The 72,089-nt window shown below is 35.0% G+C and overlaps 3 protein-coding genes across 3 annotated transcripts; 1 reads left to right on the top strand and 2 right to left on the bottom strand.

Moving 5' to 3' along the window:
* Positions 1-32,892: 32,892 nt before the first annotated feature.
* On the top strand, positions 32,893-34,568 carry LOC110796660 (sorbitol dehydrogenase-like). The gene is made up of 4 exons (XM_022001739.2): positions 32,893-33,055; positions 33,153-33,457; positions 33,603-34,081; positions 34,176-34,568. Exons 1-4 carry the CDS (start codon positions 32,953-32,955, stop codon positions 34,366-34,368), a joined length of 1,080 nt encoding a protein of 359 aa, XP_021857431.1. The 5' UTR covers positions 32,893-32,952; the 3' UTR covers positions 34,369-34,568.
* A 4,698-nt stretch (positions 34,569-39,266) lies between these two features.
* Positions 39,267-42,849, bottom strand: LOC110796659 (probable mannitol dehydrogenase). The gene is made up of 5 exons (XM_022001738.2): positions 42,537-42,849; positions 41,564-41,677; positions 40,554-41,067; positions 39,858-40,011; positions 39,267-39,655 (listed from the first exon to the last, which is right to left on the bottom strand). The coding sequence occupies exons 1-5, from the start codon at positions 42,635-42,637 to the stop codon at positions 39,447-39,449; spliced, it is 1,092 nt and encodes a 363-aa protein (XP_021857430.1). The 5' UTR covers positions 42,638-42,849; the 3' UTR covers positions 39,267-39,446.
* Positions 42,850-60,153: 17,304 nt separating this feature from the next.
* Positions 60,154-64,930, bottom strand: LOC110796658 (uncharacterized). The gene is made up of 5 exons (XM_022001736.2): positions 64,729-64,930; positions 64,384-64,582; positions 63,121-63,184; positions 62,934-62,998; positions 60,154-60,364 (listed from the first exon to the last, which is right to left on the bottom strand). Exons 1-5 carry the CDS (start codon positions 64,791-64,793, stop codon positions 60,281-60,283), a joined length of 477 nt encoding a protein of 158 aa, XP_021857428.1. The 5' UTR covers positions 64,794-64,930; the 3' UTR covers positions 60,154-60,280.
* Between the last annotated feature and the right edge of the window lie 7,159 nt (positions 64,931-72,089).

The following is a 72,089-nucleotide window of genomic DNA, read 5'->3' as shown; positions in this document are numbered from 1 at the left end:
TGCGTCCCTGGCTGGTTCTCGTGTTCTGTCTTTTGTTTATGCGACTTCGATTTGCGTGCTTGCCTAATAACGTCCTTTACGCGTGGCAGCGTTTTGTGGGATTCGTTACAGGCCACCCCGAGCGTCGCTTATTTTATGGCGATCATTCGGGTTTGCGGAACACGTGTTTCGGTATAACTCTTTGGCAAATTAGTCTATGAATGTTAGGGCAGTTTTTAAGGTCGTTGGTTTTCTAGGATAGTTTGTCACACACAATCACATATTTCGCTACACATAACTACAATACAAACATGGATTTGAAAATTAAATATGCCACGTAGTTTATGATAGGCTTCTATGGGTAGTTTATTTGCGCCTGGCTTGGTACCGCTTCTATCGTAGATCCAACACATGCCCCGGTCGAGGTAGTGTCTTCAACAGACGAATTTCGCTCAAGAGGCCAACCCGCAAGTGCAAGCCAAGGGGGCATGCAGGCGAGAGGGACCTAATGGGCGAGCGATTGGGTTCGGGATAGGTGTACTACCTGCACAAGTACCGAGTGGGAAACATGCGCGGCGTGTGCACCCCCCTATTGGCGAAAAAAAGGTATCCTTAGTCCCAACTCCCGAGGGAGCCGAGATTCGTTATGATGTTTTGCCCGTTCACATTAATATGCTGATTTTCAGGTCGTCCCAACTTGATGGGGAAATAAACGCGGGGTAGGATCGTTTCACTCTTCGGCTATTTTGATTACCTACAAGCACGAGTATTTCCTTCACTTTCCCCAGTGGAGTCGCCACTGTGAGGGGGTCGAAAAAGCGCGAGGCTAATGCGTGACCTTGTCCCTCGTGGGTGTGACGATTCTTTTTATTCAATCAAGTGTAATTGGATTTCCTGTGAGTATACACCCAATTGACTAGTAATATAGGAGTCGCCATTCAGTTTTTAACGACAATGAGAAAAACTGACAAAACCCGGTTATCGTGACATAAAGGGAGTGCAATTATGTTTGACCACGACGGCCGTAGGTTCCCTTGTGATCCCTGGTGTGGGGATCTCTCAATATACACCCGCAAGGTAGAGATTGAGGGTTCGGGGGACTGTAACTACCGAGAGGAGTAATTCGCTCGTCGATAACTCCAGAGGCAAGATATCCTTACTAGCTCAGCATAAATAATTGAAGGGACATGCATTAACTATTAAACTAATCTGAGTTGATTTTAGCAATATGCAACATATAATACTAATTCGATCGCGATTATCTGATTTAAATAACATTAAGGGACCTAGCATGATAATCTGATTTCCCAAAAATATTATATTTGTTAGGCGTGATAGAACAATCAGATTAGGTTAGTTTAACAGTTCATAAAAAGGGCGAGGAAAGCAGTTAAATCATCGAAAAGGGACACATTACGACGCACCCTTGAGAGGTGCGTCACGGTTCTCAGAAAACTAACCACTTTGACTTTGCTATTTCTCCTTTTTATTTAACGAATCTCAATTGTGGGGACAGGATACGTTCTGTTCGATTTATGGATCGATTGCGACAGAACGCGTGTACAGTTTCGCAGCGAGAGGCTTAGGCTAAGGGTTGGAGTCAATACTCAGAATAATTGTGTGCTGTTGTGTTCCTTCACGTCGAAACTAGGGGCCTATTTATAGGGAAGCGTTCGTGGAAAGATAGAATTGCAGAGTTCTAATCCATAAAGAATTAGGAAAAGAGACGTACCCAGGTATTTTAAGCGCCCAGGCCTGGGCGCCGAAGATTTCGGCGCCCAGAGCCAGGCGTTGAAAATAGGGTCTCGGCAGTTTTGTTTAGTCAGATTCGGATTCCTAAAATCCGTAGAGTTTGAGATTAATTCGAGTCTTTTAGTGCGTATTAATTTTATGACGGAATGCGTCTGGGCCCGTTACGAACTCTAGGTTTATTAGGATTTTAATTAATACGTAACTCCTATTTCCGAATCCTATTAGGAATAGGATTCTCGCGGTTTTCTATCTCATTTAGGATTTATGTTGGAATGCAACACCTAATTCTGACAGTTTTCTATCTTTTATGATTTGCCACTTTTAGACGCTACCTTTTACGGTAGTTACTATTTTTAGCAGGTTTCCATAAATAGCAGGTTTCGGGTGAAATGAAATGGGGAATCGAGATTCGTTTATTTCATAGGAGATGCGTTGTCAAGTGGAGTTTTTATGCTTTCATCATCGAACCTTTCCCTTGCGGGAATGGGGACAAAAGTAGGTGTCTACAGCTTGGGCGCCGAAAATGATCCCAGACCCTCTCTGACTTCTATAGGGTCCTGCCATATTCATTTGACTTGAGAGTTGCCGATTTCTTTACTGAAAGTCGCACCTCACGGCTTTGTTAAGAGTAGCACACCACTACAAAGATCGCTCGCACTTACGAGCACAATCCCAAACACGATCAAGGACATTACAGAATGCGTAGGAACCTCTTTGACAAGAAATGACCGTCATGCACGAATGCTTGGGGGCTCAAAGGAAAATATTTATTATGCAAAGTAAAAACAATATTCCCAGACTACGCTGTACGAAATCCCGTGTTTGGATGTCTCTAAAAATAAAACTGGTTTACGACCTCAAGACAAAGGTCGTCATTGACACTTATACATAGTCCCCTAATCAAGGACCCAGGTAGTGGCAAAATTGAGCCGAAAAGACTAGCTCAAAACCAGGAAAAGGTGATGACCACGAGACTATGGTCCATCTAAACACATTGTCAACCCACATTCAGGTTGCAACTAAATCCGAGCATCCCTCAGAAGAATTCGCTCCTACAAGAATGAATAAAAAGAAATTCTCATAAGAAATCACAAGTAAAAATGAAATAGGGACTTGCCCACCTCAATCAGGCAAGATCGAACCACGCGAGTTCCAAATTGAAAAACGAATTCAGGGACGTCCACCCTCAGCGGACACGGCTCGCCCACCTTCAGCGGGCGGGGTCTGCGTCACTAACCGCGCAGGTCCTCAGTTTTCATAAAATGAGATCTTCAAAACACAAACAGGCTCGCCATCTTCAGCCGGCGGGGTCTACGTCACAAACCGCGTAGGTCCTTATTTTCAAAAAGCACAAACAAATTTCAAAATAGATTCGTCCACTTCTATCGGACGGGGTGTCCACCCTTAGCGGACAGGTTCGCCATCTTCAGCCGGCGGGGTCTACGTCAGAAACCGCGTAGGTCCTTATTTTCAAATTTCAAAAACAGATTCGTCCACTTCTATATGACGGGGTGTCCACCCTTAGCGGACAGGCTCGCCATCTTTAGCCGGCGGGGTCTGCACCACTAACCGCGCAGGTCCTTAGTCGCTGCAGCGATAACTTTTTCTGGTTTTTCCTTTTCCAAAAATTAAAAGGATTGGTTTTCCGTTTTTTCCAAAAAAGAGCGATGTGCTGGATTTTCTTTCGTTTTACGTCCTATAAAAACAAGGGGGTTTTCTCGTTTAGCTGACCCTGAAAATGAGAATCTTTAAAAACATTTTTACCTCGTGATTGGGCTTGGCCAGACCCAATTACACTTTATAGCTTTGATTTCGAAAACATCTGTAGCTACTCCCAATGACAAAGTGAGGGAGTTTCTACGCACCTTTAGATCCTTCCAATGACAAAGTGAGGAAGTTTCTATACTATCAGTTGACAAATCCCAATGACACGTGAGGGATATGTCGACACTTCACGTGATGACCCTTAAGTCAAATGTTATCACTCGGGGGCTCGTGAGACCCTCGCAAAACAGGTCACATACACCATGGCTTGTGTGACGCACTCCGTCTAATACTTTGACCATCGTCTTACTCCAAGACTCAGTCAAAGTGGGGGCTAACTGTAGACACCTACTTTTGTCCCCATTCCCGAAAGGGAAAGGTTCGATGATGAAAGCATAAATCTCCACTTGACAACGCATCTCCTATAAAATAAGCGAATCTCAATTCCCCTTTTCATTTCACCCGAAACCTGCTATATATGGAAACCTGCTAAAAATAGTAGCTGCCGTAATGGGCAGCTGTTAAAAGTGGCAAGTCATAAAAGATAGAAACCCGTCAGAATTAGGTGTTGCACTCCAACATAAATCCTAAATGAGATAGAAAACTGCGAGAATCCTATTCCTAATATGATTCGGAAATAAGAGTTACGTATTAATTAAAATCCTAACGAGCCTAGAGTTCGTAACGGGCCCAGACGCATTCCGTCATAAAATTGATACGCGCTAAAAGACTCGATTAAATCTTAAACTCTACGGATTTCAGGAATCCGAATCTGACTAAATAAAACAGCCCAGACCCTATTTTCAACGCCTGGCTCTGGGCGCCGAAATCTTCGGCGCCCAGGCCTGGGCGCTGAAAATACCTGGGTACGTGTTTTTTCCTAATTCTTTGTGGATTAGAACTCTGCAATTCTATCTTTCCACGAACTCTTCCCTATAAATAGACCCCTAAATTCGACGTGAAAAGAACACACACACAACACACAATTATATTCTGGGTATTGACTCCAACCCTTAGCCTAAGCCTCACGCTACGAAACTGTTCACGCGTTCTGTCGCAATTGATCCATAAATCGAACAGAATGTATCCTGTCCCATATTTGAGATTCGTTAAATAAAAAGGAGAAATAGCAAAGTCAAAGTGGTTAGTTTTCTGAGAACCGTGACGCACCTCTCAAGTGTGCGTCGTAATGTGCCCCTTCTCGATGATTTAATTGCTTTCCTCGCCCTTTTTATGAACTGTTAAACTAACTAAATCTGATTGTTCTATCACGCCTAACAAATATAATATTTTTGGGAAATTGGATTATCATGCTAGGTCCCTTAATGTTATTTAAATCAGATAATCGCGATCGATCTAGTATTATATGTTGCATATTGCTAAAATCAACTCAGATTAGTTTAATAGTTAACGCATGTCCCTTCAATTATTTATGCTGAGCTAGTAAGGATATCCTGCCTCTGGAGTTATCGACGAGCGAAGTACTCCTCTCGGTAGTTACAGTCCCCCGAACCCTCAATCTCTACCTTGCGGGTGTATGTTGAGAGATCCCCACACCAGGGATCACAAGGGAACCTACGGCCGTCGTGGTCAAACATAATTGCACTCCCTTTATGTCACGATAACCGGGTTTTGTCAGTTTTTCTCATTGTCGTTAAAAACTGAATGGCGACTCCTATATTACTAGTCAATTGGGTGTATACTCACAGGAAATCCAATTACACTTGATTGAATAAAAAGAATCGTCACACCCACGAGGGACGAGGTCACGCATTAGCCTCGTGCTTTTTCGACCCCCTCACATTGTTGCCCTGAGGCTTCCATAGCAGAAGGTTATTTGGCTGAAGAATGCTTGATATTATGTTCTAGGTATTTGAATGTTGGTGCAAAGAAGCGATCTAAGTGACTGATGAAATTGATGAAGAGTCACCTTTATTCCCTAAGGCAGGTTATCCTCTTGGGAGGAAGAAGAAAGGGAATTCATACACTCTTGATTTAAACACAATGGCTCTAGCACATCGTTATGTGTTGTTTAATTGTCAAGATGCCCAAGTTGAGAATTACATCAAGTGAGTAATATTTTGAATATCTTGTCCATTATGTTTAAATTTATATTGTTTTATTTCCATACTTATATGGTTAATACTATGCAGGGAACATGAAGAGTTTGTAAAAATGAAGCCTAGAGACAGACGAAAAAGAAGGTGGAAAGAGGCACAAGAGCATAGAAATGAATTCATGGTTTGGTTTAGGGAAAAGGTTGAGCTGGATAATGTCCCTGGTCATATCAAGTGGCTAGCAATAGGTCCTTCTCGTATTGCAAGGAGGTACATTGGATATTTTTGTAATGGATATAAGTTCTACACAAGAGATCATGATGAAAAGTGTAAAACTCAGTATAGTGGAGTCTCTTTGACAACTTTGACTCCAAGCTTCGCGAGTAGCAAGGATCACAATCCCGTTCTTGGTAATGTCACATATTTTGGGATTGTAAAATCGATAATTGAGATAGATTATTGGAGTGCATTTAGTGTTGTGTTGTTCGAGTGTGTTTTGTTCCATGTGGAAGTAGATGATTATGGACTAACTCGTGTAAACTGTTAGGTTATGATACATATGACAATTCATAAATCATGCGGAAAAACCATAAAGCCAGGAATACATATTATTTACACATAATCATTTAGCATAGTTTAGATGCATACTCTTTGTTGCGTGCCTTCCCTAGCTGCGCCAGAACCGAACAAGAACAAGTCTTTAGGACTCCAAGTGTCGTCCCTCCGTAGATAGTCCACAGCACGTCCGGATCCGCCTTAAGATTGACCAACTAGAATCGCCCTTAAGGTACTATTATTTTCGGCACTTTTAGGCAATTGTGTGACTGAATTTTTCTCTCAAAAACTCACTTTGAATACTTGAAAACTCGTTGTAAATATGTGACCCTAGGCACCTATTTATAGAGTTATGGAAAAGGATTTGGAATCCTATTAGGATACTAATTTATTTAATTATAATCCTACTAGGACTCTAATTAAATAAACTAAATCTTTTAGGATTAGATTTAATCATATGATGAATCCCGGTAGCCTTAGGATTCGAGTAACACACTTCGAGTAATACGCTAGCACCGCACGCAGGCCTTGCGGCCCACGCACAGTGCCAGCCCACTCGTCGCAGCCCCGCGCGCGCGCCCAAGCTTCGGCTGGGCCTGGCTTTTGCGCTGGGCCTGGTCGCATGCTTGGCGTGTGGTTGTTGCGCTTGGCTTGCTGGGCGATGGCCCGGCTTCGTGCTGGGCCTTCGTCTGGCAGGCCTCGTCCGATGCTAATTCGTACGATGCGCTTCCGATTAAATTCTCGATTCCGGAATTCATTTCCGATACGAACAATATTTAATATTTCCGATTCCGGAATTAATTTCCGTTTCGAACAAATATTTAATATTTCCGTTTCCGGAATTATTTTCCGATTCCGATAATATTTCCGATTCTGACAATATTTCCGTTTCCGGCAACATTTCCGATTCCGGAAATATTTCCATTTCCGATAATATTTTCCGATACGTACCATGTTTCCGTTTACGGCAACATCTACGACTTGGATAATATTTATATTTCCGATACGATCCATATTTCCGTTTCCGGCAATATCATCGTTTCCGGAGTATTCATTTATTGCCTGTGACGATCTCAGCTCCCACTGAAACCAAGATCCGTCGATTCCGAATATCCATAGATGGAGTATTTAATGCCTTTAAATACTTGATCCGTTTACGTACTATTTGTGTGACCCTACGGGTTCAGTCAAGAGTAAGCTGTGGATTAATATCATTAATTCCACTTGAACTGAAGCGGCCTCTAGCTAGGCATTCAGCTCACTTGATCTCACCGAATTATTAACTTGTTAATTAATACTGAACCGCATTTATTAGACTTAACATTGAATGCATACTTGGACCAAGGGCATTATTTCCTTCAGTCTCCCACTTGTCCTTAAGGACAAGTGTGCATTTCCTAATTCCTTTGTCGCTCGATGCTTGCTCTTGAACATAAGGTAAGAGTTGTCATCCTTATTATGTCCAGAGGTGTTCCTCGGTTTCAGAGTTCAACTGATCAAATAAACAGATAATCATAGCCTATGATTCATCCGAGCACGGCCATGCATTTCACAGTTTCTAGCTCTCCGAGTGGCCTTGTACAACTTTTAAGCATCTCATCCCGATTTATGGGAGGAAAATCCCAATCTTGCGATCTTGAGATTAGACTTCGTTTGATAGGTGATTACCTGAGCGTTGCCTTTATAGCCTCCTTTTACGGTGCGACGGTTGGTCAACGTCAAAGCAACCAGTTCTCAAACAAGTAATCTCAAATCACTCAGGTATTGAGGATTTAGTGTCTAATAATTTTAATGAAATTTACTTATGACAGATTTTCATCTCTTACAGTAAAGTTTCATAGGTCTTGTCCAATACTAGTCTTCCCAAAGTAAGTATCTATGCAAATGATTATGACATTGCCATGTCCACATAGTTCAAGAAACAGAACTACTAGTCATCTTGCATTCTAATCGTCTAACGTTTTCTATGCGTCCAATTTTATAGAAAACTCCGACTAGGGACCATTTTCAACCTTTGACATTCAAGTTCACTTGATAGGCATTTCTTAGTCACAGGACTGGTCCTGACAGTCTATCTTGAATATATCGTCAAATTGAAGGGGCTCATCATTTAATACTAAACCAAGATTAAATGGAATATGAAAATACATTTCATATATGATAAATGTTCAACCCCTAATGTTTTACAACCATGGGCCTCGAACCCATCTTTAAAACATTTCATGGAATTCAAAGTTATGTTTGATTTCCAGTGCTACAATGTGAGTGTTGCTTCTCACTTGTTGCACAGGTTTAGTTATCATGCTTTGCCAATCTTAATATCTTTTTCATCGAATGATATTCGAGATAGGATGATAAGATCTTTTGAGTTTGTTTATTATGTGATCTAGTCTTTCTTACTTCGATAGTGGTTCTACGCATTTTGCAATGAAGAGCCATCAAGTTAGCAGACATGTGATCCACCCAAGTTCAATGAAGAACTCATTAATATAAACAACTCTGTTTTATTTCTTCTTAGGCAATAAGTACTTTTACTTCAACTGTTTAGGTTGCTAGTGATGCTTTGTTTGGATTTACTTATCCAACCAGTTCACAGACATGTGGAAGACTTTCCAGCTGTATCTTAGAACATAGAAATTAATATTTTAATTTCCCACGCAACAACTCATGGTCTCCAACCCATGTTGCCATTTTCAAAACATGATGCTCTATAGCTCGTCCTTGCCAATGGTTAACTCCAAGGGAATCTTGTTTGATCATTTGCCAGTGTTTTATGCGTGTAGCATCAATATTTAGCATATCTTTATTTCCGTGAATCAAGAACTATTCCTATGTACCTTTTTAAGTACCATAAGTTTTTCTTGATCTCAATCTAGTTGATCTTTACTTAGATCAATAGAGACTGGTATATTTTCGTCATGCCTAAAGCCATACGATACGTTTTTGGCGATCCTCATATTATATCATACATGATAAATTCTTTAGCAGAATAATTCCCAATTGAATTCTATTCATGTAACTTTAGCTTATTTAGTTTCAGTAGATACTAAATCCAGCTAAATTCTTTGACATATAATATAGGTTAAGAATCTTATTTAGATCCTTTGATGTTTAACTTAGTAAATGCTTATACATAGTTCAAACATCCTTTACTTAGATTTATTCACATGGGTCGAATATCTCCAATGGAGTCTTTCGTGTTTGATTTAGTAAATGCCATTACTTAATCCAAAACATTAATATAAGATCTTTGTAAATAGATCTTTAATACCCAGTATGTACTAAGTTTCGCCTTGGTCCATCATTGATGAATAATTTCAAATCTAAGTCATTAGCATTTGAATGTTATTTCACAATAGAGAGATATGTGTGTGATACACACAGGACCAATTAAGTTTTTATGTACTCCCACTAAACTTCTTATATATCTATAAGAATCATGTACATTTTATGAAACTAAAATACTTATTAGTTTCACTAAAATACAATTCCAATTCCCAATTGCTTGCTTAAATCTATACTTAGATTTCATAAGCTAACATTCATTTCTAGCATTATTTGGATCCACAAATCCTATGACATACCATGTACATAGTTTCTTCCGACATTTGACTGAGGAATACGTTTTGTCATCCAGTTGTCATATGTACCAATATGCAATCATTGCTTGAATTATACACTTGAGCATTACGATTATGCATGAGGTTTCAACACAATCCATGCCATGAATTTGCTTGTAACCTTTAGCAACTAATTTAGCTTTGTGTGTGAACACAATTCCATGTTTGATGGTTTAAAACAAACTTGCAACCAATAGGTGTGAAACTATTCTTGCAAATCAACAAAATTTCAATTTTGTCATCAAAACATTGATTATGTTTTATGGCCTTTAACCATCTAAAACATTTGAGTCTATATATGGCCTCTAACCATTTTAGGGAATCTGGGTTTCGTCATAGCTTTCTTACAGGTCACAAACTCATTAATCTACATGATAATAGTTTGACTGCAAGTTGTAGGTTTCTTCACTATCTAATGGAAGAATCGCATAGCTTCAATGACCTGAACTCCATGTTTCTTCACTATCTAATAGAAGAATCTCATAGTTCCAGTGACTTGAACTCTATTACTAGGGTATAGAACATCAAACAATAGAATATCAATAGCCACTTGAAAGTCCTTTGAATATTCTGTTCTCCTTGAAGCACTTGTAAAGTCTTCTAAGAGATGTCTATTCTTTAAAGCCACTTCTAAAGTCCTTAAAGAATAAGTTCGGATTTTCTGAAGCACTTCGAAAAAGCCTCCGGAATGTCCGTTTATGTTTGTTGTTAGCCTCGAAGACTTTCGAGGTCTATTTTCTCCCACTTGTCATTTTGGAAACGAATCTCCAAAAGGACATTATTTCGAGCAAACAAACATTATGTTCTCAAAATTCGTGGTAGAAACAATACCCTTGTGCCTCATTTGAATAAATCACAATGAAACATATATCTATACTTGGGCCTTAGTTTGTCGAATGACAAACACTAAGCTCCCACTGAGTTTTGCAACTCTCTAGATATATTTTATGAAATGTTATTCTGAAATTTCTTTTCAATAGCTTTGACGAATTTGGTTTAGTTTGGTGGTAGTTGAGCATTTTGTTTTAGAAATTATAGGAAAAGTCTTTATGATTCATCATTGATCGAATCAAGTACTAATTGACTTCGATCATTCCAACGTAGATATGCCATATCTTATGGAGCTAGATTGTGAAATTACAACACACAATCATTGATGATCATATTTGGTCTCAAGTAATCATCAACATGATCTAACCTAGATCTTTATGATTTCTTGCCAAGTGGATTTTATACTTCTGAATCTTTGAACTAGCCAAACAGATTCAACTTATATCACATTTGAGTAAATAAACCTATATTTGCTCAAATCCATGTGAAATAATAAAGTCATAAAATCTTTCTTTAGCTTTGAACTCTATTGTCTAGGCGTTCTAACAATAGTTCATATCTTTTGTTACTTTCAACAAGTAAGACTAGTTGTCTTAAATTGATTTAGAAATCAATGAACTTTCAAAAGTTCATAAAAATAGAGCTTTTGAATGTTAACTTGTTGATATGGTCTAAGCAACAATGCCAAAGATTAGTGGAACTCAAATCAAGGGGTTGATTTGAACCTAGTAAAGTTTTATTGTTAAAGAGTTGTTTGTTTTAATCAACCATATTGACTCAACCCGTAATTGACCATTTCATTCAAATAAACAAACAAACATTGTTTTTGTTTTCTTGAATGTGAGTCTTTCTGTGTTTGAAACAGAAATTTAGGTATGCTGATTATGGAACAAAATAGCATTAAGTTCCAGCCTTGAAGGACTTAAAACAAACTAGATGACCCTACAACTAATGTAGCATTGCCATGCTTCATTTTTCACTTGTAGGCCATTAGTGTAGCCTAGCTTCCATTATTTGAGTTATTACCGAAGTAAGAACCTCAAGCGGTATATGATACCAAGGAAGTTTGATTGCTAGGTCACTTCTCTTTAAACATAAACTTATAGGTAGAACCGGAATCGTAAACTTATAGATAAATGTGATCTAGTATGGCCCGACTTCATCTTGAAGCTTTAACTTCAAAGTCCGTCTTGAAAATCTCCGTGGGAGGCACCATTTTCTTCAAATAGGATAAGTTATAATTAAAACTAATTACAACTACGCAGACCATATTTGAATTGAAAAACAACGTTGGTACTTTAGACCAATTACATTCAAATTAATGGTACGCAGACCATATTTTCTATCCTATTTGGGCCATACTAGTCACTTCATAACCTGCAAAACAGTACATATACAATATATACCATTCACCCATTCGTTATCATGAATGGCCCACATAGCTGGTTAGTAAAACACATTATGCATCACGTAAACATTTGCAGCAATTAATCAAGGGCACCAATAATCTACCAATTATTCAGTCCTTATTAATTCTAATCAAGTTGTTTTAACCTTAAGTATTTGTAGACCTAATCAAGAGTTTATGACTAAAAGGGCTCCCACTTAAACCAATAAATTCATATGCTTTACTAATTTTAAACATAAAAATGTATTTCTAGTCTAACCGGAAACATACAAATTTAATTAAAATTTAAAGCTCATATAAATTTATAATTGAATCCAAAAAGTTTAATTTAATTTCAGTCGTATTTAAATTAATTCATGATTTTAATTTTAGTAAAATAATTAGAATAAATAAAATTTATTATAATTACAATATTCAAAATTAAAATCCAAGAAAATAATTTAAATTATTAATTTTAAAATTAATTAAAATTACGTAAACTAAAAATTTCAATATAAAATTTCAAAACGATCTAATCGCAACGCAACAACCCTACGCGACGTACGCCCATGGGCCACACGCACACAGCCATCGCTGGCCATGTGCGCGCAGCCCATGCGCTGCGTCGCATCGCTGCTGCTGCTTTCCTTCGCAAGGCCTCATGCGAGCTGGTGCTCGCTGCGCGCGCGCCAGCGCTCGATGCACGCGAGCCATCGCTCGCTGCGCTCGCTGTGCGCGCTCGCCAGCGCTTCATACAACATTTGTGGTTTTTTATTTACGAGTTTGTTACTGATTTTGATAGGGATATTATGATAGAGTCAGTAACTGGGCAATTGAGTTATATCAAAGATATTGTCGGTTATTATGACCCACCGCAATATCTATCTTCTATTGTTTCCTTATGGTTCTTACGACTGGGATTTAAACAGTCGAAGTTCGAGTGATAAAAAGTTGGCATGCCGAGATTTCTATGCATACACGTTTCAGGTGCATATTTCGAATAACTCTTTTTGTGCGTCTAATCCTTAAAATCTTATACTTATATTTTTCTGACCAAAACAAGTAGTTTGTGTTATAGACGCGACAACATCTTGATTCTCTAACCTTGAGAGGCAGTCGTCTACTCCAACAATTTGTTGTCGATAACCGTGTCAAAATACAAGCCAATAATTTGAGGTGGATTGCACTCAACCAAGATAAGATACGTGTTGATTTATACAAGGGTTTAGAGGATTCTTTAAATGTTGGGGAGCATAACTGAGATTCTAATTTTTCATTGAGATATGTTAGTTGTACCAAAATTATTTTAACTTCAATTCATACTTTCGCACGCATCGCGTGCATATAAGTTTGGAGTTGATAATGTTGCGTATGTTCTTTATATTGTGATAATATATATGTTTTTTTTCTTAACTTTGCAACCATGCATTTGTGATGGAATCTTCCAATAGATATTAAACTATTAAATAAAAATACTTTCTGAAGAAAAATATAGAGATAGTCATTCTATGATAATAAATATTGATTTATTAATGTTGGTTTACATGCACTCTAAAATTCACACATGCATCACGTGCATAAAATACTAGTCATTCAATATGTTAGGACGACTACCATATCTATACTAATTTTTTTTTTGGACATAGGATATCTATACTAATCTATACAAGAAGTTTTGAACAAAATGACGCCACTGTCTTTTTAATTTTAAATTTTTTTTTAAAAGTTTCTAAAATTCATCTTTTATTTTCATCTTTATCTATAGTTTCCTCTTCTCCTTAATGTCTTTTCACACAAAATGTTGTTTATATAATGGGTTGCACAATAATCATTGTGCAACCCTTTTTTTAAATGAACATATAGTTTAAATTCAAATATTACTCATACATAGAGAATTTATAGCTAGTAATGAACATATAGTTGAAATTCCAAAGAACATATATAAATAATTTTCCACTTGTATATGTACGAAATATTTCCCTATTTTAATTAGGTGATCAATGAATATTTATCGGAGTGCACGTGAGCAATATCTGGTTTATGCACCCGGGTGCATAATGCTCACCGTGCACCCTGTTTTTAAATGAAAGAACATTAGGGATAATTATAAAGAACATAGATAATAAAAAGCACATAAAGACAAAATACAAAGAACATTGATAAAATATAACAATTTATTCCATAAATTTAACATATTTTTTGAAAAGAAATCATTAACAAATATTCAAACTTTACATCAACTTCATGAATAAAAAAAAAACAAAAAAGAATTCGTAAACAACTAGAAGAACATTCCAGACTAAAGTAGAAAGAACTTATAGTTCAAACTCATAGAACATATACACTTATAGAACATATATACCCATAAAACATGTAGTTCAAACCTAAAGAACATATAACTCAAACTGAAAGAACACATACTATCAAAATTACCTACATTATAATCTAATGAACGTCATCATAAGAAAAGTAAATACCAAAACACATGAAAAAATAAAGAAAAAGTAAATACCAAAACACATGAAAAATTAAGAAATACGTTTTCTTTCAACAAAAAATTTGGAATGATAAGACGTTCAAATGTATAGAAAATTAAATCCTCTAATTTAGGATAGATGATTTTATATAACCGTACCTGCCTTTTGTTTTTTAATTTCCCAACTAAATATTTTTAAAAGATTCTATTCAACTTTCCTGCTAAAGAAAATGATATCTAAAAATCTGTTTTTTTTTTAATTACTTGAAATGTAAATAATGCTTAAAATTACGTCGTTTTACACGGGTGCAAACTGCAAAATGAGCAATGTGCATCCGGGTGTATAATCCAACTAGACTTTAGCCCGTGCGATGCACGGTTTCTATTAAATTGTTACGTTAAAATAAAACTCCTACATATATCAACTGCTATATTTTATATATTAGATTAAATTGATTTTTTTTTTTTTTTTTGGATTGAATTTCATTTTAGATTTTTTTTAATTATTATAGTGTTTGATTTTGGATGAAATTGTATATAAGAAATATTAATAATTATTTAATAAAAATATTTACGTGGCACCTAATTATTTATCTGCGTGGAATTCGACTTTTTAATTCAAATATAATTTTAAAGTATTATTTTTCATTGGCTGAAACCATTATATTTCCTACGTGGCGCTCTAATATTGGATTAATGTTTGATTTTAGATTGAATTTTATTTTAGACTAGATTAGATCCCGTGCACGCACGGATTTTGATCATCTTTTTCATAAAATATTTAAATGAATATCTCCCAAACTACTGCATATTTATAACATTTTTAACATACTCGTTTAAATTTATTCATCTAATATGCATATTTAAAATGCTAAGATGGTAATTTTCCTAAAATATTGAGTGATATATTTTCCATTATTAATATAGCGATTTGACTAAAATATTACCTATTTAGAATAATTATTATTACATCGTATCTGTTATTGCCATAATTTATAAACTAAATTTTGTTTCCATAGTCCATACATAAATAGTTTATAAAAAAGGTAGAGAATAAAAATAAAATAAAACAGCTAAACTTTTTTGGGAAAGTGATTTTTGGCGGGAAAAAATTGCACCAGAAATTGACATGCACGTGTCATTCCTGGTGTCTCTTTTAGTATATAGTAATAGATTAGTGTTTGATTTTGGATGAATTTTATTTTAGATTTATTTTTTAATTATTAGAGCGTTTGATTTTGGATGAAATTGTATATATTAGTAAGTAATTAATTAAATAATTTAAATATCTACGTGGCACCTAATTAATTATCTACGTGGCACTCGATTTTTTTAATTCAAAAATAAATTCGAAATCTTATTTTTCATTGGCCGAAACCATTAGTAATCCTAGGTGGCGCTCTAATAGTTCAGCAAATATGCCTCCTTTATATATGTACGTAATATTAGTTCAGCAAATATACCTCCTTTATATATGTATATTAGATTAGATTTGTGGCACGTAAGCATTGTGTACCTGAATGTAAAGTCCAAATTGCGTTTTTCTCATATAACTAATTTGTTTATTTCACATTTCATTTCAATTTTATCACACTTCAAATACATTATCTTCTATTGTTTTAAAATTTTAATATCAATTCCTATACTATATACTTGTGGACAGGATAAACAAAATTTTAAATTAAAAAATTTGATACATGGGTTAATAATCTAGGATTAAAACAAGGATTTAACAAATCATTCCGTATTTTTCTTTTCCATTAGTAGTATACTCCCTCCGTATTTATTTAAGGGATACACTTGCCTTTTCCGGCCGTATTTATTTAAGATATACACTTGTCATTTTTAGTAACTTATCAACCCCACCATCTAATTAAATAATACATCTAATTTAACATATAACCCACCATCCTATTAAACAAATAATTTCATAAACCCACCCCACCTCCCACCTCCCAAAATGACATGGTTCCCAATTGTTTATTTATTAAAATATCTACCCAACTCCACTTGCTTTATTATTTTATTTCATTCAATTCTTTTTCTTAATACCCGTGCCCGGTCAAGTGTATCTCTTAAATAAATACAGAATGAGTATATTGTAATAGAAAAAAGTTTAAAATTGATTCAATTTTGAGCCATTAACGACCCTAATAGGATCCTACTACATGTACACCTAGTGTACAAGGTATCTTGTACACCATGATTTTCTATTGGTTGAAGTGACATATTTATTGTCTTTCATTTTCATTTCATATCACTGATTTTTATTTGTCATAAAAGGAATAAAATCAAGGGAAAGCGGTATTCTCTCGGTCTTAAAAGATTGTCCAATTGTAATTTTTTGGTTAAAGTTTAAACTTTTATCACATTAGTCTATAAGAAATTATACAAACATGTGTGGGTAATGTTAGATTCGTTTCAATGTATATTTTGGAATATAATTTTTTTTTTTACGTGCGTAGGATTAGAGATATTTACGTTTTAAGTTGTACATTGGACACTTTAAAAACTCAAATAGTGTTAAGCTATATTAGGCATGTTAATATTATCCTAATTGTATTAATTAGTATGTTAAACTATAAGCTATATTAGGATGTTAATATTATCCTAATTGTATTAATTAGTAAATTAAACTATAAGCTATATTAGGATGTTAAGGTATATTAGGTGTTAGGAATTGTTTAATTAGTAGTATCCTAATATTAGGATTACTATAGTATTAGCATTATCTTAAAATAGGTTAGAAATTGTAACATAAATATTCATTGATTTAATAAGAAGAAGTAGCTTTTTGCTTCATATTTGTCATGGTATCAGAGCAAGGTAAGATTTTATTGTTTTTTTTTCCTCCACAAAATTGAGGGGAAAAAAAATTGGGGAGTTTTGAGGTCGTGTAATGGCGTAGGATGATGAGGTAACTCCGCCACCGAAGGATGAACTCGCGAAGGAATACTATCTAGGATCATCCGATGGTCCAGGAAATATAATTACACCAATTAAACTTAGAGGCTCTAAGAACTACGACGAGTGGTCTACATCGGTTCGTAGAGCTTTGATTTCAAAGAGAAAATTTGGCTTCATTGATGGAACAATAAAAGAACCCACAACAGACCCGGACCGACTTGCAGATTGGATTGCTGTCCAATCTATGTTGGTATTATGGATCACACACACGTTGGAGGAATCGTTGAGATCCACCGTAGGAGATTATGATAATGCCGGGACTTTGTGGCTTCACCTGAAGAAGCGCTTTTGCGTGGTCAGCGGCACACGTGTCTGCAAATTAAAAACAAGCCTAGGTGAATGCAAGCAGGGAGGTAATGAGACAGTGGCTGAGTATTATGGCAGGTTGTCAATTATCATGAAGGAACTTGTGAATTATGCAAGGGTACCTAAGTGTGATTATGGAGGTTGCATGTGTGATATTGCAACGCAGGTAGCGGAGATTAGAGAAGAGGATCATCTACATTATTTTTTGATTGGGCTTGACAAACCTTACGAAGCCATCCGAGCCCAATTACTAGGACAGACGCCTCTACCTTCGATGGATGAAGCATACCAGTCTGTGACTAATGCTGAGGATTTACGAGTAAAGGAAGGCCATCAACGTGAGGGTAACATTATGGCTTTCAAGACTGAAGTACGAGGTAAGTCAGGTTATAGAGATCATGCCAAAAGATTTTGTAACCATTGCAATAGGGAAGGCCACGAGGATGAGACGTGCTACCAGCTGGTTGGCTTTCCTGAATGGTGGGATGATAGGAGAAAAGGAGGAAGAGGCTCTGGCCGTAACAATAGTAGAGGCGGTCGTGGAAGCCGAGGTCGTGTCGGAGGCAATGGTGTTGCAGGGCCAAGTAATCAAGGGGCAGTAGGTGGTGTGCGAGCTAACAAACTTACAAGCCAAGCACATCACACTCCTTTGGCTGCTTCTGAGATAGCTGATGGGCTAGCAGGAGTATCCTCCACTCAAGTCCAGCAGATTATTGACCTATTGACATCAAAACCCAATACAAAATTGCAAGGTATATGTGAAAATAATTTATCAAGGATCGTTGATACGGGAGCATCAAATCATGTTACAAACGACCTCTCCATATTGATGAATGTGCGTACAATCCAAAATTGCCCCGTAGGCCTCCCAGATGGAAAATTTACTAACTCAAATCAAATTGGTTTGGTGGAATTGAACGGAGGATTAATACTTGATAATGTGTTATTTGTACCTACTTTAAATTGCAATTTAATTTCCGTGACACAGTTGAGTGGTGAATCAAATTGTGTGATTCAATTTACTAACAAAATATGTGTTATACAGGACCGGTTGACGAGGAAGATGATTGGCCTGGGTGAACGAACAGATGGACTTTATTTTTTTCGTGGAACTCCGTTGGTCAAGGTGTGCGCGGTTGAGATAGAGTGTGTGGTCGAACTGTGGCATCAACGAATGGGACATCCATCGGAAAAAATTGTGAAGCTTCTTCCTCCTGTGAGTTATGCTATTAGGAGAAATAATAATGTATGCGATATTTGTCCTCGTGCTAAGCATACTAGGAGTCCTTTTCCTGTCAGTGAAAATAAAGCTGGTGAAATGTTTGAGTTGATACATTTAGATTTGTGGGGGCCCTATAAGACACATTCGTCTTGTGGTGCTCGATATTTTTTAACTATTGTAGATGATTTTTCTAGAGGAGTATGGATTTATTTGCTTCGTAATAAAACTGAGGTTGAAGATGTGTTTATGAATTTTGTTGCAATGACTAAACGTCAATTTAATCAAGATATTAAGGTGATACAAAGTGATAATGGTACTGAATTTAATTGTCTGCAAGGTTATTTTTTTAAAAATGGAATTTGGTTTGAATCATCATGTGTTGGGACTCCCCAACAGAATGGTAGGGTAGAGCGGAAACACCAACATTTATTAAACGTGGCACGAGCTTTACGTTTTCAGGCTAAGTTACCAAAGAAATTTTGGGGGGAATGTATTTTAACGGCATGTTATCTGATAAATAGAACGCCAACTCCTTTGCTCAATAATAAAACGCCATATGAAATGTTGTTTGGTAAAATTCCGTCGTATGAGTTGATTCGTGTTTTTGGATGTCTTTGTTATGCACATAATCAACGGAGTAAAGTGGACAAATTTGATTCTCGGGGTAGAAAATGTATTCTTATTGGTTACCCGTTTGGCAAGAAAGGGTGGCAATTGTTTGATTTAGAAACACGAGAATTCTTTGTGTCGCGTGACGTTAAGTTTCATGAGAAGATTTTTCCTTATACCGAGGGTATGGGAGATGATGTTGTCGGAGTAATTGATAATGAGGAACATGTGGAAGTTTATGGGAGTGATGATGAGGCAAAATGTGTTAGTCGTCGCAATGCCAGGCAACATTTAAGGCCTAGTAGTAGTGAGGCGGAAGAAATAAGCGATAATGCACGGAACACATGGGCATCAAGTGTGCCAGTAGCTGCGAGTGATGGAGAAGTATTGCAGGAGGAGTTCAACGAGGTGACACATGAATCGCACGTCGAAGTGCATCAAGAGGCGCAGATCACAACACCTACTTCGAGAAGTGAGGAGGAGTTGGGTCGAGGGAAGAGACAAAAATACCCTTCCTTCAAACTTCGAGATTGTGTGATGCATACTATACCGAAAAATAAAGTTCCATCGGAAAGTTCATCCTTAACATCATCCTCCTCAGGTACTCCTTATCCTATAACATATTTTGTTAATTATGAAAGATTTTCTGCGAAACATAGAAATTTTATTGCAGCTATTACAGAGGGAAAAGCCCCAAAATCTTTTAAAGAGGCAATGAAACATGCACGTAGCAAGAGTGGCTTATATGTCTGTCAGCGGAAGTATGCTCTAGATATTATTTCAGAAACAGGTCTACTAGGTGCAAAGCCCTCGGATTTTCCTATAGAGCAAAATCATAAGCTAGCACTTGCAGAGGGGAAGGAACTGGAAGATGTAGAGAAATACAGGCGTCTCGTAGGCCGTCTAATTTACTTGGCCGTGACTAGGCCTGATCTGGCATATTCTGTGCATATTTTATCGCAGTTTATGCAGACACCAAAGGAGAAACATTGGGAGGCAGCATTGAGAGTAGTGCGATACTTAAAGAAGTGTCCTGGTCAAGGCATCCTTTTACGTTCTGACAGTGTTTTGCGATTAGAGGGATGGTGTGACTCAGATTGGGCTAGTTGTCCTTTAACACGTCGGTCGTTAACTGGATGGTTTGTTTTACTCGGTCATTCTCCGATTTCTTGAAAGACTAAGAAACAACATACAGTTTCACGCTCCTCAGCTGAAGCAGAGTATCGTTCGATGGCAGCATTAACATGTGAGTTAAAGTGGTTAAAGCAACTACTTAGAGATTTGGGTGTGGAGCCCAAGCAAGGTATGCGTGTGTTTTGTGATAGTCAGTCAGCACTTCACATTGCACATAATCCAATATTTCATGAGAGGACAAAACATATTGAGGTAGATTGTCATTTCATACGAGATGCAATCAAGGAAGGTATTATTTGTCCTTCTTATGTATCAACAAAGGTCCAATTAGCAGATATTTTTACAAAGGCGTTAGGAAAAGCGCAATTTGAATTTTTTCTTGACAAGATGGGCATTCGAGATCTACATGCTCCACCTTGAGGGGGGATGTTAAGCTATATTAGGCATGTTAATATTATCCTAATTGTATTAATTAGTATGTTAAACTATAAGCTATATTAGGATGTTAATATTATCCTAATTGTATTAATTAGTAAATTAAACTATAAGCTATATTAGGATGTTAAGGTATATTAGGCGTTAGGAATTGTTTAATTAGTGGTATCCTAATATTAGGATTACTATAGTATTAGCATTATCTTAAAATAGGTTAGAAATTGTAACATAAATATTCATTGATTTAATAAGAAGAGAGTAGCTTTTTGCTTCATATATGTCAAATAGGCCAATATTTAAGGGATCTATTGATGGTAAGAATATTAATCTTTTGTTCCATATTTGTGTCTCATTCTCTATATATCCCATCCCAATATGTCTCAGGCCCAGCTTTTGTTTTTTTGAAGGGTACTTAATGTTAGGTTATGATACATATGACACTACATAGATCATGCGGAAACAACCATTAACCCAGGACAACATATTATTTACACATAATCATATAGCATAATTTAGATGCATACTCTTTGTTGCGTGCCCTCCCTAGCTGCGCCCGAACCGAACAAGAACAAGTCTTTTAGGACTTCAAGTGTCGTCCCTCCGTAGATAGTCCACAGCACGTCCGGATCCGCCTTAAGATTGACCAACTAGAATCGCCCTTAAGGTACTAGAAAATTTCGGACTTTTTGAGCAAGATGTGTTTTAATTTTCTCTCAAAAAACTCACTTTTGAATACTTTGAAACTTGTGTATAAATTATGACCCCTAGGCCTTTATTTATAGAGTTATGGAAAAGGAATCGTAATCCTAGTAGGATACGAATTAATTGAAATTAGAATCCTACATGAATTCTATTTAATTAATTTATCCAATTAGGAATAGAAATTTAATCATACACTGACTCTTGTAGATTCAGGAATCACGCATGAGCACAAACTCACACACACACGGCAGCCACAAGGGCTGCCCATGCGCGTGCGAGCAGCAGCCCGCGCAGCACGGCCCACGCATCCGTGGCCCTTGGCGCGCGCTGGGCCTGCCTTGCGGTAGGCCTGGGCGCTGCCTTGGCTGGGCTTGTGGCGCGCATGCTTGCTGGGCGATGGCCCCGGCTTCGTGCTGGGCCTTCGTCCGGCAAGCCTCGTCCGATGCTAATTCGTACGATACGCTTCCGATTAAATTTCCATTTCCGGAATCTATTTCCGATACGAACAATATTTAATATTTCCGATTCCGGAATTAATTTCCGTTTCGAACAAATATTTAATATTTCCGTTTCCGGAATTATTTTCCGATTCCGGCAATATTTCCGATTCTGACAATATTTCCGTTTCCGGCAATATTTCCGATTCTGGTAATATTTCCATTTCCAATAATATTTTCCGATACGTACCATGTTTCCGTTTCCGGCAACATCTACGACTTGGATAATATTCATATTTCCGATACGATCCATATTTCCGTTTCCGGCCATATCATCGTTTCCGGAGTATTCATTTCTTGCCTGTGACGATCTTAGCTCCCACTGAAACCAAGATCCGTCGGTTCCGAATATTCATAGATGGAGTATTTAATGCCATTAAATACTTGATCCGTTTACGTACTATTTGTGTGACCCTACGGGTTCAGTCAAGAGTAAGCTGTGGATTAATATCATTAATTCCACTTGAACTGAAGCGGCCTCTAGCTAGGCATTCAGCTCACTTGATCTCACTGAATTATTAACTTGTTAATTAATACTGAACCGCATTTATTAGACTTAACATAGAATGCATACTTGGACCAAGGGCATTATTTCCTTCAGTCTCCCACTTGTCCTTAGGGACAAGTGTGCATTTCCTAATTCCTTTGTCGCTCGATGCTTGCTCTTGAACATAAGGTAAGAGTTGTCATCCTTATTATGTCCAGAGGTGTTCCTCGGTTTCAGAGTTCAACTGATCAAATAAACAGATAATCATAGCCTATGATTCATCCGAGCACGGCCATGCATTTCACAGTTTCTAGCTCTCCGAGTGGCCTTGTACAACTTTTAAGCATCTCATCCCGATTTATGGGAGGACAATCCCAATCTTGCGATCTTGAGATTAGACTTCGTTTGATAGGTGATTACCTGAGCGTTGCCTTTATAGCCTCCTTTTACGGTGCGACGGTTGGTCAACGTCAAAGCAACCAGTTCTCAAACAAGTAATCTCAAATCACTCAGGTATTGAGGATTTAGTGTCTAATAATTTAATGAAATTTACTTATGACAGACTTTCATCTCTTACAGTAAAGTTTCATAGGTCTTGTCCGATACTAGTCTTCCCAAAGTAAGTATCTATGCAAATGATTATGACATTGCCATGTCCACATAGTTCAAGAAACAGAACTACTAGTCATCTTGCACTCTAATCGTCTAACGTTTTCTATGCGTCCAATTTTATAGAAAACTCCAATTAGGGACCTTTTTCAACCTTTGACATTCAAGTTCACTTGATAGACATTTCTTAGTCACAGGACTGGTCCTGACAGTCTATCTTGAATATATCGTCAAGTTGAAGGGACTCATCATTTAATAAACCATAAATTAAATGGAAAAATGAATTTATTTCATTTATTGTGAATGATTAACCAATAATGTTTTACAAAGATTTAAACTCTAAAACTTTAAAACATTAAACAGAGACATCAAAGCCATTCTCCAATATGCTTGATTCCCATAGCTGCAGTGTGCGAGTTGTGCTTCGCTTGCGGCAGAGGTTTAGTTAATGGATCTGATATGTTGTCATCAGTTCCAATTTTGCTTATCTCGACTTCTTTTCTTTCAACGAACTCTCGTAGAAGGTGAAATCTACGAAGTACATGCTTGACTCTCTGGTGGTGTCTAGGCTCTTTTGCCTGTGCAATAGCTCCGTTATTATCACAATACAGGGCTATTGGTCCTTTAATGGAGGGGACTACACCAAGTTCTCCTATGAACTTCCTTAGCCATATAGCTTCCTTTGCTGCTTCATGTGCAGCAATGTACTCCGCTTCAGTTGTAGAATCCGCAATGGTGCTTTGCTTAGCACTTTTCCAGCTTACTGCTCCTCCGTTGAGGCAGAAGACAAACCCAGACTGTGATCTGAAATCATCTTTGTCGGTTTGGAAACTTGCGTCCGTATAGCCTTTAACAATTAATTCATCATCTCCAGCATAGACCAGGAAGTCATCTTTGTGCCTTTTCAGGTACTTCAGAATGTTCTTGGCAGCAGTCCAATGCGCCTCTCCTGGGTCTGACTGGTATCTGCTCGTAGCACTGAGTGCGTACGCAACATCCGGGCGTGTACATATCATAGCATACATTATTGAACCAATCAATGATGCATATGGAATCCCATTCATTCGTCTACGCTCATCAAGTGTTTTTGGGCACTGAGTCTTGCTTAGAGTCATTCCATGAGACATGGGTAGGTAGCCTCGCTTGGAGTCCGCCATCTTGAACCTATCAAGCACCTTATTGATATAAGTGCTTTGACTAAGTCCAATCATCTTTTTAGATCTATCTCTGTAAATCTTGATGCCCAATATGTACTGTGCTTCTCCTAGATCCTTCATCGAAAAACATTTCCCAAGCCAAATCTTGACAGAGTTCAACATAGGAATGTCATTTCCGATAAGCAATATGTCGTCGACATATAATACTAGGAAAGCAATTTTGCTCCCACTGACCTTCTTGTATACACAAGATTCGTCCGCGTTCTTGATGAAACCAAAGTCACTGACTGCTTCATCAAAACGTATATTCCAGCTCCTGGATGCCTGCTTCAATCCGTAGATTGACTTCTTTAGCTTGCATACCTTTTTAGCATTCTTTGGATCCTCAAAACCTTCAGGCTGTGTCATAAACACAGTTTCTGTTAAAACGCCGTTTAAGAAAGCAGTTTTGACATCCATCTGCCATATTTCGTAATCGTAATATGCAGCGATTGCTAACATTATTCGAATAGACTTTAGCATTGCAACTGGTGAAAAGGTTTCATCATAATCCACACCGTGGACTTGCCTGTAACCTTTTGCAACCAATCTAGCTTTGAAAACTTCAAGTTTCCCATCCTTGTCCTTTTTCAGTTTGAAAACCCATTTGCTTCCAATGGCTTGGTAGCCATCTGGCAAATCGACCAAATCCCATACTTGGTTTTCAGACATGGAGTCTAATTCAGATTGCATGGCTTCTTGCCATTGCTTGGAGCTAGGGCTCGTCATAGCTTGCTTGTAAGTCGCAGGTTCATCACTTTCAAGTAATAGAACGTCATAGCTCTCGTTCGTCAAAATACCTAAGTACCTTTCCGGTTGAGATCTATATCTTTGCGATCTACGCGGGGTAACATTTCTAGATTAACCATGATTCTCACCAGATTCTTCTAAAGATCTCTGAGTTTCATCCTGAATGTCATCTTGAGCATTCTCTAGAGTTTGTTGTTCGACTCGAATTTCTTCGAGGTCTACTTTTCTCCCACTTGTCATTTTGGAAATATGATCCTTCTCCAAAAAGACACCATCTCGAGCAACAAACACTTTGTTCTCAGATGTATTGTAGAAGTAATACCCCTTTGTTTCCTTTGGATAGCCCACAAGGATACATTTGTCAGATTTTGGATGAAGTTTGTCTGAAATTAATCGTTTGACGTATACTTCACATCCCCAAATCTTAAGAAAAGACACATTTGGAGGCTTTCCAAACCATAATTCGTATGGAGTCTTTTCGACAGCTTTAGACGGAGCTCTATTTATAGTGAGTGCAGCTGTATTTAGTGCATGTCCCCAAAATTCTAATGGAAGTTCGGCCTGACCCATCATTGACCTGACCATGTCTAGCAAGGTTCTGTTCCTCCGTTCTGACACACCGTTCCATTGTGGTGTTCCAGGAGGAGTCAATTCTGATAGAATTCCACATTCTTTCAGATGGTCATCAAATTCATAGCTCAGATATTCACCGCCTCTATCAGACCGCAGTGCCTTAATCTTCTTGCCTAATTGATTCTCTACTTCACTCTGAAATTCCTTGAATTTGTCAAAGGATTCAGACTTATGCTTCATTAGGTAGACATAACCATACCTACTGAAGTCATCAGTGAAAGTGATAAAGTAGCTGAAACCACCTCTAGCATTTGTACTCATTGGTCCACATACATCTGTATGGATTAAACCCAATAGTTCATTTGCTCTTTCTCCAACTTTAGAGAAAGGTTGCTTTGTCATTTTGCCAAGTAAACATGATTCGCATTTACCATAATCCTCTAAGTCAAATGGTTCTAGAATTCCTTCCCTTTGAAGTCTTTCTAAGCGTTTCAAGTTTATATGGCCTAATCGACAATGCCACAGATAGGTGAGATCTGAATCATCCTTTTTGGCCTTTTTGGTATTTATGTTATATACCTGTTTGTCGTGATCTAATAAATAAAGTCCATTGACTAATCTAGCAGATCCATAAAACATCTCTTTAAAATAAAACGAACAACTATTGTCTTTTATTATAAAGGAAAATCCCTTAGCATCTAAGCAAGAAACTGAAATGATGTTTTTAGTAAGACTTGGAACATGGAAACATTCTTCCAGTTCCAAAACTAGCCCGGAGGGCAACGACAAATAGTAAGTTCCTACAGCTAATGCAGCAATCCGTGCTCCATTTCCCACTCGTAGGTCGACTTCACCCTTGCTTAACTTTCTACTTCTTCTTAGTCCCTGTGGATTGGAACATAAGTGTGAGCCACAACCTGTATCTAATACCCAAGAAGTTGAATTAGCAAGTATACAGTCTATAACGAAAATACCTGAAGATGGAACGACTGTTCCGTTCTTCTGATCTTCCTTTAGCTTCAAGCAATCTCTCTTCCAATGCCCCTTCTTCTTGCAGTAGAAGCATTCGGATTCAGAAGTGGGTTGACTGACCTTCCTCTTTGCAGATTTGGCGCCAGTTTGCTTAGTTGGGCTGGCCTTGTTGCCACCTTTCTTAGCATTCCTCTTCTTTCCAGATTTCTTGAACTTGCCCCCACGCACCATAAGCACATCCTGCTTATCACTTTTGAGCGTCTTTTCAGCGGTCTTCAGCATACCGTGAAGCTCAGTGAGCGTTTTGTCCAGACTATTCATACTGTAGTTCAGTTTGAACTGATCATACCCGCTATGAAGAGAATGGAGGATGGTGTCTATAGCCATTTCCTGAGAAAATTGCTGATCCAGCCGACTCATATTCTCAATGAGTCCAATCATTTTGAGAACATGTGGACTTACGGGCTCGCCTTTCTTAAGCTTGGTCTCAAGAATTTGCCTATGAGTCTCGAATCTTTCGACTCGAGCCAGATCTTGGAACATGTTCTTCAACTCACTGATGATTGTGAAAGCATCTGAGTTGATGAACGTTTTCTGCAGATCCGCACTCATGGTGGCGAGCATTAGACATTTCACATCCTTGTTGGCATCAATCCAACGATTGAGGGCAGCCTGAGTGACCCCGTCGCCAGGAGCTTCGGGCATCGCCTCATCTAGGACATACTCCTTTTCTTCCTGCATAAGAACTATTTGCAAGTTCCTTTGCCAGTCAAGGAAGTTTTTCCCGTTCAACTTCTCCTTTTCGAGAATTGATCGAATGTTGAATGAATTGTTGTTTGCCATATTAAAAACTACAATTGAAAAGAATAAACAAATAAATAACCATTCACAGTTTCTCTTAATAAACTTAAATTCTAGCATACATGCATAATTCAATGTTTATTAAGCATTTTATTCAAGTTATGTGTTCCGGCAGGTGTGAATAAAATGATTCCAAGATCCTAAAATCATTGAAGAACTAAGCACAGTTTGTCGACTTAATCCTAGAACATCTTAGGTAAGCAAAAGCCTTTTGCTAATAGTCTAGAAACTATTCTTGGTTGATAGGTACGTCTAAGAACTTATTAGGTAAACCTATCGAATTTGCCACGACATAAAAGGACTCCTTACTTATATCGTTGAGTTTCACCAAAACTAACATGTACTCACAATTATTTGTGTACCTTGCCCCTTTAGGACCAATAAGTAACACCTCGCTGAGCGAAAACTATTACTAGATTGATGTAAAGGATATCCAAGCAAGTGTATATTTTGGCATGGCACCTTTTAACTCAATTTTTAAGTTTGGAACTTAAGGCTCTTACTATGTTGGTTAGATTTTAAGTGAACTAAAATCCTTAATCATGCAACATAATCAAGCTTATGATCTCATGCATTTTAAGACATATTTAAACAATAAATAACTTAAAACATGCATAAGATATTTGTGATCTAGTATGGCCCGACTTCATCTTGAAGCTTTGACTTCAAAGTCTGTCTTGAAAATCTCCGTGGGAGGCACCATTTTCTTCAAATAGGATAAGCTATAACTAATTACAACTATTTGATGGTACGCAGACCATATTTGAATTGAAAAATAACTTTGGTGCTTTAGACCAATTACATTCAAATTAATGGTACGCAGACCATATTTTCTATCCTATTTGGGCCATACTAGTCACTTCATAACCTGCAAAACAGTACATATACAATATATACCATTCACCCATTCATTATCATGAATGGCCCACATAGCTGGTTAGTAAAACACATTATGCATCACGTAAACATTTGCAGCAATTAATCAAGGGCACCAATAATCTACCAATTATTCAGTCCTTATTAATTCTAATCAAGTTGTTTTAACCTTAAGGATTTGTAGACCTAATCAAGAGTTTATGACTAAAAAGCGCTCCCACTTAAACCAATAAATTCATATGCTTTACTAATTTTAAACATAAAATTGTATTTCTAGTCTAACCGGAAACATACAAATTTAATTAAAATTTAAAGCTCATATAAATTTATAATTGAATCCAAAAATTTAATTTAATTTCAGTCGCATTTAAATTAATTCATCATTTTAATTTTAGTAAAATAATTAGAATAAATACCATTTATTATAATTATAATATTCAAAATTAAAATCCAAGAAATTAATTCAAATTACTAATTTTAAAATTAATTAAAATTACGTGAACTGAAATTTTCAAATTAAACATTCAAAACGATCTAATCGTAACGCAAACACCCTACGCGTTGCACGCCCATGGGCCGTACGCACACAGCCATTGCTGGCCATGTGCGCGCAGCCCATGCGCTCGTCGCATAGCTGCTGCTGTCCTATCGCAGGCCTCCGCACAGCGCCCCATCGCACGCGAGCTATCGCTCGCAGTGCGCGCGCGCGAGATCGCTCGCTGGGCGCGCGACATCGCTCGCTGGGCGCGCTGGCTCGCTCGCTGTGCGCGCGAGCCATCGCTCGCTGGGGCGCGACATCGCTCGCTGGGCGGGCGACATCGCGCGCTGTGCGCGCGAGCCATCGCTCGCTGGGGCGCGACATCGCTCGCTGGGCGAGCGACATCGCGCGCTGTGCGCGCGAGCCATCGCTCGCTGGGGCGCGACATCGCTCGCTGGGCGAGCGACATCGCGCGCTGCGCGCGCGAGTAGTGCTGGGCGCAGCGCTCGTGGCACGCGAGCTTGCGCTCGCTGCGCGCGAGGCTGCGCGCACTTGTGCGAGGCAGCGCGCGTTGTGGCGCAGCTCGCTTGCTGCCCACACGCGACTGCCTTGGCTCGCCCCTCGCCCATGCCCATTCGTTCATTGCTCGTGGCACACGACACAAGGCAGGGCTGCTGCCTTGTGCTCGTGCACTACGCCCTTGCTCATTGCATTCGTGCCGCACGGGCGACGAGCTCCCTTGCTCGTCGTCGCATGCCCGCATTATACAACACCATCTAAGGGTAACACGAAGCGTCCATTGCTTCGTGCGTGCAAGTTATTTGAACGAATCGCATAAAAATTTAAAATTTATATTTAAAATTAATGACAAATTAATAAATAATATTAATTTCATAATTTTAGGGCGAAAAAATCGAAAATTTATTATCCAATTGATTTCCGATTGATATGGATTCAAGTCTAGGTCATAAAAATTTAAAATTTATCGTAAATTTACAATTTTTATGGTGGTTTTTAATCATAGGTTTCTAATTAAATTACAATTAATTATGAAAATCAAATTAATTCTAAATTATTCTAATTTTCAACAAATTAATCATAATTACAAATTAGATTGCATAATTAACAAGACTAGGAATTCAAACTTGTTAAACATATGCAGTAGGTCAATCAAAAATTCAAGATTTATCAACAAGAATCGCAAATATTTAATTTAACATCTTAAATTTACGAAATTTTGCATTCGAAAAACTAAAACCTTCGAAAAGTCATAGTTAGGCTTCGAATTTGAGAATTCTGGGTTCGGCAGAAAAATACTATTTTTGTCAAAATTTTAGAATGCCTTTTACATGCGGAATTGACACAAAAATCACTCAATTCGGATGAGTAATAAAGAAACTGCCGAAAAACTGCGTACGTATAATTAAATAAACGCAATTTGCAATTAATTAACAATTACGAAAATTAATCACCCCTTTTAATTCTTGCAAATTTGTAATATTTAACCATGTTCATGCAATTTAGATTATGAAAATAATAAGGGGCTCGTGATACCACTGTTAGGTTATGATACATATGACACTACATAGATCATGCGGAAACAACCATTAACCCAGGACAACATATTATTTACACATAATCATATAGCATAATTTAGATGCATACTCTTTGTTGCGTGCCCTCCCTAGCTGCGCCCGAACCGAACAAGAACAAGTCTTTTAGGACTCCAAGTGTCGTCCCTCCGTAGATAGTCCACAGCACGTCCGGATCCGCCTTAAGATTGACCAACTAGAATCGCCCTTAAGGTACTAGAAAATTTCGGACTTTTTGAGCAAGATGTGTTTTAATTTTCTCTCAAAAAACTCACTTTTGAATACTTTGAAACTTGTGTATAAATTATGACCCCTAGGCCTTTATTTATAGAGTTATGGAAAAGGAATCGTAATCCTAGTAGGATACGAATTAATTGAAATTAGAATCCTACATGAATTCTATTTAATTAATTTATCCAATTAGGAATAGAAATTTAATCATACACTGACTCTTGTAGATTCAGGAATCACGCATGAGCACAAACTCACACACACACGGCAGCCACAAGGGCTGCCCATGCGCGTGCGAGCAGCAGCCCGCGCAGCACGGCCCACGCATCCGTGGCCCTTGGCGCGCGCTGGGCCTGCCTTGCGGTAGGCCTGGGCGCTGCCTTGGCTGGGCTTGTGGCGCGCATGCTTGCTGGGCGATGGCCCCGGCTTCGTGCTGGGCCTTCGTCCGGCAAGCCTCGTCCGATGCTAATTCGTACGATACGCTTCCGATTAAATTTCCATTTCCGGAATCTATTTCCGATACGAACAATATTTAATATTTCCGATTCCGGAATTAATTTCCGTTTCGAACAAATATTTAATATTTCCGTTTCCGGAATTATTTTCCGATTCCGGCAATATTTCCGATTCTGACAATATTTCCGTTTCCGGCAATATTTCCGATTCTGGTAATATTTCCATTTCCAATAATATTTTCCGATACGTACCATGTTTCCGTTTCCGGCAACATCTACGACTTGGATAATATTCATATTTCCGATACGATCCATATTTCCGTTTCCGGCCATATCATCGTTTCCGGAGTATTCATTTCTTGCCTGTGACGATCTTAGCTCCCACTGAAACCAAGATCCGTCGGTTCCGAATATTCATAGATGGAGTATTTAATGCCATTAAATACTTGATCCGTTTACGTACTATTTGTGTGACCCTACGGGTTCAGTCAAGAGTAAGCTGTGGATTAATATCATTAATTCCACTTGAACTGAAGCGGCCTCTAGCTAGGCATTCAGCTCACTTGATCTCACTGAATTATTAACTTGTTAATTAATACTGAACCGCATTTATTAGACTTAACATAGAATGCATACTTGGACCAAGGGCATTATTTCCTTCACTTAATTACTACCTCCGTTTCAGAAAATTCTTTACGCTTTGGAAAATGTGTCCAAAGTATAAAAAAAAAAAAAAAGTACTCCCTCCGTTTTTTTGTTCATTACGTTTTCTTTTTTAGGTGTTTTAAAAGGTCATTTAATCTTTCACATTTTTCTATTAAGATATTAAATTTTTCTCATTTTCTCAATATTCGAATTTCGATAAAAGTGAAAATATTTAAAAAATAAAATAAACAAAGGGAGTAAATACGATGAGATTGACTAATGAGGTGAAATAAGATACAGAGTAGAAATCAATAAAGATAAGATAACAAGATAAAGGATTTGCACTTGGGAAATGGTTATTAAGATACGTAAGAAGATTAGGTATGATAGAATTATTCTTTCCTTTGCCTAAATTAAAAAAAGTTGTAAAAAATAAATAAATTAGAAGGTCAATGTAGTTATTCTTTGTGAATTGTGATAGAATTTATTAATACTCCGTATGGCTTATACAAAAACCTAAGAGTATAAAACACGGTCTTTCATTTGAACAAAAACACACACATGGAAATTTGGTCAAAACCCTAATTAATTTGACTACAACAACACAATCTCCAATCAAGAAATTCCAACAGTCCAAACCCCCCAATTAAATTAGATTAAATCAAGCATTAAAAAATTTAACCGTTTCACATTATCCACCGGTTGAAATCTAGGATAATAATAGTCAAAACTAGAGGATAATATCAGTACAAATATAGGATAATATCAATATAATAACTCGTTTAAGATAACTTTATCCACTTAGGTATCTTAGTTTACCCAAAATACCCATCTCTAAATCCTATATAAACCACGCACCATCTCTTCTCATTCATCACAAACAAAACAAACTCAAGAGTTTTGAATAGGTTAAGTTTATACAAAAATATCAACCATGGGAAAGGGTGGAAATTCTAATGAAGCTTCCGAAAACATGGCCGCATGGCTTCTCGGTATCAACAATCTCAAGATTCAACCTTACAAACTTCCTGCACTCGGTACGTTAATATCGACTTTACGTATATTCTTTTATAATTTTGATTATTTATTATCTAGATTAATTAGATACTAAAAGGAGTTTCATTGTGTATACAGGGCCTAATGATGTAAGGGTACGAATGAAGGCTGTTGGAATTTGTGGTAGCGATGTTCACTACTTGAAGACAATGAGCTGTGGTGATTATCAAGTGAAAGAACCAATGGTTATTGGGCATGAATGTGCTGGTATTATTGAAGAAGTTGGTAGTGAAGTCGATTATCTTGTTGCCGGTGATAGAGTTGCTCTTGAGCCTGGGATTGGCTGCTGGCGTTGCAATCGCTGCAAAGAAGGAAGTTACAATCTTTGCCCTGATATGAAATTCTTTGCAACTCCACCTATTCATGGCTCTCTTGCTAATCAGGTATATACCTCCGTTTCAGAAAGTTATTTACCGTTACTCGTATTCTAAAGCGTGAACTTTCAGAAAGAAAAAGAAACGGAAAGTATAACGTTATTATCTTATAAGGTTTGGTTTAATAATGGGTTTATTTTGTTACTTGATTTAGATTGTGCACCCAGCAAATTTGTGCTTCAAACTACCTGATAACATGAGTTTGGAAGAAGGAGCAATGTGTGAACCACTAAGCGTTGGTGTCTACGGTTGTCGTCGTGCTGAGGTTGGGGCTGAGACAACAGTTCTGATAATTGGAGCAGGACCAATTGGTCTAGTTACACTGTTGTCAGCTAAGGCTTTTGGAGCACCAAGGATTATAGTGGCTGATGTAGATGAACATCGTCTTTCTGTTGCTAAGAGTCTTGGTGCTTATGCTGTTGTACAAGTTTCAACCAATAAGGATGATGTTGCTTCAGAAATTGAGAAACTTAAGAAAGCAATGGGAAAAGATATTGATGTAACTCTTGATTGTGCTGGTTTTGAGAAAACTGTATCAACTGCTTTTGGTGCTACTCGTAATGGAGGCAAAGTCTGCTTAATTGGGATGGGTCATTCTATCATGACTGTTCCCTTAACACCAGCTGCCTCTAGGTAACTTTTGTTTTCAATAATTAATTAAAATATTTAATTTTGAAAAAATAAATAAGATTTAATTTGTTCATTGGTGAATTGAATAATATTTCAGGGAGGTAGATGTATTGGGAGTTTTCCGGTACAAGAATACATGGGAACAATGCTTGGAGTTCATTAGTAGCGGAAAGATTGATGTCAAGCCTCTGATTACCCATAGATTCGGATTTTCTGAAGAAGAGGTGATTGAAGCTTTTGAGACCAGTGCAAAGGGTGGAAACGCAATCAAAGTTATGTTCAATCTATAAACACAACTGTTTTGATTATCAAGATTGAAGACTATTTCTAATTTCTATAAAAATAAATAAATTATGTCAGACAATTCGGGGGATTTAAGGTTTTTTTAGGAAAAATAATACATATTTTAAGGAAAGGTTTTATTGCACAATTATGGAACATATAGAAGTTTGTTTCTTTTGTTAATAATTTGATTGCTTGTTTTCTATAATACTCCGTATTTATCTATCTAATTGTGTTTTAAGCTTTTTGTTGTTAATAATTTGATTACTTCTATAATACTCCGTATTTATCTATCTAACTAGATTTTAGCCCGTATATTATATTAGATTAGTTTTTTGATTTTGGATTAAATATCATTTTAGATTTTTTTTTTAATTATTAGAGTGTTTGATTTTGGATGAAATTGTATACGCGTAATATTAGTAATTAATTTAAATAAAAAATAATTTTGAAATTTTATTTTTCATTGGCCGAAACCATTAGATTTCCTACGTGGAGCTGGATTAGTGTTTGATTTTGGTTTGAATTTTATTATAGACTAGACTTTAGCCCGTGCGATGCACTGTTTCTATTAAATTGTTACATTAAAATAAAACTACTGTTATATTTTATATATTAGATTAAATTGATTTTTTTTTTTTTTTGGATTGAATTTCATTTTAGATTTTTTTTCATTACTATAGTGTTTGATTTTGGATGAAATTGTATATAAGAAATATAAATAATTATTAATAAAAATATTTACGTGACACCTAATTATTTATCTACGTGGCATTTAAATTTTTAATTCAAAAATAATTTTGAAGTCTTATTTTACATTGGCTGAAACCATTAGATTTCCTACGTGGCGCTCTAATATTGGATTAATGTTTGATTTTGGATTGAATTTTATTTTAGATTAGTGTTTGATTTTGGATGAATTTTATTTTAGATTTATTTTTTAATTATTAGAGAGTTTGATTTTGGATGGAATTGTTTCAAAAATAATTTTGAAGTCTTATTTTACATTGGTTGAAACCATTAGATTTCCTACGTGGCGCTCTAATATTGGATTAATGTTTGATTTTGGATTGAATTTATTTTAGATTAGTGTTTGATTTTGGATGAATTTTATTTTAGATTTATTTTTTAATTATTAGAGAGTTTGATTTTGGATGGAATTGTATTAGAGAAGAAACCACCATAATCTGGAACAATCGACTTCATTTCTAATTAGAGAAGAAACCACCATGATCACAGGTTATGACCTGACTTTTCGTCAATTCTTTAAGCAACAATCGACTTCATTTGACCCAGATCTTACTAATCTGAATTGGGTCTTTTAGTTAAGCGAATTTGGTTTTCTACTTTTCTGGGAAATCCGTATTTAATAATCGAAGAACCCTCCTCCATGGATGACGCTTCTATTGGCGTTGCTTTTGGTATTAGAGGTAAGCTTGAAATTGGATCGAGCCAAATCCCTAACGCCGCCGCAGCAGTAACACCGTTCGCAGCAGCACCGGCAAGAATAGCACCGCCAGCAACAACACCAGCAAAAGCGATCAACTTTGTGCTCACTGCGTGGCTATGTGAGAAAGGTTGAAGATTCATTTTTCTTTTATACAACCTGGGATGGCCTCTTCTCTCAATTTTACGATGTGGGACTGTCGTACCCTTTGATTTTAGGGGTTTACACTTTACAACTCTCGCATTTTAGGCGTTTATAATTGAAATTAAATTGCGCTCTTTAGGCAATTGTAACTGAAATTAAATTGCTAAATTATGAAGGGTATTTCAGTCTATTTCATAAAAGAACCAAAAGTAAGATTATCAAAAAAGCTCTCAGCTCTTCCCTTATATAATAGAGATTATTTCCACGGGAATTTTTTTCAGGGTATTGTTAGGGTATCCTAATCTTAGATGAGGTGAACCATTGGGTGATTAACCAATTAAGTTCTTGGTAAATACTCCTGCACTAAAACATTTGTATTTTTAAGGACAACCTAATAACGACGGGTCAAAAATTTCGTCTCAAAAGCCTTTTGCGACGGGGTGAACAACCAAACAAAGACGGGAACAACCGTCGCAAATGTCTTTTACGACGGGTTAACGACGAGATTTTCCATTAATAACGCCCCCTTTTATGATGGGTTCGCAATAGGAAATCCCGTCATTAATCAACGATTATTGGCATTTAGCGACGGAAATTCCTGTCGTTAATGGTACAATTTCTTGTAGTGTTGTAATTCTTTTGTTTCCTCCATTACAACTTAAGAATACAAAGTTTTCTATAAGGAGGTCTTACACAAAAGACCACCTTGGTATCATATAAGTTAAGCAATGTAACCAATTAGTTAAACAATTGAACTAATTAGTTAAGCACTGAAACCAATTAGTTAAGCAAAGGAATTAATTAGTTAAACAATTGAATCAATTAATTAAGCAATGTAACCAATTAGTTAAGAAATTGAACCAATTAGTTAAGCAACCTAAGTGGTCTTTCCGGTAAGGTGGTCTTACACAAAAGTTGCCGACTTAAGAAAAGCTCACGCGTCGCCTATTATGGAATACGGACTTACGAGTACTTCGTATCGACAAAATCTGTGGTAATTCTTGTGTAATTTTACTTATCTTCTTTATTGTTTTTTTTCTTTATATTTCAATTAATTGTCCACCACTGATCAAACACGATACACCGCTAGAGGCGGTGTCTATAAGGGTTTCACAAATTCTTATTTACATGGGGTGTACGATAAATATTGTACACCGAAGTTAAAGTTGACGTAAAATGCTTAAAAGTCACCATTATATATGTAAAAGTTATCTACTTTTTAGTAATAAATTTTTTTATTTTAATAAAAAATATTTATTCAAAATCACTAATAATCACTACAGAATTTGTATCTTTAACGACAACCTAATTACTACGGGTCAAAAATCCCGTCGCAAAAGCCTTTTGCGACGGGGCTAACAACCAAACAATGACGGGAATAACCGTCGCAAATGTCTTTTACGACGGGTTTACGACAAATTTACGACGGGATTTCTATTAACGACGGCCCCCTTTTATGACGGGTTCGCGACAGGAAATCCCGTCGTTAATCAATGATTATTGGCCTTTCGCGACGGGATTTCCCGTCGTTAATAGTACCATTTCTTGTAGTGAATGTACAAAATTAATCATTTAACACTTTAAAATGTTTATCTATTAACTTTTTTTAATAGTATAAAAGTTAGAGAAAACTGAGTAAAAGTTAGAGAAAACTGGATTAAAGTTATGTTAGTGCACAATAAGTTTGTTATACAACTTGTGCACGCAAGATCTTTTGTAAGAGTTTAGTGGGTTCAACTGAACCCCTATTGAATTCTGAAAATTTGTGGTAAAAAAATAGGGAAAATCATATAGATAATTATTATTTTTCAGTGGTTGAATTCCCTTCCTTACTCCCCAGTCCCCACTGCGCATGGGGTCGATCCTCAACCACACTCTGCTATTTTATTCATGATAGTTTTCTTTAATTTGTTATGCTAATCAACCTTATTCTTTATTGTATAGGCATTAACTAGATTTCTTTACGAATAGAAAAATAATTAATTGTACGTTACTGTAAATTTACACTTGCCGTACCTTTGCATCCAATATTATGGGTGTAAGCAATACAAAATAATTTTGGCTTACTTTTTTTTTTTAAGATACCGAAATGTTAAGAGAAAATTCCTTGCACCGCCACTGTACGCCGCCCTATTTCATACAAACTTAGAGCAATTTGTACCCGATAGGCATGTTTATGTAGTCCATTTTGATAAGTTCATTCCTTCTTTGCTATTTAATATTCCCTCAGTCCCAAAATTATAGTCCTGTTTGACTAAAAGCACAGATTTTAAGAAAAGTGTAATTAAGTGTGTGAGAAATTGAAATATATAGTACATTGATGATGAAAAAGTAGAATATAATACATGTAAAAAAGAATAAAGAAAATGGGGAAGAGAAAATAGTAAATGTTAAAAGGAATAAAGTACATTTTCTTTTTGTTTTGTGGTCCCAAATGAGGGTAACATGAGAAATTTTTTGTGTTCAAATAAGGAAATAAGACTATAATTATAGGACGTTTGATTTAGAAAGCAGGACTATAATTTTGGGACGGAGGGAGTAGGTTAGTGGTATTGACATTACATTAAGAACAATTTGTACTTCAATCATATCCATCCTCCTCTTTGGACCAAACAATCAGATCACAGAGACTCTTCTTACTCTCATAAACTTTCATCAATCTCCAAACTCCACTTTGTTTGTGTTCATAGAAGAGAAGTACACTGGAGTTAGAGAACTCATATCCCTTCTAAGATGGACTAGGAGTATCATCCTACCAAGGCCCTGTTTTTTTGGCTTAATTTCAATTTCAAAGCTTAATTTTCATTTCAATTCAATACAGTTAATGAACATTTAGTTAAGTTCAGCTTAATTCAGTCAATTCAATACAGTTTATTATTATTGTCGGAACAATTCATATTAGCAACGTGTTTCCGCCAATACTCTATCAACTAACCTAGTTGACCTCTACCCCTAACGGTGCACATGAATGACAATCAATGGTATATTGTTGCATTGCATAAGCTATAGATAATGAAATAACTCACTTCATTATTCATTATCATTACCCCATTGCCTCAAAGAGGCTCCCGCAAGAAGCGGGGTAAGGGGGGTCGGACGTACGCAACCTTACCCCTGCAATTGCAGAGAGGTTGTTTCCAATTGACCCAAAAGCGATAATGGGACAACAACGGGACGACCATCTTCTACTTCATGGAAAGGAAGCGAAGAGGTATTAAGAGCCATTTTGATTTAGTCCATCACATCCCACAGCCAAAAGAACAAATGAATCTTTGGCTCCATCGGAATTAAAAGAGGCAATTCAGACATTCAGTAGGGACCATAATAATGCAGTATTCATATCGAACATCAATAATTCAGCTACAAAGCGGTCAAATCCACTCCAGTTCCTCTTTTAAGATCCAAGTTTATTTAATACTGAAAATCCTAGTTCATCAAGATTTGCAACTTGCCTACTTCAACTGATCCATGCCAAAGTTGAACTGAGTGAGACTACTATATTTTGCAAGCGGGTAAGGAGTTAGCAACATCGATAACAAAACGGTAGCGCACATCCGACTTAGCAAGGCGTTCCATAGCTGTGTTTATGTAGTCCATTTTGATGAGTTCTATATCTGCAGTAATGTTATGCTTTCCACAGAAATCAAGCATCTCCTGAGTTTCCTTCAGCCCACCAAAATCACTTCCTCCAACGAGTTTTCTACCTAAAAATGATTGTTTGGAAAACAGTAAATTATAACTGCAATATTATCGCCACTGTAAACAATTCCTGCAGGGTGGGGGAATAAAATGACAGCAATAATAGAAGATTTGGACTATTCACTAAACTAAGCATTTGAGCATCACAAATTCACAATACTTCCAATTACATCCAGGCAAATATGCAAGAAACTGGCAATAACTTACCGAAGACCAAGGGGAACACCGGAAGTTCCAGAGGTTTGTTTGGGAGACCAACAGTAATCAGCTTCCCGTTCAACTTCAGCAATCCAAGTAGTGGAAGCAACGAATGAACTGCAGATACTGTGTCAAGAATGAAGTCCATAGTTCCCATTGCACCCTAACATAAAACAATTTCAAGTCCAATTAGATCAAGGGTATATCTGTCAACAATGGTTTATATATCATTAAACCAAAATACAATTTCTGTTAGAAATTTTGGTGCGGAAGACTGAGTGGGCATTTGATGATGTTAATATGGAGAGCAATGGTGAGCTGAGATAATATATTGTATTTCATTTCTTTGCCACACCATACAACAATATATATCTATTTATAGCTGTAAAATGTTTTTCTCTAGAATTTTCTATCTATCTGTAGTTGTACAATATTGGTCATCTTGCTTCCCTATAATTTTCTACCTCATTTCTAGATAGTATTTTACACTAGATTTTTCTTACTACTAGATTTTTCTATAGTACATTTTAGACATGAGACTGCAAAGCTGTTGAATGGAAGTAATAGAATGCTAACCAGTTAAAAACCTTGTACATAACTATATATCATTAGTGAAACAGTAACTACAGACAGAACCAGGTCAACAGATTGTACATGCTCAAAATCATTGCAGGTTAAAATATTTACTACGGAGTAGCATTTTACCTTCATCTTTGCAGCATCCTTGCTGACAAGGAAACCATCCGCGCCAAGTCTGTTAAGAGCTTCATCCTCTTTATCAGGTGAGGAGCTAATCACGGTAACTTTAAGCCCAAAGGCTTTCCCAAACTTAACAGCAACATGACCAAGTCCGCCTAATCCACAAACTCCTAAATGCTTCCCACTCACTGCCATTCCATAATATTTCATAGGACTGTATACTGTGATCCCAGCACACAAGAGGGGTGCAGTAGCATCAAGAGGCAGGTTGTCGGGTATGTTAAGCACAAATCTTTGGTTAACAACAATCACATCAGAATAACCACCATAAGTCCTGCTCCCATCTTTGTCATTGGCATTATAGGTGAATACCATTTCAGGGCAGTAATTTTCCAAGTCTTGTTCACAACTTTCACATTTCTCACAGGATCCTACGATCACACCAACACCCACATGTTCTCCAACTTTGAATTTCTTCACATTATTCCCAACTTTTGTTACGATGCCCACAATTTCATGCCTAAAACAAGTGAATAAATGTTATTTCTCGAGCTTCTCATAACATGTAATGGTATATACCATGTGGTACAAAAAGTTCATTGATAAAAAGTGCAATTTTCTATGTACAACCAGATGTACCTTGTGCATGGTACAACACTACAACCAAATAACCAATGCTATTTACATGTATCTTGTGAGCACATGAGTTGAAAAATAGCCCTGATTGTACCTTGGAAGGTACAATCCTCGGTTAAAATTGTTAGAATGAAAAGAATATGACACAAGCAATTTGATTCATAGATTCCTGGAGCTTCTCATAATGTATAATGATACGGACCATGTGGTACGAAAAGTTCATTAACACAAATGGTCAAAATGACAATTAAATGTACAACCGGTTATACTCTGTGCATGGTACAACCAATGCTATACCTGAATGTACCTTGAAAGGTACAACCAATCGTACCTCTGTAAAAGTTGTTAGAATGAAAAAGAATATGGCAAAAGAAATTTACCCAGGAACCATGGGATATCTGCTGAAACCCCAATCATTCTTCACAGAGTGCAAGTCAGAATGGCATACTCCGCAGAATAGGATTTGAACATTTACATCTTCAGGACCAGTTTCCCTGTGACAAGACATACATACATACATAACCATTTTCAAAAAGCAAGGAATAAGAAGAGAACATGTAGGCATTTGATTGATATTCACTGATTTCTGAAATTATACGGTCACCTTTTATCATCTTTGACCATTAATATCACTATAATACGGAGTATGATAAACTTATTCAAACATTATTTTCTTCACTGAGACTACGCAACATAACTTTATTTGGAATAGTTTATTTAATCGAAGTCAAATGTGAGTGGTATCAAGAGAGTATCAACTTTCTACTAACAAATAAGGCATAGCTTTTCGTCATGCTCAATGTAGCAACAATCAAGGGTCATTCCGTTACAAAATAACCTTGATTTATATTGTACGAAATATCAACAATTAATGCCGGATTTTTTTATTGTTGTTATGTTTATCATCATAATTTGAGGGAAATCAAAACCCTAAATTTGTGTGCGACTACATTTGTGGTTACACACTTATATTTTATCAACAAAATTAATCATTGTTTTCAATCTTCACTGCTCAAAAACAATTGAGTTGCATTAATCAACTTGGTGCTTAAGCATCAACATCTCGTACAAAACAAAACAAAAAATAACAACACTAAAACTCCGTAATCTTGATAACAATTGATGTTCTACACCCTAAAATAAAATATTACATGTCATTTACAATGTTATGTCTCACACTCATAAAGTGCAGTAATTGTAATATATCCTAAACATTAAATCAGACAGGTGACAACTATCGTCTAAACAGAATTAATAATTATCACGTTGATAGTGTAATTTAAACGACTACGTAGTATTATGTACTATTAGATCCAGACATAAAAAGAGAGAAGGAGGGTTAAAGTTAATTACCTCCTAGAAAAATGGAAAGGAGAGAGTAAACCAGACGAATCAGTAGCAGCAAAGCCAAAAGCTTTAAGTGGGTGCTCTTGATCTTCTGCTGATTTTGCCATTCCTCAATTTATTTATAAATTAAATCTCTCTCTATTTTTTCCTCTTGAATCTGTATTTTTATTTTTATTTTTATGTGTGTGTGCATATATAGGCAGTAATTAAAGAGGGTGAAGGAAATGCAAAGCGTTAAGCGTTAGTTAGTGAGGGGTGTGAATGTGTGATGGTGTGGGGTTTGTGATAAATGGTGATGGTGTGGGCTTTGTGATAAATGGTGATGGGTGTGGCTCAGCACCAACACAATTCATTAGGTTAGGCCTCATTTAAGTCGTCAACTACCCTTGTCCATGCATTGGTTGCCTACTTGGATGCATAATACCAACTTATAAATTTGATTTTTGCGAGAAATTACCATATACAAAAACATTGTACTCCCTCCGTCCCGGAATACTTGACTTGTTTTCCTTATCGGGCCGTCCCTTAATACTTGACCTGTTTCTAATAATGGAAATATTCTAACAATATTATATTATTTCTCACTCCACCCCTATTAACCCACCTACCCCCTACTCCATACAAAAAATAATTAAAAATTCAACTCCTACTCTCCCCCAACCCCACCTCTTAACCCACCTCCCACTAACTACATTAAAATAATACCCCACTATCAACTACTACCTATTAAATTAAATAAGTCAATTCAAGTTCCTTAAACTCTGTGCCGGTCAAACTGGGTCGAGTATTCCGGGACGAAGGGAGTAATACTCTACCTTTAAAAAAATTATGTTGTAAAATATATATAAGTATTACATTTAGTCGGATTATGAACATCGATTTAAAATTCCGGGGTTCACTTTATTAGGTGCATCTTACGTGTCATTTCACGGGAAAGTGGTAATAAATGACATGTAAGATGCATATGGTAAAGTAAATCTCAAAATTTTAAATCAACGTTTATAATTCGGGAAAAAGTAGTACTCTGCTTATAACATAATTTTTTTTATAAGATGGTTAATTACAACATTTTTTTTTACTAGGGTAGTTTTCCTCAATAATACGATTTTATAAGTTAGTGTTTGACAAATTTGCCTTAAAAAATGTTGTGGCAATCGTATATCAAACAATTTTTGTCAGCAAAAATAAGTTCAGTTAAGTTAATTTTAGTCAAAATATAATCGAGCCAAACAACATTTAAAATAATAAAGGAAAAAAAAAAAATCTACGGAGTACAAATTACATGGATACTTGTGGTCAATATTCTTACGGAGTAATGGAGTATCCCAATCTCCCAATTTGGTATTGATATGCTGAGCATATTGATATGGTCCAATATGGAGTACCAAAACAAACATGGCACATATTATTGTGACAGTATTAAAGCGCACCCTTGTAATTTGCACTTTAAGGTAGGGATCTTATAAGAGGAATCATGATGCTTAACCGGAAATTGCACATTGATATTTTTGGTGTAATTTGCACTCAAGACTCGATTTTGGAAACATATCTCGATACCTTTTTTTTTTTTTTTTTTTTTTAGGGAGCGGTAACTTTTGTGTAAGACCGCCTTATCGGAAAGACCACTTTGGTTGCTTAACTAATTGGTTTCATTTCTTAACTAATTGGTTACTTTGCATAATTAATTGATTCAATTGCTTAACTAATTAATTTCTTTGCTTAACTAATTGGTTTCAGTGCTTAACTAATTAGTTCAAGTGCTTAACTAATTGGTTCCATTACTTAACTTATATGATAACAAGGTGGTCTTTTGTGTAAGACCGCCTTATAGAAAAGTTTGTATTTAGGGAAAACATATCTCGATACCTAGTATTGGTAAGTGATTTTGAAGGAAACAAAAGAAATTGAGATGTTTTCTACGTTTAACTAGGTAATTAACATCAACTCATCGTTAATAAAAGAAAATGAATATCAGTTTCATTGCTTCTTAAATGTTGATATTCTCTTGAAAATATTATTCCTTTTACGATTTTTCTTGGTAATACTAACTTTTTCATTTTTCTACGCACGTATTTATATTTTTCTGGAAAAGGATAGGGATACACTTGGTGTGCAAAGGTATCTTGCACACCACCTATTAAATTATGCCACCTCACAAATCCCACTAAAAAAAGAGAGGGAAAAGGGATGATGCTAGAGGTACACTTGGTGTACACTAGCATCTTACACACCAACTATAAAATGATGCCAACTCATTTTTTTTAAGATTCCCTTCAAATGAAATTTTCAATTTGAATTTCAAACTCAGTTTTAAATTTTTAATTTTGAAATTCAAATATCTTTTACCTTTCCAACAAACAATAATTAATTCCAAAAAATAAAAAAAAAAGAGGAGAGAGAAAACATTTTTTCCAATCTTCCCTTTCACGTTTCTCTCCATCTCTTGTTCTTCCTTGTTGTTCTTCATTTTTTTTCAATGGATTCAAGTTTTTTTCTGGTTTATCATTTTTTACATTGGTCTTGTTCTTATGGATGTTATACGGTATTTTCCGCTGGGTTTTTTCCCGGGCTCGTGAAGAGGGGAAGCACCGTAGACCGCCAGCGAATAAATTAATTGTTCTTGTTCTTATGCATGTTCTTGGTTTCAATTAATTGGCGGATGACTTTTACCGGCGGCGGAAAAGCGGCGGCGGTGGTGGTTTATCTTGCTTTTCCTTGTGGTTGTTCGTGTTCTTCGTAGTTAATTTGGGATTTTAAGGTTTTCTGTATTTTTAATTTGTTTCATTGAAATAATTTAATATGTTATTCTGATTTTAGTTATTTTGGGATTTTAGTTACTGTGGGATTCTAGTTAAATTGGGATTTAAGAGTTTTTCCGGCTTTAGGCTGTTCTTGTTGTTCTTCTTGCTGTTCTTGTTCATTAATTTGGCCGAATGAATGGTGGCCTTTGTCGGCGGCGGAAACGATGGCGACTTTTAGGGTTCTCGAATCCTTGTAAAGCCAAATAAATTTCATTATTATGACTATAATTTTTACGGGATCATTTCAAATTTTCAGAAAATCATAAAGAAATAGATACGAAGTATTAATTCAGTGTTATGGAAATCTATTTTGTTTTAAAAGGATCAAACAATATTTAGATAGGAAAAAAACATATTTGATTTCTTTATGTAAATATTGATCCCATAAGACATGTGATATTAAAAAAAACAAAATCCTAAGGTCTTATTAGGATTCGAAACCCGGTGTTTTATGAAGTTTAGGAAGCGTTCAAGTAACCAATATGACAAAGGGGTATCAGCACGTCTAATTTGCAATACAAATTTATTTGACACTTCAAATACGGATTCTTTTAAAAAGAATGATCCCATAAACTAATGTACCGATCGATTTAAAAAAAATACAACATGATTTTAGTTTCTTGGAAAGGGTTTGTAGTACATAGGATAAATAAAAGCCATAATGATTGTGGTTTATCGATTTTGATTTCGTCATGTGCTGTCAAAAAAAAAAAAAAAGATTTCGTCATGCAAATATTGATCCCATAAATATATGATATAAAAAAAAAATTCCTAATTTGAAATTTTATTATGAATTTTATTTATGAGTGGGGGCACTGGCAGTGATAATAAATTATATGCACATTTGAAACTATTTTAATTTTGATCAAAGTTGCACGAATTTTTTGGAGGGGTATATTTTACGTAAAATCTATTTTGTTTTAAAAGGATCAAACAATACTTAGATGGGGAAAAAACATAAAAAATGTATTTGATTTCTTTATGTAAATATTGATCCCATAAAACATGTGATATTAAAAAAAAAACAAAATCCTAAAGTCTTGTTAGGATTCGAACCCTGATGTTTTATGAAGTTTAGGAAGCGTTCAAGTAACCAATATGACAAAGGGGTATCAGCACGTCTAATTTGCAATACAAATTTATTTGACACTTCAAATACGGATTTTTTTAAAAAGAATGATCCCATAAACTAATGTACTGATCGATTTTTTTTAAAAAAAATTGCTCATGTTGCACGCATGTCAGGGTTGCAGTGACCATCATGACAAGCGGGTATCCACACGTCTATAGTTTAAACATAAATTATTTTCATCTATTTAGATGGAGAGTATGATTTTATTTGTTTGTTGATGTACTTAAAATTGTAATGATTCCACGACATCATAATTCATCTTAAAGTAGATGGTTTTAGTTGTTATCGTATTTTATTTATCATTGCAAAATCATCTGTTACGATGGCATTAGTTTAGAAAATTTTATAAGCGTTTTTATACAATAGGATTATTATGACCACACCTTTTCCTATAATACAATACAATAATAAAATAAGTCGTGAAGGCTTGACAAATGAATTAATTTCGCCACTTGAGTATTCACCACATGTTATAGATATGTTGAATTATGAACCCAAGTCCGATTCGTAATGCACAAAAAGGGTAATTGGGAGAAAATAGTTTTATTTTTATTTTGATTTATTTTGTTAATAATAATTTTATATTTGAGGAGTTCTTGTGTGAATTTGTGGGAGCATTACAAGTATAATAAAACCTATACACAATTAAACTTCTTATTAACTTCATTTAATTTGTTATTCCTCTATATAAAAAATTTGATAGCTTACTATGTTGTGCTGATACCCCCTGCTAAATTGGTTGCTTAATCATCTTTACACTATGGTAAACCCGTGTTCGATCCTACTGAATGGTGAAAAAAAAATTCCTCTTTTTTTTTCTATCTGGTTTTTTTTCTATTTGGTTTTTTTTACTTCTGGTTTTATGTGAGAGAGTATATTTTATTCAAATTCTAAATCAAAATACATTTATGTGTATCTTTTATTCAATTTATAGAATCATAGACATAACTCATACGATTTCATGTAGCTTCAACATCCCATTGTCGCTTAACTAAACAAAGCAGCCATTGTCACTTCCAATACATCATTTCCAGTTTCGAAAAGTCGAATAATAACACATTACATATCTAGTTCTCTTCTACACCTTCTTACACCCAGTATATCGTAACTGAAACTAATTAAATCTTAATGAAACTAAATGAAACTCTCTTAGTAATTTCATCAAACAGGTTATATGCATTATTAAACCATGGAAGTTTCTTTAAGGAAATTTTGTGAAAAACTACCTTTAAGTTTGGTGGTTTTGTGAATTGCTACCTTATAAAAACTTTTTTTAATTTAACTACCTTATAAGTTTGGTTTGTTTGACTAACACTACCATTTGACGTTTTTCGTTAATGTTTTCCGTCGTGTATTTCTTCTATTCTTTTAAATATCTTTGTTCATTTGTCATTTTGTGCATTTGCCATATTAAATAACCGTTGTAGTGGAGTCCAAAGACGTAAAACATTAACAAAAAACGGCAAATGGTAGTGTTAGTCAAACAAACCAAACTTATAAGGTAGTAAAATATAATTTCCTTTTTAAAAGGTAGCAATTCACAAAACCACCAAACTTAAAGGTAGTGTTTCACTAAATTTCCTTTCTTTAATGGCAAACGTTAAGCTGCATCAAAAATGTCATTTGCAGTACTTTAGAATTAGAAATTCATTGAGATAGTTACAAGCTTCGAAAATGGCGGAAAATATAAAGATAAATAGAAATTCAGAGTGGGAAAAAATAATCACATAATTTGCATTCACTTTAGAAATAAAAACCAGAAATATTCTTTGCTTTGCAGTTCCTCTTTTTATAAATGGAGGTGAAAGATGAAAGTTGAGGTGAAGAAATATTTTGGCGCAAAAATAAAAATGGGTATTTTGGCGCAAATACATCCCGCTCAAGAGAACAAAATGGCGCAAATCACTGAAAATAATTGCCGCCCAATTTTTTTTTTCACAAAGCTTTTCCCTCTCTTTTTTTAGTGGGATTTGTGAGGTGGCATAATTTAATAGGTGGTGTGCAAGATACCTTTGCACACCAAGTGTATCCCTAGCCTTTTCCAGGGAAAAGCTTTGTGAAAAAAAAAATTGGGCGGCAATTATTTTCAGTGATTTGCGCCATTTTGTTCTCTTGAGCGGGATGTATTTGCGCCAAAATACCCATTTTTATTTTTGCGCCAAAATATTTCTTCACCTCAACTTTCATCTTTCACCTCCATTTATAAAAAGAGGAACTGCAAAGCAAAGAATATTTCTGGTTTTTATTTCTAAAGTGAATGCAAATTATGTGATTTTTTTTTCCCACTCTGAATTTCTATTTATCTTTATATTTTCCGCCATTTTCGAAGCTTGTAACTATCTCAATGAATTTCTAATTCTAAAGTACTGCAAATGACATTTTTGATGCAGCTTAACGTTTGCCATTAAAGAAACTTCCATGGTTTAATAATGCATATAACCTGTTTGATGAAATTACTAAGAGAGTTTCATTTAGTTTCATTAAGATTTAATTAGTTTCAGTTACGATATACTGGGTGTAAGAAGGTGTAGAAGAGAACTAGATATGTAATGTGTTATTATTCGACTTTTCGAAACTGGAAATGATGTATTGGAAGTGACAATGGCTGCTTTGTTTAGTTAAGTGACAATGGGATGTTGAAGCTACATGAAATCGTATGAGTTATGTCTATGATTCTATAAATTGAATAAAAGATACTCATAAATGTATTTTGATTTAGAATTTGAATAAAATATACTCTCTCACATAAAACCAGAAGTAAAAAACCAGATAGAAAAAAAACCAGATAGAAAAAAAAAAGAGGAATTTTTTTTTCACCATTCAGTAGGATCGAACACGGGTTTACCATAGTGTAAAGATGATTAAGCAACCAATTTAGCAGGGGGTATCAGCACAACATAGTAAGCTATCAAATTTTTTATATAGAGGAATAACAAATTAAATGAAGTTAATAAGAAGTTTAATTGTGTATAGATTTTATTATACTTGTAATGCTCCCACAAATTCACACAAGAACTCCTCAAATATAAAATTATTATTAACAAAATAAATCAAAATAAAAATAAAACTATTTTCTCCCAATTACCCTTTTTGTGCATTACGAATCGGACTTGGGTTCATAATTCAACATATCTATAACATGTGGTGAATACTCAAGTGGCGAAATTAATTCATTTGTCAAGCCTTCACGACTTATTTTATTATTGTATTGTATTATAGGAAAAGGTGTGGTCATAATAATCCTATTGTATAAAAACGCTTATAAAATTTTCTAAACTAATGCCATCGTAACAGATGATTTTGCAATGATAAATAAAATACGATAACAACTAAAACCATCTACTTTAAGATGAATTATGATGTCGTGGAATCATTACAATTTTAAGTACATCAACAAACAAATAAAATCATACTCTCCATCTAAATAGATGAAAATAATTTATGTTTAAACTATAGACGTGTGGATACCCGCTTGTCATGATGGTCACTACAACCCTGACATGCGTGCAACATGAGCAATTTTTTTAAAAAAAAAATCGATCAGTACATTAGTTTAAGGGATCATTCTTTTTAAAAAAATCCGTATTTGAAGTGTCAAATAAATTTGTATTGCAAATTAGACGTGCTGATACCCCTTTGTCATATTGGTTACTTGAACGCTTCCTAAACTTCATAAAACATCAGGGTTCGAATCCTAACAAGACTTTAGGATTTTGTTTTTTTTTTAATATCACATGTTTTATGGGATCAATATTTACATAAAGAAATCAAATACATTTTTTATGTTTTTTTCCCTATCTAAGTATTGTTTGATCCTTTTAAAACAAAATAGATTTTACGTAAAATATACCCCTCCAAAAAATTCGTGCAACTTTGATCAAAATTAAAATAGTTTCAAATGTGCATATAATTTATTATCACTGCCAGTGCCCCCACTCATAAATAAAATTCATAATAAAATTTCAAATTAGGAATTTTTTTTGTATATCATATATTTATGGGATCAATATTTGCATGACGAAATCTTTTTTTTTTTTTTTTGACAGCACATGACGAAATCAAAATCGATAAACCACAATCATTATGGCTTTTATTTATCCTATGTACTACAAACCCTTTCCAAGAAACTAAAATCATGTTGTATTTTTTTTAAATCGATCGGTACATTAGTTTATGGGATCATTCTTTTTAAAAGAATCCGTATTTGAAGTGTCAAATAAATTTGTATTGCAAATTAGACGTGCTGATACCCCTTTGTCATATTGGTTACTTGAACGCTTCCTAAACTTCATAAAACACCGGGTTTCGAATCCTAATAAGACCTTAGGATTTTGTTTTTTTTAATATCACATGTCTTATGGGATCAATATTTACATAAAGAAATCAAATATGTTTTTTTCCTATCTAAATATTGTTTGATCCTTTTAAAACAAAATAGATTTCCATAACACTGAATTAATACTTCGTATCTATTTCTTTATGATTTTTTGAAAATTTGAAATGATCCCGTAAAAATTATAGTCATAATAATGAAATTTATTTGGCTTTACAAGGATTCGAGAACCCTAAAAGTCGCCATCGTTTTCGCCGCCGACAAAGGCCACCATTCATTCGGCCAAATTAATGAACAAGAACAGCAAGAAGAACAACAAGAACAGCCTAAAGCCGGAAAAACTCTTAAATCCCAATTTAACTAGAATCCCACAGTAATTAAAATCCCAAAATAACTAAAATCAGAATAACATATTAAATTATTTCAATGAAACAAATTAAAAATACAGAAAACCTTAAAATCCCAAATTAACTACGAAGAACACGAACAACCACAAGGAAAAGCAAGATAAACCACCACCGCCGCCGCTTTTCCGCCGCCGGTAAAAGTCATCCGCCAATTAATTGAAACCAAGAACATGCATAAGAACAAGAACAATTAATTTATTCGCTGGCGGTCTACGGTGCTTCCCCTCTTCACGAGCCCGGGAAAAACCCAGCGGAAAATACCGTATAACATCCATAAGAACAAGACCAATGTAAAAAATGATAAACCAGAAAAAAAACTTGAATCCATTGAAAAAAAATGAAGAACAACAAAGAAGAACAAGAGATGGAGAGAAACGTGAAAGGGAAGATTGGAAAAAATGTTTTCTCTCTCCTCTTTTTTTTTTTTTTTGGAATTAATTATTGTTTGTTGGAAAGGTAAAAGATATTTGAATTTCAAAATTAAAAATTTAAAACTGAGTTTGAAATTCAAATTGAAAATTTCATTTGAAGGGAATCTTAAAAAAAATGAGTTGGCATCATTTTATAGTTGGTGTGTAAGATGCTAGTGTACACCAAGTGTACCTCTAGCATCATCCAACTTAGCACAAGTTACACTGAAAAAATGGCTTCAGTTATTGTAACTATCCCTCTCTTGACCCCTTGCCAAATGGGTAAATTCGATCTTTCTCATAGGTGAGCATGAGCTTAATTCTGCCTTTTTAAATGGGTTTTTTTTTTTTCCGTTAAGTTCTGGTTAATCATTATGGAGTTTATTGTTTTTAATGACTTATTATAATTATTATTTTTGTTGCGAATATGCCGGGTAATATTGTTATGAATTAATGTCTGATTAATTCAATAAAGATCGGAAAATTTTGATTTTTGGGTTTTTTGGGCAAAAATGAAGAACAATAAATATCAAAATAAGAAAATGAGATTTATACTGGTTCACTCATCCAACATGAACTACATCCATTTTTGGGGAGGGAGATTAATTCTTGTATTCATCTATGAGGAGGTATGCAAGTAGAAATTGTGTGAGAATGATAATATATCTACTTTTTCTCTGTACCTCTCTTATATTTTTGTGTTTATCTCACTGTAAATTCATAAAATAAGTTTAATTGAAGTACAAAGGAATAAGCTAAAGATATGGAGGAAAATATACCACGTATTCCAAACAAAAGAAAGCCGTACAGGGTCGTACGGGCGTACGTTCGAGTGGTGCGGGCGCACCACGGAGGCAGACAATTAGGAATGGGCTGAAAATCGTGCGAGCGCACGACAAACCCGGGAGGACGCACGACAGGCCCGTGCTCAGACAGAAAACCCTTGCCGGGGCACTAGATCAAATGAAGCTGAAAAAATGCTTCATTTCTCCTTCTCTTTGCGGTTGGTGGGCTTCAGGGATGGTGGGCCCAGTGCCAACAAAATTGGCTGCCCAACTAATGAAAGTTACGTGCTTTCTTTCTTCTAAACAAAAGGGGTTTTATAATTTCTTTACTCCTTTTAACCCATTATTCCTTTCTCTACCATTAATTAAAAAAAAAACCAAGTATTTAATCCTTTAAGTTATGATTTAATTTACCTAATCTAATATATATATATATATATATATATATATATATATATATATATATATATATATATATATATAGGGGAGGGATCATGTGAAAATACATCCTTATGTGAGTATACACTATATATGAGAATGAATCTAATCCGTAAGATTAGATTCAATCTAATGGCTATGATTATATGAGAAAAACCATCCAACTTCCCAGTTAAACACAATCACTCTTTCATTAAACCCACGTAACTTTCTCTCTCTAAACCCTCCCTATTCACTCTCTCCCTCTCACGCGATTTTGTGACTACTCTCTGTTCTCCCCGCAGTTTTCTCTCTCCTCTGAAGGAAACCACCATCACAGCTACAAAACAGCCAAGCGCTCCTTCGTTGCAGCTTCAATTGTTGATTTAAGGTAAATTTGAGTTCAATTGTTCTACATTTCTTCTTTCCTTCTACAATTTTTCCTAATTTTAACCTAATTTATTCAATTGAAGATGAATGGAAAAGAAAAACAATACGAACGACGAAGGTAAGCATATTTGTAACCTAATTTCGAACTTCTTTCGTTGTTTTTATACATTAATCGAAGTTACCTTTCGTTAACCTTTGATTTTCAGCAAAAAAAAATAACATGAAAAACCATCAAAAAAATCCAGAAGATACACAAGAGTAAGAATTCGGTGCTTGAATTTTAGCGAAATTTATTTATTAATTTTTGATTAATTTTTGAATTTTTCAAAATTTTTCGGAATTTATTTTTGTGATTATTTGGTCTGCAAAGTTTTGAATGTTTTTAGCGCTTTTAAGATTTATTATGTTCCTTATATTTGATGTTTAATACAATCGTGAATGTTTCGAATTTTATACTCTCAATACTTTAGAACATGAAAGTTCAGAATGTAGAACATCATAGCTCACTGTGTAGAACAACTACACTGGATTTTCCCAGTTTATTGCTTTTGTGGTGAATTATGATCAAATTTCTAATTATTTCAGAAACAGAATATATATGATCTTATATTAACTAAGGTTTAGAACGAATCTAGATCATTTTAGTCTTATATCTTTCCATCTGTGTATTTGTCATCAATATTTTTGTCGTTGGTTATTGATACATAGTGCACTCTTTCCATCGTGTATTTGTGATTAGTTTTTTAATCTCATTATTAGGTTTATGATTGGACAATATATACCATAAGTTTCGCCCTCCAAAGAGTTTTCACCAAAGCGGGAGTTTGTTTTGATTTGATTTTCACTTAATACTAGAATTTATGATGTTTAATTGCGTTTTGTATGGAAAATGTTGGTATTTATTATATAAAATATATAATTTGGAAGTCAATCAAAATCGTATTGGTAGAATGCTGGTTGTAGATTAAATATGATTTGTTGCTTGTTTTGATCACGTTTGGTTTGTCAACGCATTCACATTTTAGATGAAACTGCACTGCATTCACATTTCAGACTGACTACGAGATTTTGTGCTCATGAATTAATGGAAGAGTGTACATTTGGATAAAGTTTCAATACTAGAACTAGGTAGTCAGTCATAGAATTGGTTTGTTCATTTCCTGTCGTCTTTACCATTTCTTTAGCACTTAGAAAGTGTAGTTTTGTTGTCTTTGTTGAATCGAGGCAGAAGTTGAATTCCTGGCACATATGTTTTTCTCTCCCATCACTCACGTTGATGGAAGCCTGACATCATATTGTTTATTTGTTTTCTTAGTTTAACTTTGAGCATCTATTACCATTTGGAATTGCTGAAAAATTATATTTTTTTGAAGTAGCTTAGCATTATACTATTTTATACTCTCATGAACAATTTAGAGTAATATTTTATACTCTCAATACTATAGAACATGAGGGTTAAGAATGTAGAACATGATACCTCACTGTGTAGAACATCATAGCTTATTGTGTAGAACATCATAATTGCATATGTTCTAATTATAAGTGCACATGTTCTGAATTTGATGAAATTACTATTTCTCATTATGTTAGAACTTAGAACATATAGCTTAACTGCTTAGAACATGAAGTTTAACTGACTAGAACATATAGGAATAATGTACTTTGGTAACAATCCAAAGAAAGGTGAGAGATGCCATTAAGGAACAATAAGCCTATTGTCAACAATAACTTGATGTTCTAAATTATATAACTTCATGTTCTAAATTATATAACTTGATGTTCTGAGTTATATAACATGATGTTCTAAAGTTATCAGAAGGCAAACAAGCACCTGGAGAAACCATTGATTGTCAACAACCTGTTAAAGAAAGTGCCCTTGGTTGTGGGTGGACCACATTTAAAGCCCTCAATGTTCCAAAACACGATTTTGGGTACTTGATCATACTTAAACTTCTGGTAATATTTCCAAACACCTCTGGAAATATTCTTTTTTGCATTCCTTTACAACAATGACTTGAGTTCACATCTCAATAATTAACTATCTTCGTGACTTTTATGATGCCTTCACTACGGTTTGTGGTCTTTACTAGAGAAGGATACATTGCCTTAAAATAGGCGTTTTAGAACATATGCTATGGATTTTAAGAATATTTTCTATGGGTTTTTAGAACATTTGCTATGTGCTTTTGCATATTTATTCAATATTTGAACTATTTTGGTAGTTTTTGTTGGGCAGCTATTTTGCTATGTTTGGCTGCTACTAGCAGTTTTGTGTCTGTGGTGTTGTTGTAAGTAGTGGTTTTCAATGCTTGTTGTTTTGAGACATTGCCTATTAGCTCAATCGGTAGAGCTTTGTGCAATTGCACAATGATGTAGGTTCGAATCCTACATAGGCAACTCTTTGTATTCTGTTTATGATATTAATTAATTTTCATATTTGATGATTCTTTACTTATGAATCACTTCTGCTTAATTTTTAGTATGTTCTATTTATTTAAGAACATATGTATACATTTTTAGAACACTAGCCTTGATCTTTAGAACATGAAATCTTACACTTGAACGGAAGGAGGCGTGAAACTTAAGTTATCATTTTAGAGTTCATCTTGTGGGTCTGGTTTAATTCATGCAGCAGAACCCCGAGGTTTCAGCAGACAGGATCTCCAATGCCTATGCACGCAAAACACAATATCGGATTTCATGATTTTGATGATGAGGACGATGATATTTAACAGGTGCATTTGAGCATCTGTTATTTAATTTTGGTCACATGTGCCCCATCTCATAATATAAATTAAGCAAACCTTCTGTGGAAAAAACAAATAAATATGACTGGTTTTTATTGACTGACTGGCTGGGGGGGGGGGGGGGCTGGATGAATATGTCATAGCGAAAGGGGTTAAATCTCTCGTCGGACTTATCCCTATAAATACATCGGAGATAAGTGGTGTTTGCTCAACAACCTATGTAGGATTTGAACCTACATCCATGTGCAATGGCACATTGCTCTACCATTTGAGCTAATAGGTTTTAACAAAATATTCAAACAAGTTATTCATTGTTGACAACTACTTATGTAAAGAAATAGAAATGAAATCCCAAAACAAATATAAACCTTTAGAACATAAGCAACATTAATTCAGAACATATGCACCGCTAGTTTAGAACATAAGAAAAGGGCAAGACTGTGTGGGTTTTGATCTGATGCCACTAAGTAATATTAGCCTAACTCATCAAGAAAAAAGAATATACAGAGTAGTATGGTATTAACACTAATTGGTGAACACGGTTAATGTATACTACGGAGTATATACATACAGATGCAAAAAAAAAAAACATTACTGTTGCACATGAAGGCGCGTGATGATACAAGATTAGCAACAGTTACTTTAGAAGCAATATTAACAAGAAAAGAGACTTCTCCATGAGCCGAACCTATGATGGTACATGAGCAATCACAGTTACTACAACTTCTTTAGTAAGACCAGAGGAAGCCACAAAGATGCAAGAAAAATACAAACCTAAAGGATTCCCCCGCATTTCAGTATCAGAAAATAGTTAAGGTATCCAAATCGTCTACCGGAAATATTAAAATGTTGGTTTCAGGACAAACCTTAACATATCTAAAAGATGGTTTTTGCGATGTTCCTAGTTTAGAACATAAGCGAGGATGATTTAGAACATAAGAAGGGGTGATTTAGAACATAAGCAAGGGTAATTTCTTCCTCTTATTTCACGCCTTTTTGTATTTTGCTGATAAAAAATGTACATTGAAGACCCCCATCAAACACACGCTTCTCTCCAAGTAAGATTGGCGGGGGACTCAAATCTCATATGTTGCTTCCACTATAATCTACCATCCAAGGGCACTCATGAGTAGACCTTCTGTTGGACCTTGTTGGCCTCAACCAAGCATGACGATTGGAGGAGGTGTTGTCTAGCTACTAAACCAACTGATATAGGTCTTCCCATACAACCAAACCCAAAAACTAGCTCAAAGATGGGAGAGTCAATAGCACGCACACACACACACACACCCACGCGCACACACACACACGCGCACACACAAACACACACACACAATCTCGACATGGAAGTCAGAAGTATACACCTTACAATTGGAATGTAACGAAGGACCACTGCGAAGCTGATATTTAGGTTTTTCGAACTGGATAGTAATATAGGTAGGACTTATAAATGCAGTCGGGAGTACGCCATTAACTATGGGCTCATATTGAGTTTGTGTGTTCGCTAGCTCATTTCTACAACACAAGCACTAATTCTTGTTATTTCAACACGAAATCCATTCTCTCGTTACTCCAGGACTTAATATAGGAATTACTTCAGTAGTAGCAACTACATTTGAATTAGAACAAATTGCATATCGTTCATTATTCACAACAAAATCTAGAAAAGAATAACAAAAAAAATTCAGAACATATATAACGGTTCCATAGAACATTGGGTTAAAAATGCAGAACATGTAAAGCAATAATTCAGAACAGCAAAAACAATGTCACGGAAAAATAGAGAAAACTATACAGAACACTAGAAGCAACTATTAAAAAACATGAGTATTACTCGGAACATTTTAAACGATTATGCATAAGATGTAATGCAATAATTCAGAAATCACAAACAATTTACAACTTGCATATTGTACATTATTCACAACAAATCGAGAAATACATAAAAAATAAACAATTCAGAACATGTATAATGTGTACATAGGGTTAAAAATGCAGAACATTTAAAGCGATTATTCAGAACGTTAAACATCAGACACATTAATAAGAAAACTCACTTGATTCCGTCAATGATGAGGACGAACTATGATGAACTTTCGATGACATTGCTCACAGAGAAAGAGTACTGATCGGTAAATCAAAAAGCATGAAACACACACATGATTAAATACGAATTTGAACACATAAATTAAGAAAACGAATTGTCATGAACCATTCGATAATAAAAAATCTAAAACAAAAAAAAAATCCAAATCAAAAATCAAAAATCAAAAATCAAAAATCAAAAATCAAAAATCAAAATAGAAAACAAATCAGAATATCAAAAACAAAACAAATCAATTATGAAATCAACAATCCAGTAATAAAAAACAACTCGCAAAATTGAAAATAAAAAAGCAGGTCACAAATTCAAAAAATCAAGAATAAGCAATTTGGTAATCAATAATTAGATAATTGCAATTCGATAATAATGAAATCAAAATCGACAACCAAAACTAGGTCAGAAATCGAAAAATTATCAAGCACAATACACAAAGCAGAATTGCAAAATTGAACGAAAATTGATAAAATACCTTGGAATAAGCAATTTGATGAATGTATTCGAGAATATAATTGAATTCTGAAGCAAGTTGTAGATGAATTTGACCTTGATTAAGGTCCAGTAATGGCGGCAAAAGAAAAGAGAGAGGAGAGAAAACAGGGAGATCGAGAAAACATAAGTTAGAGAGAGAAAGAAATAAACGTGAAAAGTGAAGGATATGGGTTGGGTATATCTTGAACAAATTTACAAAAATGCCATTAGTAATCCCTTGATTTTCGGCTGTTAGATTAGAAATGATCCAAAGGTCAAGATTTATTCTCACATAGGAGAGTGTTCTCACATAAAGGAGGTGTTCTCTTTATATATATATATATATATATATATATATATATATATATAAATTAAGTGTGTTCTCTTTATCTTAAAACAACCAGTTCCAATTCAAATAAGCTACAATTAAATCATATAAGTTTACTCTCTTGCAATAAGGTCAGATTACTACAAGAAATGGGGCATTTATCAGACAACCAAAATCGGTCGGTAAACTTTGAAAAACGGTCGGTAAATTATTTACCAAGCAGTAAAGATAGTCGTAATAACACTAGTCGTTAAATGAACTAATACGACTAACTTGGCAGTCGGTAAAATTCACCGACTACTAATATTTGTATAAAACTTTATTTTTTGTACTACTTTACCCACAACTTGTTAAAAAAAAGTTACAGTTGTATATTGAGTTACAAATTCGAATTGAAATACATTTTAGAGAAAAAAAAAACACATTTAATTGATTAAAAGAAAGCGTAACATTATTTTTTCCTATTCTTTTCTCTGTTAATTTCATGGTTTTATGTTTGATCTAATAAATTTCTAGAAAAGATATATAGATATATGATTTCATTAGAAAAAGAATAGAAATTAAGAAGAAAATGTGACTCAAATACGTAAATTTGGCCATTCAATTTTTATACATTCAAAAGAACGACTCGTTTTTAGTTGACTAGTTGTTGGCCGGCGCGCGATACCCCAAGGTAGGCAAAAAAACTTATGGCGTAATTATTTTTATTAAAATATCTCATGTATGGTTAATTAATACTCCGTATTATATATAACCATGTATTTGTAGGAAGAAATATATTGCTTAAGAGCATCCAACAATAGGTAAAGAGCTGAAGTAGATATATTGCTTTCACCTCATTTTGTAAAGTGGCTGAAATAGATATATTGTATATATATCATGTTGCAACCCCTCCAATTCCAACAAATGAGGATTCGAAATGATCAAAAATTACAATAATGCAAACACATGAGAGGTATATAAATAAGAAATCAGTTTTAAGAATTCGCCATTATGCAAACTCATGGGAACTATGTGCCTTTTATAGCAAACAACAGCAACCGACCAAGTCAACATGACCACTTTGCCTCTGCACAAACGAGAAGATGATGAGATATAAGAAAACTCTAGATTTTTTGCTTCTTCAAAATCACGTTTATAATAAACTAAAGAACAAACAAATATACACATCTGGTGCAATTCACAATGCTAATAACTCAGAAAGAAGAGAGAGGGCTTTCACCTCATTTATTTTATAATTATCCCTTCCAAATCATATTAAAAAGATTAAAAGTGAAGCAAAAGAGAGAGGGAACCAGTAATTAGCCCAAGAAAGACAATGACAATGGATACATTAATCGCAAAGTTCTATTACATGATTCCTTCAAAAAAAAAGTAAAAAAGTTCTATTACATGATATATCAAGTAAAAAGGGGAAAAAACCATACTTTACATCAAAACTCCAACTATTGCATCCTCGTTAGCATCCAACAAAAATATTGGCTTTGCAAGACTTGGAATTGCAACCTCAATCTGACAAAGAGCGAGATAGTGAACTGTGAACAACGGAGAGGATAAATGATTTATAAAAATTGCAAGTTACAAACTTCTATTTCCCTCAATTGAAATAAGACTATTTAGAAATCAAGAATCCCAATAAGTGCTTAACTCTTTCTATGGTTTCCAACTTTTTACAAATCAGTTAAGGTAGCAAGCATTACGTAACTTCTTAAACACCACTAGTTCGCATTGCCAAACACGCATATCTTGATTCTTGCATACCATGCATACAATTTATATAGAACCTGACCTCTGTTATTGATCCCATATTACAAAGCATATCACTATAGAAAGGTCAGCATTTCATAGCATATCATTATAGAAAGTCCAGATCAGAATCCCAAACATATCTTGTGGTTTTTATGTATGCCAAACAAAACTCAAACTTCAAGACATCATAAACAAACCTCATATCAGAATATTACAAAGAGACAATAGAAGAAACCTATAATACAAGAACAAAATCATGGTAACATTCAATGGCCTTTTCACTTCAGGGACTGTATATCACAGAAGAAGAAAAAAACTGAATTACTCAAAATTAAAACTATAATCTAAATAAAATTTCTCAGATTACCAATTCTAGAATACGAAATGTCACAACAAACTTAAAAATTGAAAAACATTGAGCAATTGAAAATTAAAGATGAACAAAATTGAACAAAATCATGAGAAATTAGAGCAAACCTGGTGAAATCAGCCAATAAAAATGATGTATTTGAATTCCAACGAGGAGTAGTTGGTGAGTTGCTGAAGAATTCAACTCCATTTTGTAAAAAAGAAAAAATTCAAAGATCGACCTTTGAAACCTTTTTTTTTTTCAATTTGTTGACTGGTTCTAATTATTGCAAGGAATGAAGCGTAAAAGTGTTGAATCTAGAGTGACATTCTTACTTTGACATGTCCAAATAGTTTTACATGAATTTAGATTATAGTAGTATCAAATAACTAAATATAAGGTTAGTTAAACGTCCTTCATTATCTTAATTACTAAGTTCAATTATGGATATGTAAATAAAAAGTCATGTATCCTCTTAAAATCAACTCTTTACTCGGTCTCTTTTATATCATCATACTTTGTTTAGAGCATGAACATTGGGGAGGATATATCTTACTCTCTTCACTCTCTCTAAAAAGGCTATATGTCTCATCTCTTCCTCTTTCCATCTTACTCCTCTTTTATGAGTTGGTTTTCTGAGTTGGAGGTCCTCTCTGAGAACAATCTCTTACAAGCACTTTTAGTTTTAAGACCTCTCTTTCCTTAACTTCTGGACATTAATATACTTAATTAAATAAACCATTCTCAATTTACATATCCTTAAAAACTTATCAGGAAAAAATGCACTACTAAGAAACTAATTAGTTATCCTACAACAACCATGATCAGTACTATGTAGTAATTTAAAAATGACTAATTATTGAGTAAGCAGCAAAACAGACACCTTTTCCCTCCTAATAAACTAAAACTGATCAATATGCATTACAAATTTACAACACTTTTCAAGCATTTAACTCCAGTGGTAGTGATAAAAATCATAAACATGTTGGCAAGAAGGAAGCTAATAACAGAAGAGGTATGGGAAAGGGGAAAAAAAGCCATAATAAACAACATTCACAAACTCAAACCATGGTTTTCAAAACCAAATTCTGTCACTTCATTTGAGTCACACTTCAAACATAACATATCATCCAACTAAAACTACCAGTCTTATCAAATTAAACTGTAGATATATGGACATTTTACTTTCTTTTTGTTCATGTTTCTTAGTATTTGTAGTAAATGAATACTTGTATCTGGACAAATTAGTTTTTAAGGTTTTTTTTTTCCTTTTCTGTACAGCTTACTACAACTTTTGTGTGCGTTGTTGTGCTTTCCTTTGTAGGGTTTTAAATGGTTGTACTATATAAAGGCATGCACATAATCTTTCTAGGTTTGAGAGCCCCTACACAAAAACTGTACCTCCATTCTCTTTCTCAAACAGAATCCTGAAACTTTCACATTACAAACTTTGATTTCTACATGGTATCAAGCTCATCAGGTTGTGAGTTTCATTAAAAACTGTTACTCGACGAGAAAGATTGAATCTCTCTAACAAAATCATGAAAGATTGAATCTCTCTAACAAAGTCATCAAAGATTAAATCTTTGATAAACCTGAAACTGAAAACTTGAAGAAACAGACTCAGTTTTAACACTGGGACACCAGATGGCACAAGGTATCTGTATGGTCGGTTCACAGAGAAGTACAGATGGGACGGTGCTGCAAAGAAAATGTGTGTTCCATAAACTCACTATGTTGTCTTTGAACTGAACACAACCTTCGTCGTATGCCTTGTGTTGGACACACTCTTTCAAACCTTTCTTAGCATCACTACTATCCTGGACCCTTACTACACGAGGCTCAGACCACAGAGTATATATATATATATATATAATTTCATTGTTAACCCTACCTACATACCAAAGAATGGAAAAGTATCTCATTTACTTGAACAACCTACAGCAAAGAAACTATTATCACGACTGCTAAACACAAACTAACCTGAGAAACACCCTTTCCCGTGTAGTCTTTACCTCCATCCTTGAGCTTAAGGGCTTCATAAATTCCTAATAATTCACAAGTAGAAGTTTGACGTCAAAAATCATAATCAATCGCTAGCCGTATACTTTATCAAATCTACAACTGCCAAATAAAATTGAAGAATCTGTTATAAACAAGGGGAACTCACCGGTGGATGCACCACTTTGGACATCAACTCTAGCGAGTGTTCCATCATGTAGATGAATATCAGCCTGAAAAAGCACACCCATACAATCAAAGTCAATGAACAAATTATAATTATATTCATTATGAACAAATCTCAGTCAATATTAATTACAAATATTTCACATAAATATTTTCAGCCCGGAACTTAACAAACGCATTTAATTAGATACCAAAATCACTTGCCTTTGGACTATACTACGTGTTCTTTAAAACCATAAAAAACAAAAAAAAAAAAAAAAGTCAAATGATTCTTCCAATAGTTATATCCATAACTATAATCTCATTTTATTTTGTCCAACACAATACAATGATTTATACTAGACTTAATATAATATAAAGATAACCATGCCGGCCTTATGGAAACAATATAACATCTCCTAAATACAAGATGAATCCTTCGATACACTACTCCGTTGAACAACACTAATAATGAATAACTCATATCTGATATAAACATAAGTGAAGTCTCGATTATTTTAGCTAACTAGATTAGATCCCGTGCACGCACGGTTTTGCCAATTTTTTCACAAAATATTTAACTGGATATCTCCTAAACTACTGCATAGTTATAATATTTTTAACATATTCGTTTAAATTTATTCATCTAATATGCATATTTAAAATGCTAATATGGTAATTTGATCAAAATATTGAGTGATATATTTTCTATTATTAATATAGCGATTTGACTAAAATATTACTAATTTAGAATAATTATTATTACGTCGTACCTATTATTGCCATAATTTATAAACTTAATTTTGTTTCCATAAATAAATAGTTAATAAAAAAAGGTAGAGAATAAAAATAAAATAAAATAGATACACTTTTTTAGGAAAGTGGTTTTTGGCGGGAAAAAATCACACTAGGAATTGACACGTGTCATTCCTGGTGTCTCTTTTAGTATATAGTAATAGATACTACAATAAAGTGTAACAAACTTCAAAATCATAAATTGGGTTAAAATTTTACTACAATTTGCATCCAGTGGTAGTGACTGAATTGGTTCATGAATCCGAAGAGCATATTATATGAGGAGGAAACACTATATACACCTGTTGCCAATTCGCTCAAAAGTTTATTTTTTTTTCAATATTTGACCTAACTCTTTGCACATTTATAGTTTTTTTTTTTTTTTTTTGACAGGCTTTGCACATTTATAGTTGGGTTTTCGATTTGAATTGAATTACCTTCATTAAAATATTCAGGAAAATAAAAATATCACCTGAGCACCACTCATCCTAGCAGCTTCAATAATTGAATTCGCTTGCAAAAAACTCAATTTCGCCGGTGGAGGATCAATACGAACGACTTCATCAGCAAATTTGACATGCAAACTATCCCGATCAGCGTCACTATAAACATCAACAGTTTGAAGCCCTAATTTCTTTGCAGTCCGCATTATTCTACACACAATTTCTCCCCTATTATCCACCAAAATCTTCTCAATCAGCTACTTTTCAACTTTCTGCATATTTTTTCAACAATTGATCTACAATTAATACAATATGGATGAACCCTAATTCAACAAAAGTATGAGAGATGAGAGTTAGAGAAAGGGGCGGGAGACCTGATGGGCGATGTCGGATTCCAGACAGAGGAGTAGAAGCGGGGGAACGTCATCGTCGGACACATTTGATTCGACGGAGGACGGGAGGAGTAGAGGAAGCGGGTGTGTTGATACAGAAGGTCAGGGTTGAAGGAGGGGAAAGGAGGAGTGAGAGACGGGATCGATGACCAAGAAACTATGGTAAACACATCTGAAAATGAGAAGGAGAAAAGAGCCCAAGGGGCAGAAATTTGACAGATGGTAGCTCATGGCACAATCTGAAACTAAGGGCAATGATGTAATTACCCTGTTCTTAAGGAAATTAAATTCCCAAATAAAATTGTGAAGGAAAATGGGGATAAATTGGTCTTTTCACTATTCTGTGAATAGTAATACCCAACTCCTTGCTTTTTAAAGGGTGTTAGATTTAGAGTCATAAGTTGTATTGTTGGAGTGCCGGATAAAACTTAGCATTAACATATAAGAAGTCATGGGTTTAACGATGGATAAAACTTATCATTAACATGTAAGAGGTCACGGGTTCAAGGATGAGGATGGGTAGCAACATTTTTTTGCGAGGACACAATAAACAGTCATGTGTGCATATGACGTGACGCTATGATGTCATGTCACATGTCAAGTTATCGTGACACATGGAGTATATAGATTTGTATTAATATTCATTTACGTATATTGATGGTCAAACTAGTGCAATGACATGTGTGTGAAGGTTGGCTTGTCAGTTATTATATATGAAAAAGAGGGAGTAGACAAAATTAAATGTTATTATGAAATACCCGCTCTGCCCCTTTTTATTCTTTACGTTTTGTATCATGCACGAGATTTAACAATAATTAATGCTAACAAAGATACTCGTTTTGTTCAACTTAAACAATGCAAATTGCTTTCATTAATGATATTTTCACATTTATCAAAAAAAAAAATTACATTGGAAATATGAGAAATATTTAATGTTCCAATGGGAAATTGTGATAGAATTAATGGTTAAAATGACCCAATGAATTTGATTGTTTAAAATAATTATTTAACACGATTTTTGACAGAATATTAGAGTCTTTTATACTACAATATAAAAGAAAATATTCTAAGTGTAAAGATTAAAATTGTGCACTAGAAACGAAAAGCGTAAAGAATAAATTGGGATGGAAGGAGTATATTATTGGATTTAAGGTGAGCAAGACCGGGTACTCGACCGGAATTTTGGAAACCAAAACTGTTTGTAAATGGAAATTGGAAAAAAAAACTGGTGGGTACCGATTCTGGGTACCCGATTATTTAACTTTTATAATTGATAATTCATTTTTTTACGAAAAATTCGGCCAACTTTCTTTTTTACTCTAAATGTAAGTTTTTTTTTTTGAAAGATCAACCCTTTTTTCGCCCTTATAAATATTATTACTTTAAGATAATGTCAGTAGAATAAAAACATGTGTTTAGATTCGGGGAACCAGGTAACCAACCTGTTTCGGTTCAAAAAGTTTGAAACCGGAACCGTTTTGAACCGGTTCCTAGTTTCATACCCGAAATCACCCCAACAAGTTCTAGTTTTGAAACCAGCAGTTCCTAACCGGTTTTAGTTCTAAAACAGATACCCACTTATTTTTCTCAACTCTAGATGGATTAGACACAATGTTTATTTTCATTATATTAATCTTTTATACCATTATTAATAGACAATTAGAGATAGTAGCAATTAAAATTATGCATCGACAAGTGTTCCATGAAGGGAGTACAGTAGTTTGCTTACCTAAAATGCAAGGAAAATTTGCCAAATACAACTTAATAAAGTTCTCTATTTTCCAATTACAACCTCAAATTTCTATTTTTGTCAATTACAACCTTAAACTTATACATCCATTTTAAATTACAACCCAAAATTATTTTCCGGCAAAAACCACCGGAAGATGATGTCATAATGTTTTTTTAAAAAATAGTTACATATTTTCTGTAAAAAAATTAAATCGATAAATAATAATTAAAACAAAATAAAATAAAATAATCGAAAAAATAATTTTTTATACAGATAGTATGTACTTCATAATTTTTTTTAATAACGTTATGACATCATTTTCCGGTGATTTTTGCCGGAAAATGGTTTCGGGTTGTAATTTAAAATAGATATACAAGTGTAACGCCCCGACCTCTAATTCAAGTATTAAAGCATAATTAGCAGCGGAATTAACCTAATTCGGTCGGGTCGTTACACGCTGTAAATCCCTCTTGGGAATCACAAGGCAACAATCAATCATATTCCATTAGAACTCCCAAAATAATATAATAGTCCTCAAAATAAAAGTACATAACTTACTAAAAGTCTTTAATTAAACTATTACAATATTAAGCATAAACTAAGTGAACATTATTATAGTAAATTCCTCGCCACTAATCGTTTCCATCGTTCCCCGCGGTACCTAAAACAGAAAACAAAACGGTGAGCCGAAGACTCAGTAACAACTATCCTAGCAGCGTAAATTAATTTCAATTCATTTTATTTAATAACACAGGGAGAATAGAATATAGTAAAACATTTTATAAAGTCCTTTATTTAATTCATTTATAGATTTAGGGTGCACATGCTAGCCGTGGCAAGTATGACATGGTGGAACGTCTTCCACGATGGATCGCTGTCCATAAAACATGGGGCCTTGGCCCGAAAAACATGAGAGCCTTGGCTCAATGGGCGGATGCCCCATGGGTACATGCATGACCGAGAATCGTAACCTGTGAACATATACTGCCAAGCGGACTAGGTATTTCACTTTCATTTATCATGTTTCGTTTAATTTTACATTTTAGCCTTTTCACTTTAATTGAAATAACATAATTCCTTTAGATCATGTGATCAACATAAACCATCAATTCTTTCATGGTTTCTTATAAATACTATTTTATAAGAAATTCACTCAATCATAATATCATTTTATAAGAAAATCCAATCAATTATAATATAGGGAATAAATCCATCAAATCATATAATAAATTATTCAATCAAACATAATTCATTTCCCGCAACTCAATAAAACATGTCAAAGCATTCAAATCATAAATTCAATCATAATGTCATAATTTCACAAACACATTTGGAAGGGAATTGCGGGTACTAGCAATAGCCGTTACCTTGATTCCGCGACTTTGCTAAGGGATTTTCGTTGGTTCGTTCGTCCTGAGCTCCGAGTCCAATTTCTTTCAAAATAGTAAATCATTAAATTAGTATTAAATCGGTAAATAATTTTAAAATCAATATTTTACAAATTATAAATTTAATATATATGAAGTTTAATAAAATATAATTTCGAATTTTTAAAGAAAATATTATAATTAATCGAATTTTAATCAAAATACATATATATATATATATATATATATATATATATATATATATATATATATATATATATATATATATATATATATATATATATATATATATATATATATATATATATATTTCATAACTCGATTTTTCATGTAAATAATATATAAATTTCATTTTGATACTAAAATCTTATTCTCGTAAAATTGATAATAAAACCTGAAAAATAATACACAATTTTATTAGTAAATATGCATTTATAAAAAAAATTATTAAATCATAAATATTGATAAATTAGAATCTGAAAATTGGAAATTAGGCTCAACTCACCCAATAAGCCCAAATTGTAAAATGGCCCAATTACTTTGTGGGTTTTAAGGAAAGTAAATCAAAACCAAAATAAGTTTTGGTTTTCTGGGAGCACGGCACGCACAAAACACGGGAGGGGAAGAAGGGACGCATGAGGAGGAGGAGAGGAGAAGAGGGAGGTGGCTGCCTGGGCTCGGTGGTTTGGCGCAGCGCCGGAGGTGAGGCGGCGATGGTGGTGGTTGACTGGTGGTGGCAGAACGGCGAGGGAGGCAGAGAAAGGCGCGAGAGGGCGGATGAGCAGGGGAGTTTTGTGGGGGGGTTTTCGATCGGTTTTCAGGAAGGGAGAGGGCGGTTCACCGGAGCTTTAGAGGCGTAGTGTGGTCGGCGAGAGGATGAAGGTGGTTGGGGGGGTGGTGCGTGGTGTGCTGTTGGTGCGGCGAGGCGGGGGAAGAGGGAGAAACAGAGGAGTGTGTCGAGAGGAGGGAGAGGGAGGAGGTGGTGCTTGCGGTGGTATTGTGGGGCGACGGTGGTTGGGGTGGTTGTGTGGTGTTGGACGGAGGTGGAAGTGGTGGTGGCCGGTGGTTGCAGTGGTGTTTGCGGTGGTTCGAAATTACAGAAAACAGAGGAGGTGAAGTGGGTTTGGTTTTTCTTTGATTTCTGATTTTTGGTTGAGGAATTGGTTTCCTGGTGTTGGATTTGTACTGGAAAAGAAGGAGGAGTTCATTTTGAACTTCCCGATTGAATGTAGACCAGATTAGGGAAAGGGGAGAAGGAAGGACGAAAATGATTTCTTCCTCTGGTTCACGTGGAAAGCAGGAGAAAGAAGTGAGAAAATGAAATTTTGTTCTTGAGGGTATTTTGGTCATTTCACAAGATTAGGCTAAAATTTCTGAAATTTGTTGCTATTTTTGGAAACTACTAAAAATGGAAATGTTTAGTTTAAAATAATTCTTAATAAAAATATCGTTAACGAAAAATAAATAAATTTTCGTTTATAAATTTATCGTTTAAAATAAATCGTAAAAACGTTTAAATTAACGGAATTCGATAATTCGTAATTATTTAAAACGAAATCAAGCTGATAAATATTTTTGATTTTAATAAATCGAGTTTAAAATTTCGGGGTATTACAACAAGTTTAAGGTTGTAATTGGCAAAATTAGAAATTTGAGGTTGTAATTGACAAGTAGAGAACTTTATTAGGTTGTATTTGGCAAATTTTCCAAAATACAATACAAGAAGAATCATTATCATATACTTCCTCTGTTTCATTATAGTTGCAACATTTTATATATTCTAATTTGTTTATTTTTTATGATCTATATTTAAGGAAAACCATATTCATGTGATATCTTTCTATTAATATATATACTTTTCGATCATCAATTATTATTATTATTATTTTATTATTTTTACTTATTAGTTAACAATATTAATTAGCAAGCGTGGAAATAAAGTGTTACAATTATTAAAAAGAAAAGGGGACGTACTAGTTATATACTTATACGCAGTATTACAATAATATGTTAATCAATTAACAAAGCGTTGCCTTCGTGTACCAACCTCAAGAGAAGAGGGGTGGGGTTAGATACCATGTGTAAATGTTGCAACTTAAGATATGAGACGTTGAAACATCTATTTAGAGATTGTGAGAGCGATGGATAGCTCAGTTGATAAGAGCTTCCATCTCGGTTTCAGGTGATTCTGGGATCGATTCTCATCTCCGCCATTATGACTCATTCGCACCAAAAAAATCTATTTAGAGATTGTGAAGTCGTGCAAAAGGAAGGTTTGGAGCAATGGCTTATTGGGACTGCAAGAGGGATATAGTAAATTAGTAATATCCCCATTAGTGCCTGGGTTAAGAACTACATCAGATTCTTCTTAAAGAGCGAACAAGCCGACGACACAAAACTGCTAACGTTCATAGCCACTATCTGGAGTATATGGCAGCACAAAAATGATACAGAGTATTATTTTTAGAAATACTCCCTCCGTATTTTAAAAAAGAGATAGACTTTGACCGGCACGTAGTTTTAGAAGAGTGAGTTCAATTTATTAAAATAAAATGAATGTGGTGTAGTGGATGAATTATTTATTATAGTAAAAAGGTGATGTGAGTAAGTGTGGGGATCACAAGAAAGAGAGAAATATTAATATAATTAGAATTAGGGACCAAGACATGTCAAAAAGGAAAGTGTATCGATCTCTTTTTAAAATACGACCGTTTAAGGAAAGTATATCTCTTTTTAAAATACAGAGGGAGTATGGTGCCTAATACAGAGGGTTTTATTCTTAGTGAAACCGAAAACTTTGGCAGGTTTTGGAAAATCATGGAAGGGAAGAAGACATGCAAGAAACCATATAAAACCCCCAACCAGAACGGAGTTTGAACCAGTTTTCTGGGCCTCTTGGAGTGTTGATGGCTCTGACCTGTTGATGCTAGAGATTGATGGAGCTTGGAAGAAGGATAAATCATCTAGTACGAAGGAATGGAACGCGGGGGCAGGGTGGTTTGGCTCGTGTGAAGGACATCAAAAGGAAGGCAACCATTACATCTTTGCGCCCACACCTCTACAAGATGAAACCACGACACTTTGGCTTGCGTTATAGGACATGAAAGTGTGGAAGGATCGTATTGACGTGAGAACTGACTCAGCGGAACTGGTGCGAGCGATTGCAGACCTACCACGAGCAAAAATGGAAATTCAAGTGCTGATTTCTAATATTATTTGTATTATTCATAATCTTGACTATTTATGCATTTCTAAGGTTCTTAGATTACATGTTGCTAAAACCCATAACCTAGCCATAAGGGCTAGGAAAGGGCTTAGTGTGTTGTTTTGTGTTTTTCCTTTTTCCAAAAAAAAAAAAAAAAATACTCCATCCGTTCTTGAATGTTAGTCTCTTTTGGAATCTAAGATAATCCAACAAAAGTACAATTGTCACATGAATTTCAATTCTTCCTCCGTTCCGGAAATATCGCACCATTTGTTTTTTACACTATTTACACTACGACTTTGGCCATTTTTTGTGATTTGTACGTAAAGAATTTTTCGTCATGTGGGACCATGTTAGATTCATATCTATATATATTTTCTAAATATTAATTTTTTATAATTTTTACTTGCACACGGTTTGAGATATTAAGAGTCAAAGTAATGGTTAGGAGAGTAAAAGTCAACCATGGTGCGATATTTGCGGAACGGAGAAAGTAGAATATAATCCATGTGGGTGAGAGAGAAATAATTGAGGGGGTTTTAATGGAGATTAAAATTTATTTGAGAGTAACCAAATGAGCCTGGATATTTATAAGGGTATAAAGAATAAATGTTAGGCAAATAAAAAAAGATTGCAAAAGGAACTAATAAAAAAAACAACTCAATTTAAAAAATGGATTAACGTTAAAAAACAGAGGGAGTAATGAGTTACGGAGTAATAAGTTAAGGAAATTTGGCGAAAAACTACCTTTAAGTTTAGGGGTTTTGTGAATTGCTACCTTTAAAAAAGAAAATTATATTTTACTACCTTATAAGTTTGGTTTGTTTGACTAACACTACTATTTGATGTTTATCGTTAATGTTTTCCGTCTTTGGACTTCACTACAATGGTTATTTAATATAACAAATGAACAAAACAATAAATGAGCAGCGATATTTAAAAGAATAGAAGAAATACACGACGGAAAACATTAACGAAAAAGTCAAATGGTAGTATTAGTCAAACAACCAAACTTATG

Source organism: Spinacia oleracea, chromosome 3 (genome assembly GCF_020520425.1).
Source record: "Spinacia oleracea cultivar Varoflay chromosome 3, BTI_SOV_V1, whole genome shotgun sequence".
NCBI lineage: Eukaryota > Viridiplantae > Streptophyta > Magnoliopsida > Caryophyllales > Amaranthaceae > Spinacia > Spinacia oleracea.
This window is presented reverse-complemented; position numbering and strand designations above follow the sequence as displayed.

What these genes read in the sequence shown, in the direction of transcription:
- LOC110796660 (XM_022001739.2), top strand. Translation starts at nt 32,953, where the DNA reads ATGGGAAAGGGTGGAAATTCTAATGAAGCTTCCGAAAACATGGCCGCA. An exon ending in TTACAAACTTCCTGCACTCG is followed by an intron (nt 33,056 to 33,152) that starts GTACGTTAATAT and finishes TTGTGTATACAG; the next exon opens with GGCCTAATGATGTAAGGGTA. An exon ending in ATGGCTCTCTTGCTAATCAG is followed by an intron (nt 33,458 to 33,602) that starts GTATATACCTCC and finishes TACTTGATTTAG; the next exon opens with ATTGTGCACCCAGCAAATTT.
- LOC110796659 (XM_022001738.2), bottom strand. Translation starts at nt 42,637, where the DNA reads ATGGCAAAATCAGCAGAAGATCAAGAGCACCCACTTAAAGCTTTTGGC. An exon ending in CCTTTCCATTTTTCTAGGAG is followed by an intron (nt 41,678 to 42,536) that starts GTAATTAACTTT and finishes GTCTTGTCACAG; the next exon opens with GGAAACTGGTCCTGAAGATG. An exon ending in AGGATGCTGCAAAGATGAAG is followed by an intron (nt 40,012 to 40,553) that starts GTAAAATGCTAC and finishes GTTTTATGTTAG; the next exon opens with GGTGCAATGGGAACTATGGA.
- LOC110796658 (XM_022001736.2), bottom strand. Translation starts at nt 64,793, where the DNA reads ATGTGTCCGACGATGACGTTCCCCCGCTTCTACTCCTCTGTCTGGAAT. An exon ending in CCAAAGTGGTGCATCCACCG is followed by an intron (nt 62,999 to 63,120) that starts GTGAGTTCCCCT and finishes GTGAATTATTAG; the next exon opens with GAATTTATGAAGCCCTTAAG. An exon ending in CGGGAAAGGGTGTTTCTCAG is followed by an intron (nt 60,365 to 62,933) that starts GTTAGTTTGTGT and finishes GCTCTTTGTCAG; the next exon opens with ATTGAGGTTGCAATTCCAAG.